The 72,089-nt window shown below is 40.5% G+C and overlaps 2 protein-coding genes across 2 annotated transcripts; one reads left to right on the forward strand and one right to left on the reverse strand.

Annotated features, from left to right (window-relative positions):
• Positions 1-9,274: 9,274 nt before the first annotated feature.
• podxl (podocalyxin-like) lies at positions 9,275-31,129 on the forward strand. Its single transcript, XM_056366982.1, has 8 exons — positions 9,275-9,801; positions 22,328-22,987; positions 24,088-24,293; positions 24,404-24,427; positions 26,550-26,682; positions 26,782-26,825; positions 26,950-27,072; positions 28,602-31,129. Exons 1-8 carry the CDS (start codon positions 9,726-9,728, stop codon positions 28,794-28,796), a joined length of 1,461 nt encoding a protein of 486 aa, XP_056222957.1. The 5' UTR covers positions 9,275-9,725; the 3' UTR covers positions 28,797-31,129.
• A 75-nt stretch (positions 31,130-31,204) lies between these two features.
• Positions 31,205-57,734, reverse strand: mkln1 (muskelin 1, intracellular mediator containing kelch motifs). Its single transcript, XM_056366981.1, has 18 exons — positions 57,643-57,734; positions 56,559-56,628; positions 54,200-54,342; positions 52,683-52,771; positions 52,464-52,573; positions 48,082-48,274; positions 47,813-47,929; positions 47,507-47,572; positions 45,710-45,822; positions 45,186-45,398; positions 43,887-44,108; positions 43,590-43,719; positions 41,086-41,233; positions 40,299-40,413; positions 39,146-39,285; positions 38,062-38,164; positions 37,801-37,855; positions 31,205-36,281 (listed from the first exon to the last, which is right to left on the reverse strand). Exons 1-18 carry the CDS (start codon positions 57,720-57,722, stop codon positions 36,160-36,162), a joined length of 2,229 nt encoding a protein of 742 aa, XP_056222956.1. The 5' UTR covers positions 57,723-57,734; the 3' UTR covers positions 31,205-36,159.
• Between the last annotated feature and the right edge of the window lie 14,355 nt (positions 57,735-72,089).

A 72,089-nucleotide genomic window follows, 5' to 3' on the forward strand; every position in this document is an offset into this window, starting at 1 on the left:
TAAAATGAATGATGATGATGAATGTTGTTGTAGTGGCAGATTCAGATCCTGCAGTTGCAGAGTCAGAGAAACCTACCGAATGGAGAGTTCAAATGCATCATGGGAGTTTCCCCAACAGCCTCGTCCTACAGCAGCATCATTAAGGGATGGGTCGGAGCTCACCTGAGCCAGCCCTCTCCTCTCCTCCTGGACCCAGACCGGGAGCCGGTTCCACAGGAGAGGAGCCGGGTAGCTGAAGGTTCTGCCTCCTGAACCACAGTAGACCTGCATTTAGAAAGCAGAGTGTTCTGTTTGGATAATAGGGAACTATGAGTTCTTCAAGACACGATGGAGCTGGCTACCTGATAAACATCTGCATATTAGCATTGTGTTATGTCATTATCCTCTACAGCTAGAATAGCTCTCGCTGTCACTTCTAGTGGCGTTGCTCTCCTCCCCAGTAATGTTAAATTTAGCACAGAAAAAAACATAATAGTGGTAATTTAAATAGCGGTTCATGGGATTTATTAACCCTCAGGGGTCCCTCTGTCCTTTTTTGGATATTTTCTTCACATTTCTTTTTTGATTTGCTGATCATTTTGGCTGTGTTACAGCTGAAGGTATGGACTTCTGCAAGAAAGTGTCTTTTTTGACATATTTTTAAAATCTAATGTCAGTTACTGTTACAGGTCTATTATACACTGGTAACACGTTTTGTACCCTCTGGGGTTCCTCGCGTCCAAAAAAGGACACACAAAGAAAATGCTATAAAATCATCATATATCAATATTTTTTTCTGCTTTTTTTGCATAAATCTCTTAAACCACTTCAGTTCTGCTCAAACCTATCAAATGTTTATTAGTTTTCAGGATTTTAACCCTTTAAATGCCAGTTTGAAGACATGTTGCCTCTTGTTTTATTAAAAAAAACAACACAGAATATGAGATATTTCCCACATAATACATGATGGAGGGATGTGACATTGTTTTATATCAGAGTCTTTTATATCAAGAGATTTCTCAAAACCAGAATATGATCAGGGTGACTTTTGAACACTGGAAATAAATCATGTACTCATCCCGGCAGTAGCCCCCGTGGCACTCAAAATTTCCCTGGAATTTTCTAGTTTAACATTTGATTTAGCATGTTATGTGGCTAAGTCTGAATGTTAAAGCCCCCTCTCCCTCCACCTGTTTAGATCATTGTTGCTTCACACAATTCATGCTTCACTGTACAGAATGATGTCACACTGGGAGATTCTTCTCCCTCACATCGGCTCACTCACGTCAAAGTTTCCCATTAAATCCCTGTTTTGACATCACGGTCCAGTGTGACACATACACTGGTAGATGATGTAGAAACTTCTTCAAACACAAATTAGTGTTCTAAGCAGAACATTTTTATATATATTGTAAAATGTGAGATCTGAGTGGATTATCAAAGACAATAAATTGAGGAAAACAGGATCATTTGAGAGGAACCTACGTGAGTGAGAATTAATGTAAAAAACAGATGTAAAGGAATGTTTTGAATTTGAATTGTTTACTGTGATTACTTTGGTTGCTAAAGGGTTTGTATAAATAGAACGGTTGCAACAAGTATGACCAAATAGTTGGTCCCTACCCCCCATCGATCTCCTGAGAAAGCGGCCGGTGTACCAGACCTTCATCATCATCGTTACAGTAATAAACACACACTAAATCAAATGGTAGGATCACAGTTTGGTTAGACTGAGGCACAAAAACAACTTGGTTAGGATCGGGTTAAAATAAATACTTTCTTAAGCTTGAATGACATGGTGCTAAGGTTGTGAAACGGTCATGGATAGTAGACACAACGCTGACTATCTGTTTCACACTGGAAACGAACAGCGGTCCTGTTTGAACATTGATCCGTCCATCCACCACAACCTGCTCCTAATGCTGCTCCATCACGTGACCTCATCACGTGACCTCCCTCTTCGCTCCCGTCATAATTACCACGGCCTTTGGACAATAAAACGTCACTCCGGGTCGTAATAAACTGCTAAACAGACGACCTGTGGGCTGTTCTTCTCAGGATGACAGTCTTAATGGTCGACAGAATAACCCGCAGCATCATCTGTCAGAATGTTTTATGTTGCATTGTCTTTACTGTGGTTCTGTTGGAATGATTTCTCTTTCTTTCCCTGACAGATTTCAGTTTCCTCCCTAAAAGAAGAAGAATGAGTGATTGTTAGTTAAGCCCCTTTTCTACTGGTCAGAAAACCCACTAACGTTACTTTAGTCAGTACAATCAGGGAACAATCAGCATTCACACCAAATGACACTGCAGTAGAAGCAGCACTGATATAAACACAACACGTGGTGAACAAGCTATATTTTGGTTGAAAAAGTGTCGGAGCCTCCGTGTGAGTCGGTTCGAACCGTCTTTAAAACTTATCTCAGGGCTGCAGCTTCACTCTCGGAGGAAGGTGTAGCCGCAGTGTTTCTGTTTGAACTGCACAGTGCCGGAGAGTCGACGGGTCCGTCTACAGTGTTTGTCTCTCAAAGACGTTACCGGGTGTTGTGTTTACATCAATGCCGATCGGAGCCGATAAACACCAGACACGTGACCCCCGGGAGAGAATGCTGATTGTTTTTTCCATTGCCAACAAAAGCCTGAGGTTAACTCGTCTTAACAGTTGTTTTTTTTGACAAGTGGAAAAGGGGCTGTAGAGAACTAAAGTAGTACTAAATCCTGAACTATGAACTGAGTGGCAGTTACATAACTAATATCAGTTAGATCTGTACAAGGAGAAAACTTTCACTCTGGGACACACAGATGTTAAAGGTACCCACAATAAATCTGCTCAGAGCCAATACGAAAACTGCAGTAAATCATGGGGAGGATTAGAACGTTATCTGCCTGTGATTGGTACCACGTCTCAGGAGAATTTCTGTTACAGGGAGAGAAGCTTAGAGGTTTGAATGTGGTGGTGGTGGTGGTGGTGGTGGTGGGGGGGGGGGGGGGGGGCATCAGTGGGAGAGGAGATGTGCTATGTTAGAAGTGAAGGAGGACGGTTGGTGGTGAGAGCAGTGAGTGTTTAAAGGAGACCCAGAAGGTGCTGAGGAGGTTACTGGTGGGGAGTTGGGGGGGGGCACAAGGAAGAATGCACTCTCACATTCCTGACATGCCCGTGTGATTGTGGCGGGCTAATGAGGCGTGGGAGGGAGCGAGCGCCGCCCCCGGGCCCACAGAGCGCACAAAACGACGGGAGCGTCAGCCGGCACCGAGCGGCTGAGCTCACGGCTGAGGAATTCCAAACGCCGGACATGAGAGGGCTTGGCTCGCTGCCGCCACTTTTCCAACTGCACACACACATCATATACACACACACACACGCACACACACACCATTTACACCAGGGTGACCAAAGCTGGGCTGCTATGAAAAAGTCAGACATCAGCCAATTCAGATAAATCTACACCTGGCATGATGGAGACCCTCCCTGAGGGTGAACCTGATTCATTCCTTCATGTAAATGGAAAAGTTTAGAGTCAGCTGAGGATCCAAATCATGCTTCAGATGTTCTTCCACTCTAAAAGAAATAAAAGTTAGGAATTCGAAGGATTAGAAAGATCTACACAGGAGGTGTTATACTTGTGTTAAACGCTTGTAAACGTAACCCGTCTTTAACATAATACACACTGTTACGACTGTGTGTGTTCCTGGTGTTCTGTAAGTCTCTTTTCCTCTCCCGTCTCCTCTGTAGCTCGCTCAGGTGCTTCCTGATCACTCCTCCATGAGGTTCACCAGGCCTGGGAAAGAAGTACTTCAAAGCTGTGATGCCAGCAGCAGAAGGGAGAGGACTCCAGGGGCCTGCTGGTGCTGCTGCCTCTCAGTTTTTGTGTTTTGTGTTTTTTTTTTTACTTAATTTATTTTTTGTAATAGTAGCTGTCTGCTCTGTAGTTAAACTTCAAACTTATGTCATGTTTATTGTGAGTCTATGTAGATATTTTTCATGCTAGTTGTCCGAGCTAATGTTTTAGCTGTTAGCTAACAAACTTGGACTATGAGGTGAATTGAAAAAATTCACTCCTTGTATTTGAGACTAAGCCGGACATTTTCTTTTTGTGTTGCAGAGATAACACCTATACCATTTAATAACACTACTTTGTTTTAAACTTTGAACACACTGGCTTAAAAGATACAGACAGAAATGTCAAAAATGATTCAACCATCCCCAGTCCCCCGAATATAACATTATCACACCTAGAAGTATAATACAGTGCTTTAAACAGAATTGAATTGAATTACGTCTAAACTACTGAATATAAATATTGTTGTTTGCCTCCAATTCATTTGTCCATTCCTCAATGGTGAAAGCCAGAGAGCGACCTCAGACACAGAGCAGTTGTAATCAGCAGTCTGCGAGTGGCTAAAGATAACATCAGAGTGGATGAAGAACATCCTTCCCGCTCGTGACTCACAGCTGACAAACAGGGCAGTGGCAAGAGAAACAAAGTCAGTCACATTCAGGAAGCTCTGTGACATATCCGCTCCTCTCCCCCTCTCTCCATCTGTCATTTTCTCAGTGATCTCACTTCACTGAACTACTCATGTGTACGCACCTAATTGCAACCCCACCGCGATGTCACCCAGTGGTGTGTGGAGGACTGTTTTGAAGCCTTGAGTCTGGCAACTTGGCCGTCGCCATATTGGTTTCTTGAAACTGGAACTGACCATAGTGTCGGGAAGGTTACCTTTGAGACATAATGGGTTACAGGTCACTAATTATGCTGTTAAAATTAGATAAGTAATGTACATTTTTTTTTAATTCTCTCATCAAAGTAATGTCATTTATTATACTTGATCCCAATTCAGGGGCTTTATCCTTCAGAAGCTGCATTTGAAGACTGACTGTGCCATTACACTGTTAAATGTATTGGTTTCAGCTCAGTTCAGCAGCTAACAGTACAACTGTTAAAACCAAGGCCCCTTTAAACTGCTCATTTCTGTTCAACCTACGATGGGCAACACCTTCATAGACCACACCCTCTGTACGATGTGGACCCTGAATTGGGACACAGTCAATGAAAGGTCAAAGTCCTGAAATGCATTGCTCTATTCTCATTGGATCACAGGGTCCACGCCCCCAAGCATACCCCGCTTTATTTTCTATTTTACCCATAAATTTACAAAATGAACATCATGCTGTAAATACATTGAGACCATGAAATCATTAGTAAATTTTTTGGTGAAAAGTCAACAAGAATCAAATGAGAAGTGGAGTCATTTTCTCACAGACTTCTATAATTGGACTTCTTCTATGGTACATACTTTTTCTGACGCAATGCATCATTCAGGGCCATTTAATGGAGGGAGAGCTACAAGGCGGTCCAGGATCAAGCTACTCTGTAAAGTGCTAAAGCTAACATAGCATTCCTGTGACCAGCTGCAGGAATTAAAAAGGCTGCTGGCAGTCATGCATGTAGGCGCACACTCAGATATTCATCTGTGCTAATCAGACTGAGTGACAGTGTAAACACCACTGACATAACTTCCTGACCTTGCCCGACCACGTCTTCCACAGGAGCAACATAGAGAGCGTGCTAACACTGCCTTCAAAATCAAACTACATCAGCTAACGTGTCCACTCTTTAAAAGTAATTGTGCCTTAACAACAAAACCCACAAGACACAGGGTGAGTGACTGATGAGGCATCAGACATCAGACTCCATATAGATTTTACCTGTTCCATTTTCACTCTTCCTTCTGCTTTATGAATCAGAATTGAAAATGTCAGCCAACCCTTATTAATGTATTAAATTTCCATATATGAAATCTATGAAGTAAAAGAATATATGTAAAAATGATCCATGAAATATGTTAGAAATTGGAGCAATGTAATGTGTTGACGTATGTTTTTGTATATGCTCATATTGTAGACATATTGCGTACAGTATACTGTTTGTTAGGGTATATGTTGATATTATATACGTAAATATAAAAGATAGACATGTATATGTTAAAAATGAATAAGAAAAACATATATAAGCATTTACAATTTTTATAAGTATGTTGTTTTAATAAACTTGCATGTATAAATTAAATACATATTGTAAATATACAGTAGATGGGAAAGTGGTCTCACACTTTTAGACAATGATTTCAAAAATAATATATTATATTTTCTATATATGTACATATTCAGATTTTACTATGGGTATATCATATGTTTAAATTGACGTATTCATAAATCTAGCGGATATATATAGGGCTGTGTGATAATAATATATCTCCTTATAGGTGACATATTGCAACATCACTCTTAATATAGGGACAAATACTGTATGTCATATATTAGATTTAAATAAAGAAAGCCAAGTGTGTTTCTTTTGGGTGTTTGTCTCTACCAGAGTCAAACCTTATCACCACCTTATCACACCTGGCCAGAGGAAAGGTCAGCAGCTGTGTCTGTGTATACTGCCGACTGAAACACACCGTCACTTAGAGCATCCACATGGAGAACTGAATAGTCCTGACCGACAGTAAGTTCAGCTGGGAGGGATCCATTGCTGGCCACAGGTCAGAGTAAGGCGTATATAGTTGATCCGTGCACTCTGATGTTGATCAACCCACAGGTGAAAAGTTCACACCATGACAAATTTTGAATGACAGCCCCCTCCTTTGCATAATGAGGCAAAAACGCATAAAGAAACGTAAAGGAAATACAGAAATAAATAGGGGGGAATGCAAAGAGGGAATATTAAAATGAGAGATAAATGATAAATAATAAAAAATGATAAATAAATAAAATGGAAATATAAATGGGAAAGTAGTGGAATTAACACATAGGTAAATAAATGCAGAAGCAAATTTAAACAGCAATATCAGTTTATGTCACATTTTATTACTTAATTGTATTTATTTTTAATATTGGTGCATTTGGTGCATTTAATGACATATGAATTATTTAATGTGTAATTTATGTATTTATTTTTTAGATTTTTTTAGTTTCAGTAATCCATACACCAAAACCGAAACAATTAGCTGAGAGAAACACCAGTGTCACAGACATGTAGTTATGGGGTAATTCTGTGTGTCACTACAAGCAACTACTTTCACATACACATAGTTCCACTGTAAATCCACTATTGATAGAGAAATATTAATCATAGCTGCTTTAAGTTAAGTGGTAAAGGCTGTCACTATTCCAGGATTTAACTTTTTCTTTAGCCTAATGGTCCTATTAGTGAACTAATGGTGGGGCAGACCCCTACTGTGTGTACACACTCACTCCACTACTGTAGTACATATGATCCTGTACGCACACCATTACACAGCAATCCTGACATCAGTGAATGCTGATCGTATCCTCTCACACTGATGACAACAGCCAGATGTTAGCGGATGTTAGCGGGTTTTCTCTCCGGTGAAAAAGGGGGCTTTAATGCAGCTTTTGCAGATGTGGCTCCTGATGTCGGGACCAGGTCTTTGAAGATCAGTCTCTACAGCCTTTTATTAATGACTCTTAACTGTTCCAGTAGCAGGAAACACCCAGGAAAACCTCCACACCCCTGATCTTATCTCTACTGTTTTTTCCCCAAACTTCCCATCAGCAGCCAGTAGAACATGCATCACAATGGCGGTTATATGATCGCAAACTCTTTTTAAAAAATAGGCTTGTTTATTGTTGTTGCGTTTTGCATTCAAAGACGGATCTGATTGAATCCAGTTTTGACTCGTTGGTCGAGACAGATTTGGAACTAAGTGAATGAAGGCAGAGAGAAAGTGCCCTGACAGCAATTGCTGGGATGTTTGTGAATATCTGTCGTCATGGCTACAAACGACTGGCAACAATTCAGTGGTTCCTGCAGGGACCAAACTGCCTGACTTTAATCCAAAAGTCAAACACAGCACCAGCTGGACCAGTGTTCCCAGTTGTAAACTGAAGGTTTTTGTGCTGTCTTGTGACCCATCTTTGTCATGTTGCAAAAAGCAGGAAAATGCTATGAAATTCTCTCAGAGAAAGAAAGTAAAATTCCATGGGTGGATATTTTTAAAGGCTTGTTTCTGTTCAATGACCGTGTCTGATGCTGAATTCAAAGAAAAACATTATGTCACAGCGCTTCACAGAGTAAGATCAAGACCTAGGAGGAGAAAATAGTTAAAAAGATCAAAAGCTGGAAAGATTGTTGGACAAGTCCAGCAAAACGCTGAACAACAAACACAAACAAAATGTAGCAGATTTCAGGCAGATACTTGAAGAAACCGAATCACCTGTTGTCAGTGTTTTGTTGTGACATCACAAAGTTCCAGAAGTCCTGACAGCTGGTTTTAATGCTCAGTTTCTTCTACTTCTTTGTCTGTGGACTGAGCGCTTTAATACTTTCACAGTATTAAAATAGAACCTAGACCTGCTTTATAATCAAACAACAACACATAAGGATCTTTAATATATGATGGTGCTTGACCATTAAGGGCTTTGTAGGTGAGGTAATCCAGCCTATAAATTACAAAAGCATGGACTGGTTTTCTGCGTCCTTTAGAGATGGGATATGTCTTGTAACAATAACTGACTGACTGAGTGGTAGAGCTGAATGATGACGTTACACCATTGGTCAAAGAAAGGACAAGGCATGTTAGGATTACCAGTCATGTTGCAATGTTATGTACCTGAAAAAATGGAAATGTGTTGTATGTTAAAGGATTTATCCTAATCAAAGATAACTCTGAGGTGCAGGGCAATGCCATCAAAAATAACAATATCAGTGGATAATGTGTTTCTGAGGTGTTTGGGGCCAAAGGACAAATTTGAAGTTACGCCAACTGATTGGTTTCATCAGGTTTCACCGACAGGTACAATTGGGTGTCCTCTGTATAATAATGGAAGTTAATGTTGTGTTTCCTGATTACACTGACTGAAGGAACCAGATGGAATGGTGACCAATAAAATGACATTTGAAAAAAACTAAGGAGATAAAACTCACAGCAGTCAGGTCCATGAAAAATAAACCCTCATTTCTCTGACTGAAGTCCAGGTCACAGGTCTCAGGTCTAAGTCTCTGCAGACCCATGCTACACTTCAGCCTGTATTTGAGAAAAACTGTTGTTAGCATGAAGACATGCTGACTGTATGAATCTAAACAGGTCTTTCCCGTGTTCAAACAACATCAGTGCTGATGTGACTTCACCCCACGTCCTTGAGTCATGGACCATTTTAGGAAAGAATCAAAACCAGGGGAACACATTGTCTCACAGCTTCCTTTGTTATTGAAAATGTCGGAGCGGCAGAGAGTCCAGAGCTGTAGGATTGGATCGTAGTGGGTCTGCCCCTGCTTTCTCATGATAAGGGAGGCAGGGACAGTCTGGGTGAATGATCAGTATACTCCTGGTCTGCTACACTGGCTGCTAACAGCTGAACACACTGCAGGAGAGAGGACTGACTGAGCACAATACAGCGGCAAGCCACTGTGGGAGAAGAGAGAGAGGGGGGGAGAGAGACACTGAGCGACAACGGTGCAGCCAAGGAAACCACAGAAACACTCTTCCACACAAATCCCCAACTCTGCGAGAGAGGAGAGAAAGAAGCAGCAGAGACAGACAAAAGCATTCTTGGCTTTCAGTTTAACAGAAGAAGAAAAAAATAACAATAAGTCGGGCAAGATCATTTGCTTAAGATACAAATTCAAGGAGAAAGGCGTGACAGGACGGTTTATGATCTGTACAACAGGTCCCAATACAAAGTAAGGGATTGGAGCGCAGTGCTGCATGAATGATAAATGCATCTGGGAGAAGCAACAAGTAGAAACAGGACGAGAGCAACAATGAGGATCGCGTGGCTGCTACTTTCACTAAGTGAGTCCAGTTTATTTTCACAAATATACACACCTGTGGACCCTCCATGGGTTTACGTTGGTATTTGTATTTTTTTTCTGCTTGAACTTTAAGTTTAATCTCTGATGTTTGAACTCTTTACCTGTACACATCTATATTATAGATTGTCTTTCCATGCAGCAGCATTGGTTTAAAGCTGCAGGGCACAAATGATGAAGTTTAAATCTTGAGATCAGCTGTAAAAAAAGACGATGTGAGCATCAGCAGTGTGATGCTGCAAGAGGTGCACACAGAAGACTTTTTTAAATCACAGATGTTTGCTGATGTTTCACTGAAGTAAAAGTAGAAACTCCTTCATGTAAAACGTGAACGTTCTGTATTTCAAATTTCACTTAAGTAAAAGTATTACAGCAGTTCAATGTAGTGACTTTTCTGACTATTGTGCATTGGTGGAAGAAGTATTGAAATCCTTTACTTGAGTATTAAATTGTATCAATACAATACAATACAATAATGTAAAAAGCCTTTCATTCAAAATCCTACTTAAGTAATACAGATATACAGTATTCTGTAATACAGAATATTATCTAAACAAAGAAAAGTAGGATCCTCAAATATTAGATTAAAAGTACTTGTTTGGTGATATATCATATATTACATTATGTGGACATTTTAAAGTTACAGATCGAGATGGAACTAATCATATTTATCTTAAGTATTTATTTATTTTATATGCCCATTGAATAAAGTTTTATCTGTAAGACAAATGTAGCAAGTATCTAAAAACTGTGATTAATCTAATACTTTACTCACCTTCCTCCACTGGATGTAGTTGGGTGTGAATCCACATTAATTTATTTAAATGTATTTTCTTATCGGTGTATTAATTTACTTTTCTTTCATCTCTAATAAATGATCAAAGTTCTGGAAGTGGTTTTTAAGAAAAAAAAAAAAATCAAGTAATGTTTTACTAAAATCACGAGGAACTACTTTAATATGTGGGTGGTTTTAACATCACTGTCTTACTGACTGAGTTGTTTATATTTACCTGATTTCACCAGCTGTTTGTAGGAACCTTGTACTGTACATGTCACAATGTAGGCTACAGTATGAGACATGAACATGCAGTGTGTGTGTGTGTGTGTGTGTGTAGTTTACTCATGTTAGCATCTAATACCACATATAACATCCAACTAGTTTATTAATTAGCTTGTTAACACTTTATAAATCATTTATAAGCTGTTTATAAGCTGTACCTGCTGCTTCATCACATGTTTGTTCAGTTACTATCGTCAGCATCTTAATGCTCAGAAAGTTTCATCTGGCAGATCAAATTATGGCAGATCAAATGATCATATCACATGACCAGATTCGTCCTCTGAGGCCTCGGCAGTGTTGTTGACCTTGACATGTTCTCAGCAGCCGCAAAAGGGAGCCTCATCATGAAGTGTAAAACACATCATCATTTATTAATGAATAACTATAAGGCTCCTTTTACCAGTTATAAATGGTAGTGACTCATTAGTAAGATTATTGAGTAGTATCTTGCCAAATAGTGAGCCTGCATCAATGTATGAAAACTGTGTTATAATTGTTTATTTATGATTTATAAAGTGTTAACAACCAAATTAATAACCTAATAATAAACCATTTATAAATCCTTTATAAGAGTAGTCTTATTGTAAAATGGTAAACGGTGTTAAGAGTCCAAGAAGAAGAAAAGGACACAAAGTATCAGTGGATGCTGCTGGTTAAAGAGCATAACATTTCAAACGTCCTTCTGTCTCCTTATGAACATTCACTGGACGCCTCCACTAGTTTTGTTCCAGGCTGAATCAGTATGAAATCTGTAGGATAGCGGTTCATAATCATGTCTAATGATAGTAGGAGTCAGAGCTGAAGCATCTGCCCCTCCATCCCCCACCATCTCACAGTTAAAGCCTCCTTAATGCCCCCCCCCCTCCCTCAAAATACACAAAAACACACACACACACACACACACAGAGAGTCCTTCCAAGAGCTTCATCCACAGAGAGAAGGAAGCTGAATAATGAAGTGCACCCCTGACCTCCCTCCCTGGCTGAGAGTTTTTCTTTAATTACGCACCTCTCTCTCCACCGCAGTCGGTGGATTCTGATGGGAGGCTGTTCATTTCTGAATGCGTGAAAAAACATGTGACGCAGCCCCAAAACTCAGTCTGAAGGCCGTCAGCACTTCTGTGCGTGTGAATGTGCATCTGTGTTTGTGTGTTTAACGCCGTTATCACAGTACAGTCGAAAACCTGGTTGTCTACACTGTATTTTGCCATTTAAAGTAGCTGTGTGATTGCTTTTGTACTTACTTTAGTACTACTTTAATACTTAAAATAAGTTGCTAGTGAGTAAGATTTCTCTGTACTGAGTTTGACTACGTTTGAAAAGGCAGAACTCCAGTGCAGTCAGCAGTCTGGTGTAAGCAGCAGTTTTTCACATAAAACTAAAACTTGTTTTTATACTTGTTTTGAAGAAGATTTAGAAAAACAGGATATAACATGTTAATCAGGGAGCGTTAGAGGTGCTGATAAGTGGATTTTGGGACCTTTGGACGGAGCCAGACTTCCTGTTTCTCCCGTGTTTCTGGTCTTGATGCTAAGCTAGGCTAAGTGTTGCTTCGTATTTATTGTACAGAAATCAGTAATCTCAGAAAGAAAGTGAAAAAGCACAGACCTATTTCGCAAAGTGTCAAACTACTGTTTTTACAGCGCTTAAATACCACAGGACTGTCTTTTGGCTTCTTGTGATCCAAAACTAAAGAACAGAATCCTGAGCCTCCCATCACAGAGGAGACAATGTCACAAGGAACTTCTATTCTAAACTTGCGTAGCCGAGTCCTTTACACTTGTATCTGATCTGTGTTCCTCTGAGTCAGATTGAATTTTGCTGATTCTTTCGACCAAACTTTGCATTGATTTTAAAATGATTCTGCTCAGGACAAAGTTTTGTGCTTGTTACCTCAATGTTCTGGGGACAAGGTTGTTCAAACTGGATGTTTGTTGTGGTAGTGCTGCTACTTCTCTCTGCACAGTGGCCATTGTGTCACAGACAATGAAACAAGTTGGTTTCAGAGTCAACAAGGAAAGTGTTGAAAATGCTTTTTGACTTTTCCGCTTGAACTTCTTCCTCTGGAAGGTAGAGGCACCTGACAGATGACAGGTGAGCCGTTTGTCATCCACTGAGTTCAGTAAAGATACAGTGGTTAAAATATAGTCAACATACTCAATCTGAACTGTTGAACTGTTCCGTCAAATATCTGAGGGAGGTGTCAGAGATCAAATAAAGTCTTTGGAGTCGGGAGTATAGGAAGACGGCGGCATGATGAGTTATCAGTCCTCTCCAGGACTTCCCAACCCCTGCACAGTCCATCTGTCTCGTGCACTTGCGGGTTCGAGACTTTCCGTTTCCTACAAGATAACAGTCAGTTGGGGTTCCTGGCCTGTCCGGACATCAGCAGCCGGGGGAGACACTGCCTGCTTGGCACACCAGTCTGCTGTTTGCACTGAATGCAGTTGATGGGAAAAAAACTTTATCAACATCCCAGTTCCCAGGGAGGGTGTGGTGGCAGTAGACAGCCTTAACCACCACCACCCTTCACCCCCCCCCCCCCCCCCACACACACACACACACACACACACACCCCTCCACAGTAAGACAAAGGGAGGCTTTCCATTTGGTTATTTTACATTATATTATATTAACCTTCAGAGGTCTGTGATGACGTTTATCTCAAGGAAAGCTTCAGCTTTTTCAAAGCGGACTGATGTGAACTTAAACCAGCCAATTATTGCTCCAGAATCTGGTTGACAGGAAGTCTGGTCTGTAGTTTAATAAGCAAAACATGTAAAACACGAGTTCTCAGTCATTTATTCATCCTCCTCTTCAACACCTTGGGAATGAAATCACTGTGCGGCTCAGATTTCCAGCCTCCCTGGAAGGACTCCTGCAGGTCTGAGGCAGACTTTAGGACCTGTGTCATGTCCAGATGAAGTGGATCTGGTTCTTGAAGGCCAGGCACGGTTGGCATGTGGACACAGATTTCTTTCAGGGAGGAACCTCAGTGTAAAATCCCAGCATTTCATCACTGTCCGATGCTGCAGATAAAGAGCCGCTCGCCTTCATCTCTGCAGTAACCTCTCCCTCCCTCCCTCTACCCAGCATGCCACGCTGCTGCTGCACACCCAGGTGTCCATTAATCAGGCCTGTGGCTGGTACCATCGCGAACCTTCACGTACCTCCTCCTCCACCTCTTCATACAGGGCCTCCTCATTCCTCTTCTCCCTTCATCTTCTCCTCCTTATTTTCTCAGCAATCTTTTCCTCTGCCTCATCACTTTGTGTAAACTCCCCTCACACTTCAGCTTTTAGGAAAACAGCAAAGTGTGTGTGTGTGCGTGTGTGCGTGTGTGTGAGAGAGAGAGATAATTAATTTGTACACACTAAGCCTCCTCTTAAAGGGTGCGTTCGCACAAAGTACAAAAAACATTTTCTCACTAAACCTTCATGGTGTCGAGCTGTACAGAAAGTTCTGGCTTGATTTGCCCTGTTATATGTTTTAAAGAGACCGTCCTCCCACAGGTCGTCTGTGCAGCAGGTCTCTATGACCCCTAGTGTCATTTTGTTGCTAGTCGACATCTAGTGGTCGTAGTAATGATGACAGGCGCGAAGGGAAAAGCTCAGCGACGTAAATGTAAAGCCACAGGGGAGAGACTGATGAGTGTGTAAGATGTATTACAACAGTGTGCTCTGATCACAGCAGGAAACAGGACATTTGTCCGAAATGCAAATGTTTCCTACTTTTTTTTTTACTGTGCTAAATATAAAAAACAAACATTAAAATCTTCACTAACTAAACAGAGGTTCAAGTGACGTTAAATTCCTGCTACTCTGCTCCCTGCTTCCTCAGTTCAAGAGGATGTGTGTGTGTGTGTGTGTGTGTGTGTGTGTGTGTGTGTATTTACCATTAAAATACCTCGCAGCTTGTATAAAGACACATACCAATCTGGTTTCCCAGGACAGGGATTGTGTTATTTGTGGATGATGTGTGTGAGTGTCTTTTTGAGTGTAAGGGTGTGTGTGTGCGTGTGTTTGGTGAGTAATTTCCATGTGGCCATTAGATTTACCATGTCTCAGACCCCTCTTCACTTTTTCTCCTCTCACCCCTCCCTCCCCTCTCTCCTCCCTTTCACTTGTCTCTCTTTTATTCCATTCATACATTCGCCTTCCTTCACTAGAGCGCACAATGTAAAGCAAAGCCCCTCCCTCCCGCCTCTTCACCCTCCTGCCCCCAACAACCAGCCTCAGTCCCACTGAGAGCTGAATTAACGCTCTCAGTGGGATGGGGGGGTGGGGTGGGGGGGCAGCTGTACCCCTGAAAGGCTCCTGGCTGTAGCAGGGGTCTGGGAGAAGCCCACGCCCGCATGGCCGCACCTGCGGCCGGGGGGGGGGGGGGGCCTTTGTGTGGGCTGTCACCAAACTAACGGGGCTGCTTTGTCCTGCTGCTGCTTTGGAGCGACAGCTACATTCATTTATTTACTCTACTCCAGTTAGTGTGCACAGTGCACGTTCACCATCAGATGTACATCAGTCAGGGGTTCCAGTCAGAGTACCTGGACACACACACGCATACACACACACACACACACACACACACACACACACACACACACACACACACACACACACTGTGCTGTGAAAGTTTGTAAATGCATAAATGTAAGTTTGAAAGCAAAAGAGTAAAACGTACGTGTACGTACACTATATGGACAAAAGTATGTGGACACTTTGGTCAATTTTTGGGCTATGACTCATTTAGAATCTGTTGAGAAATAAGTGCAACATTTTTCACTTTCTTTACAGTCTACAAAAATGTATACCACTCTTATGTCTGTGTGTTAAGTATGAAGCTAGAAGCAGGAGACAGTTAGCTTAGCTTAGCAGTGACTCTCTACAAAGTTGTTAATTATGTTATATCGTCTTTGGTTAAATTGTAACAAAGTAAAAACAACAAACTTGTGCGGGTACCGGGAGTTCTCTGTGGCTTAGACTTTCTTTCTTTAGAATACAACACAGTGGAGTTTGACAAAGTGTGGAAGAGCTATAGAAGTACAATTATTGTCACCCCCATGCCTTGTTTTTGGAAGGTCGGTATTTAGACAATCCAACAGGGCACTGAGTTAGACTAGTTAGCATTTAGTATGACTAATTTTTCTTGAGTTACATTTTTTTTTCCTCATTAGGAAAAGCTTAAACTAGTGTCTTATTTACATGGTATAAAAAACTCAGTTACCAAGGAGCATCAGAACAGAAAAAAGTTTGTAATTAGTTTATTTTAGAAGTGATTACACCGAGACATCCTCCTCGCCCATTAGTGTAACGTGAGAGTTTGATATGTGGCTTAACTTTTCAAGCAGCAGTTTTACTTCTCTCCACGCTTCGTGCGCTTCACAACAACAACACTTCCTGTTTCTAAGTCACGTGCTGCTAATCAGAGGCGAGGGAGACTGAGGTAAATAAGAGAAAAACTAGAGAGATTTATTTATGGTAAAACATGCCAGATTCTTGACTAGATTTTCTCCGGTGTTGGTGGTTTTGGCTTTGTGGGGTATTACAGCTGGATACAGAGAGCACAGTCACTGGTCAGAAGTGTGCGTGGATGGCTACAGTGTTAACAGTTGGCTTATCCTCTCTTCCTCTCCATGTCTCGGTGTGTGTGGGGCCTTGTTCCTGGGGGCATTTATTTACAACATAGCAGTCAGGAAGGGAAGACAATTCAACCAGTTTCCACCCTCTGGCCACGGTGTCATTCTCCTTTAATGTGTACGGGTGGTGGCGTTCACTCTAAACAGGACTGGGAGCCTGCTGGAGCCAAACAGTGGGACCCCCAGGGAGACAGAAAGCTGCCTCTGACCTTCGCTGGTCAGAGGGCGGAGATTGGTTGAATTGTCCTCTCTTCCTGACAATTCCTGCCCCCCACCACCCACTTTAGTCTCCTTGAATCTAAGCTAAACACTGTCACGCTCCATGTGCTCTCAAAAGGAGCAGCTTCATAGATCTGGGTCGTATTACAGAAATTTCCTATCTTAAGTGTGAAGTTAAGATAAGAAGAGTTTAAGATTTTCACTGTTATATTACAGAATCAAAGCCTGACTAACTTTATGAATCCTGTCTTATCTCAGGTTGGGAAATCCTAAATACTCAATCCAACATCGGTTTTCTACTTTTATGTCTGTTACCTAGCAACCTACACTGCATTTCTCATCTCACCTCACAGAAGTGAGAATAATAATCATAATTATAAACAAAATAATAATGAACATTAATATTCAGGGAGACAATTAGCTGACATTTTTATTCGATGGCGTAAAGGACCTGCTCTACGTAAACACGGTGCTGGTCTCAGAACTGACAGAAATGGGATCAAACACAGAGGACAACCTTCACTATTGCATCAATAATGATGTATATCTAAACCTAAAGTGACAACAATACAAACAACTGGCAGAATACCAAGTTACACTCACCAAGCACTTTATTAGGAACACCTGTACACCTGCTTATTGATGCAATTATCTAATCAGCCAATCGTGAGACAGCATGATATGAAATCCTGCAGATCCAGGTCAGGACATTCAGTTTCAGGGACATGAGTGCTGGTGTCAGACATTGGTTTGAGTGTTTCTCAAGCTGCTGATCTCCTGGATTTTCACACTCAACAGTCTCTAGAGGTTTTACTCAGAATGGAGCAACAACAAAAGCATCCAGTGAGCAGCAGCTCTGTGTTGATGAGAGAGGTCAGAGGTCAGAGGTGAATGGACAGACTGGTTGGACCGGACAGAAAGGCTACGGTCACTCAGATAACCACTTCAGAGTGAACAACACGTCAAACGTACAACAGCAGAAGACCACGTCAGTTTCCACTTCCACTGGCACCAAGACCAGAAACCTGAGGCTGCAGTGGACACACACTCACCAACACTGGACAGTTTGAGACCTGCTCTGATGGATCTGGATTTGTGCTGAGGCAGCAGACGGTAGGGTCGAAGTCTGAAGTTCACCATCTCCTAATGGCTCCTTCCACCAGGATAAAGCTCCATGTCACAAACAAACAGAGGTTTCATCAACATGACAGTGAGTTCAGTGAACTTCAGTGAGCTTCCCAGTCTCCAGACCTGAATCCAGTAGAAGATGTTTGGGATGTGGTAGAACAGGAGATCGGCAGCATGAATGTGCAGCAGGCAAATCTGCAGAGATCATGTCAACATGAAACAGAGTCTCAGAGGAAAGTTTCAACATCTGGTGGATCCATGAAGAACTGAAGCTGTTTGAGAGCAAAGGGAGGAACTACCCGGTGTTAATGTGGTGTTAATGAAGTGCAAATGCATACACAGGCCCAAATCAACAGAGCTGTTTCCTGTCGCTGCATTGAGCCAAGAAAGAGAGAAGGCCAGGGAAAGGACAGAAGGTAGATTCTCACACCTCCTGCTGTCTGACCCTCCAGCAGCAGATCACATCACGAGGCAAACAGCATAACATCATGTTACAGTGTCTAGTCAGCTGGCAGCAATGAGCTCCATACACACACACACACACACACACACACACACACACACACACACACACACACACACAAACAACAAACAATTCAGTGTTGGAAATTCTTTAATTACTTGTTTAACTTCTCACTTGTCTACTTGTTTTACTAGTTTTGTGATTTAACTAGAAGGAGATTTAAATATTTGAGATTAGTTCTTTAAAAGATTGCTTCAGGATTTTAGTAAGTAAAAGAAATGCCAAGCTAACACCCCCCTCCTCCCCCAAACCATCTATAAGTATATATTGCACTGTTCTGAGGAGAAAAAATAATAATGATAAGGATTACAAGTCTTACTTAAAATTGCAATTAATTCAAACTTAATCAAAATTTTATGTAAACATTAACTGATTCTTTTGGCCCTTTGGGGGCAGTGTAATGAGCTGTAAACCCATCACTCATGGAGTCGGCTTTCTGTCCAGTGTTCCCTCTCTTTTATCTCTGCGTTTGGTCTCCACCAGCTCCTGAGGGAAACATCTGGCTCTTTAGCTGCTAAATACTCCACTATGTTCACCAGCTGCTGGTTGCTGCTGCACAGGTAGTGCACCGTGGATTTTGACAGCTTTTTCTTTCTTTTTCTTTTTTTTCTTTTATTTGCTGAAAACAGAAAACAACTCTATTAGAGCAATGGAAAAAAAAACAAAAGGTTCAGGTCATAAAAACAAAACAACTCATGTGATAACCCACTTTCACAGTACACATTGTTATATCATCCACTGTTAATATAAAGTATTAACAGTATTGATTAGTACAGCTTTAATATCCAATAACTGTCTTTATTGTATAGTCAGATTCAGGCGGATAGAGCACCATGGAGTCAGAACTACATTGACCTGGACCTGGATGTCTTGATGTAAGCCTCGGCCACAGCGCTTCTTCTTCTCTGTCTCTATTTATAGTTAGCATGGCAGGATGCTGCACACAATAAACTTGGAAGCACCACACCCACGGCTACAGCCTGTTTCCAGTGCTGTGTGAAATATCCTCGCCTGACTCCACGGCCAGAGAACAATGGCCCTGACCCCCAAACACTGGCAATTACATCCACACACAGCTCCTCTCAGCATACATGCCTGGTAACAAATTAAAACAATTATGTTATGTAACAGTTCCTCAAATGACCATAACGGTGTTTTAGCATGTTGGAGCTAATATATTTCTATTAACATATACTTTATTGTCAGCTTTATAAAGACTCTTAGCGATATCCTGAATGTTTGTGAGAGAGAGAAGTGTTGTTTTTTTCTTCTAATTTCTCGGCAACCAAAGATAATAAAACTCAGTTTGACCTTAAACTTACACGAGAGAAAGAATCCATCATATCTATTATTTTGATAGATAATTATGACTTAATATGTGACTGTACTAAACAAAAGGCACAGACATGGATAGACAGACATACTGTTCACTTTGACAGATCAACTGTTGCTTAAAGGGGCTATTTATAAGTTTCGCTACATAGCTAACGTTAGCATTAGCAACTGTTTACTTACCAGTCTAGAAGAAACGTTGTGAGTTCAGCATCAAACTTCATTCCTTATTCAACAACAGCTGTCTCCTGAGGTGGAAACAAACATCAATGTTAACTCTTATCTCTATCACTTCTTTTCATCTACTGAAGTTAGCATTCTCCTCACTTTCTGATAGTGCCTCACTGTAGCCTCCGGTCTGTCCTGAAGACGTAGCTGCTAAGAGGATGTATTATAACCTCTTGTAATATAAAGACAATGATGGCTGAAGCTCTAGTCAAGTGACAATCACCACCACCTGGTCCTGCTCTTCAGGAGATTTAAAGTATACACTTTAAAGTATACACTAGGTATCCCAGATAGCAAAATAAATCCAGCCCATTCTTGGCTCACATGCTTGTTTTCTTCTGGCCCAGTATACGCCTGGCTCCACGGCCCAAATCAGGCCCATATACAGCATGATTTTAAGATGCTACCTCCCCATCTTGACTAGTTCTCACAAGCACACACTGAAAATTTTCCAGCTGTCAGTCAATAATGATGGATAACAGCCAAACTCTGCCCAGATGTGGCAATACATGGGCCAGATTCGGGCCTAGGACCCAGGCGTATGTTGGGCCAGAAGTTTCAGTGTGATGTCTGGGATATTGATAGGTCCAAACACTGAAAAACAGCAGCAACACACTAATTCATGGACCACATGTATTTCAAAAACAATTCCAAATGTAAAAACTGTAGGTCATCAAGGTAACTAGTGTGATGTGTTCAGGTCATGTGGGCTGGACGGAAGGAATGCGAAGCTTATACATTTAAACTAGACTATGAAAGCCTACAGACATGACAGAAAATTCTGTGATCAGCAAGAGAAAGAGAAATCTCAACAGCCACAACAGTGTCGATTGGATATCTCAGATTCATTGAGAAGCCTCACACATCAGTTGTCCGTGGGCTAGCTGCAGTTCAATCAAATCTTCTGCATGTAATTTTGAATAGAAAAGATATAATTTTACACATTTTGAATAACAGACGGAAATGTCCTTTGAACTTTTATCAGTTTCCCTTCCAGTTTATTTTCACAGCAATTTCCACAGCATGTGAATGCAGTACTAGGATGGTGCTAGGAGTTATCAGATAGGAGTCTGTTCTGGTCAAGTGGAGGCTGATAGAGTTGAGCCTGTCCTGTCTCTGTTTGGCACAGACACATCTCTTATCAGTCCTGGGCCTGCTGCCCTGAACACTGTGACTAAGTGAGGAAGACTGACTGTTCTCACTTTGATTGAGCTGAGTGTTCACATCAATAGGACATGTGCTGCTTGTGAAATCCTTCACTGCAGAATCACATGCAGACAGCAGATATGAACACATATGTCCCCATGTTTTGTACCTACATCCTCTACTTCTTTAGAGCTCCCGAGTTTGCCAGAATGACTTCCAGATGTTGCATTGAGATACTTTAAGTCAAGTAAAACAAGTAAAAGTATTTCATATAACGCATATCACCGCTGCATTGAATTCTGGGTTATCCTCCACAGAAATCTGAGATCTCCCCTTATCTATAGCGCTGGAAAGATATGAGGCAAATTTAGCTGAATTAAAAGGTTGGAGTTCAGTGTATTTTTGAAAGATACAAGATACAGTGAATGGTCAGAGTGATCAAATCTTCCCATTTAATCACACTTAACTTACAGTATTCTACCATTTCTTCAGAGCTGTCTTCTTTTTCCATCCACCTGGATGTCCCTCTTGATACCCACCCCTTCACACACACACACACACACACACACACACACAACCCTGCTGACCTGAGCTGTCACTGACACATTTGTTTCTTAGCGGGCGACACCAGCCACTGATCCTGCTGCTATCAGTACCAAGGCTGACTTTTACCTCACCCATATATTCTTCATTATACAAGGTGTCATTCATAGTGACAAACACACAGAAATATCAACACCTCCACTCAGCAACTTCAGTTTTAGCTTCTTTCGGCTCTTGCTTTGGTTTTACAGCCAACAACTTTTCTAGTTTACTCATCAGTATTGTTTCCTGAAGCAGCTTTTTTCAGCAAAAGAGAAGCTCTGATAGACTCACTGTCCTCGACCTGCTCAGCTGTAAACAGCAGACAGACTCAGTCAGAGAGCAGCTGGTCAACACAGTGGAGTATTTAGCAGCTAAAGAGGAGCTGGTGGAGACCAAACACAGAGCTAAAGGAGAGGGAACACTGGACTGAGATTCATACGATGGACAGAAATAAGACTCCACGTGAATCATCATGTTGCTAAGTACCTGCTGGATGTGGAAATATGTAGCTGTTCCCTGTATGATAATTGTTGATTTTGTGTGTTCAATTTCTTGCACTGGTTAATGTAGATTTAATTAAATAAGATGGTGGTTTGTTTTCATGCTACATTTATCCCTGTGCTCTAAGTAATCTTTCATGTTTTTTCTCTTTAGGCTTCCTACTCCACAGCGTCCGTCCAGATACCAGTGAACCAGTGGTGAAAAGCACAGCTACAACAGCTACAACAGCTGCAACAGCTACAACAGCTGCAACAGATACAACCTCTACAGCAGCTACAACAGCTACAACAGCTACAACACCTGTTCAAGTTACAACAGCTACAACAGCTACAACAGCTACAACACCTGTTCAAGTTACAACAGCTACAACATCTGCAATAGCTACAACACCTGTTCAAGTTACAACAGCTACAACATCTGCAATAGCTACAACAGCTACAACATCTGCAACAGCTACAACAGCTACAACAGCTATAACAGCTACAACTACAATAGCTACAACATCTGCAATAGCTACAACAGCTACAACAGCTACAACATCTGCAACAGCTACAACAGCTACAACAGCTGCAACAGCTACAACAGCTACTATGGCTACAACAGCTACAACAGCTACAACGGCAGCCATCAGCGGCAACTCAGTGATATCCTCCAATTCTGCCACCGTACAGACACCTGAACCCTTCGTGCCCAGTAAAACCCCCGAGACTCACCACACCAAGACAACCAAAATCACAAAGGTCTCAACTGATGCCACAGCAGGACAACAGCCCACGACTCACACCAGCGTCACCACCAAGATGAATGAAGGAGGTAAGTTCAACCAGTCCTCCAACCTGAACAACCACACAGGTCGTCTTCTTCAACCCTCTGATTACGACCCAGAGGAGTGTCTCCTGAAATAGCTCCTCTACATAGCTCCCCTGCCCTTACAATAATAAGCATGCTGATCAAGAGTGGCGTACCTATCTTTGTTGCTATGGTTACTATAATAATGGTCATGGCTTGGTTAGGTTAGGAAAAGATGGCTCTGAGCCTCTCTTCTGATTGGCTGATTGTTTTCTGAGGGATCCAATAAAAATATAGCAGATTTCAGGTAAGCACTCATAGAAACCAAATCCTACAAGGTTGGATGGTGGGTCCAGGTGGGCGAGGTATTGGGCATAGCTGAGAGCGGTTACTGCTTTGTTGTGACATCACAAAGTTCCAGAAGTCCTGACGGCTGGTTTTAAGGCTCAGTTTCTGAACACAAGTTGTGTGCATTTCTCTACGGACTGAGCACTTTGATACTTTCACTGTATTAATATAGAACCTAGACCTGCTTTATAATCAAACTAGAATCCCCTCCTTGTGGTTGTCTGCATCCTCTTCTCAGACTAGATTCAGATTACATCCCTGTTTATCCAGAGTCATATAAAATATGAACCATTTGTGTGAAATGTTGTCATTACTGCTGTGTGAAGTCTTGAGTAACGGCTAAAGAGTACACCGACCTTGACGTTGGATCTTTAGCCACCAAAATCTAATCAGTTCATCCTTGGACCAGATAAATGTTTGTGCTAAATTTGAAGAAGTTCCGTCAAGGCATTACTGAGATATTGTGTCCACGAGAATGAGACATACGGACGGACAACCTGAAAACAAAAACCTCCAGAGGAATGAAAAACACATGGATGTCTAGCTTTATACTATATGGACCTTTAACTGCTTCATACAGAGTTGCATGAAAACAGCTAGTGTCTTGTTAAACCAGGGCTACAAAAGGACTTCCAGGGAGATCAAAACATTTCATTATTGCTTTCCAGCTAAATTACACTGAATTGACCCAAGCGGTCAGTAGTGGGCTCAGAATGTACTACTTCATTTATCTGCAGATATAATGTTTAATGCTGCTGTGTTATTTCTGGTTGAAGATATAGAGAAAACCACTGTGACAGTTACAAGAAGCGGGCAGACGACATTAGGGGCCCTAGAGCCAAGTAGGAGCGCAGGGACCACCAGCAACCCCACCATCATGACCAAAAGAAGTTCTCCCGTACCTGAGAACCTAACTGGAACCACATCCCTGAAACCTACCAGCCCCACCACCATCACAGGCACTCAGCGAAAGAGGTTGCAGGTGAGACACACAATGAGCAAGTGTGTTTGCTTTTACTTTTAGTTTATAGAAATGACTCATGCATTTTACATGACTCTGACTGACACTTATTTTCTGACTTTTTCCTACAGTATTCTCTAAACAGCCAACACGAGGTAAGAGTTTGCTTTATTTTGAGTTAGTATCTTTAAATAGTATTTAGACATGTTCAGATACATGGCCCTGAGAGCTCAAAGCACTGCAAGTTCACAAAAGCCAGGTTCATCACTTTTTAGTGTCCCTTGGAAACACTTCTGTTGTGTTGTGAGTATTTGCAGCACATGTGTTTTTCAAATTGATGACGATGTTTTCTGAATTTGTGTTTTGTATATTTGCATGTGTTTTCTTAAGTTGCAGTGCGTTGAGCTCTCAGGGTCACCATACAACACATGTAATAGTTAAGACAGTTTCTTTCAGACTTTCACTCTCATGAAGCTTCTACTATTGTCCTGTCCATGGGCAGGACAATAGGAGGCAGGCCCACACCTTTCCGCTCCTTTCTTCACTGACAATTATTCCCAAAGGTTTCTTCTGTGTAAATTTGTCCTATAAAACCAACATTCAGGAGGAAGAAGAAGAACAATAAGATGTGTTGGTTTCATAATATTGCACCATTATATTCTTGTAGGGTGCAACAAATTTTACATCAGTTATCATTGCTTGTACTTGTGTTGAACTTTGACTTAAAGCCCCCCTATGATGAAAATCAAGTGTTTCACCTTGTTAATGTCCATATGATGTTTTTATGTCATACAAGACATATGATGAGTGAAATAATCATCAACACCATGACTGAGTGTTTTCACCTTGAACTGCAGTGAACCATTGAAAGTCATAAACACAGATTCAGACAGCCAGGGTTTCATACGTCACAAACCTAAGGAACCAATCCTGTCAACTTGTGGGGACGGGGGGCGGGGCTAAATAAACCTGTAACCTTGTCAGTACAGAGAGAGAGAGTTAGCATTAGCACAACCCACTAACACTGTGTCAGCCACTGCCAGTTACAAGCTAACAAACAACATAAACAAATAAAAGATGCTAACTACGCTAACTGTTCTGATCCGTCTGCTAGTCTCTGGTTCTGGTCTAGACTCCTCCTCTGAGTCTGGGTCTGACTGAGGCTCAAACATGTGGCTCAGTCTCTCTGATGTTTCCTCCTCTAACCATCTTGATGCTCTCTGCTCTTTCACCTGTCCACCTGGAGACAGCAGGAAGTAAGAGGAGAGGAGCTTCAGACCCAGTTTTTATGTGTGAAAACCATGTTAAATAAAATATTAAGAGATTTTTAGAGAGTTTCAAACACGTCTGGAGGAACTTTACGTAAGAAAAAGTTCAAATGTAAACTAATACCGAGTTTCATATTAAAGGCAGAAACGTGTAACTATCTAAGTAGGCACATTTAACAGTGTCTTGAAGGTTGGCAGACACACACACACACACACACACACACACACGCACACACACCACTGCACTAGAGCATCAAATGTGGATTGATCCGCCGCTAATCTAGTTTATCTAAACCAGTGAAGGTGAGTGTTATTACCCAAACATTCACCTTGAAAACATGGGCTGTAAAAAAAAACCCACTGACATTTCCTTTCATTTATTTCCCAGTAGACTTTCTAAGATTAAATAAAAAATGAATTGTTTATATTTGTGTACTACATTGAAATATGAAATCACTGTACATCATTTTTATCACCTTATAGCTGTCTTGGTGGTTAACCTGGTAAAGTGCAGGGCCCGGTCTTTGTTCACATCCGACTCAGGTCCTTTGCTGTATGTCATCCCCTCTCTCCCCACAGGCGGCGGCTGTGGGTGGATCTCTCTGTTTCCAACAGCACAGGAAGCAGTGAAGTTGCTATTATAAAAAAAAAAAAAAGGATTCCAGTCACTGGGTGGAAAAAGTGTATTAGTGTGAACCCTTCCTGCCTTTCACTAGTTTCCTTCGTTCCCACACCGCTTTCATATACTCACCCTCTCTCTCTGAGAGCTTATACACACAGCTGTGTCGTCCATACACAGAAATAATCCTGACATCAGAGCACAGGAAGATATGACCTAAACTGTCACCCCTGATATTCCTGTCCACACTTCCTGACAGTACAGTCGACGTTTGTCACAGACTTATCAGCTCATTATTTATGGAGAAGTAAGATATGTGATGTGGCATTGATGAACTTTTCATGTAATTTCTTACAACTTTTTTTTACATTCATGACATTTTACCTCCAGGAAGATCATGACAAAGAACTCGTGGAGGTGTGCAAACGGTTCATGGTGAATGTGCAAGATGGAAACTGCACCCTGATCTGGTCGCAGCAGAACGAAAAAGTACACATTTACTCTGTGGAGATAAATGGCAAAAGTAAAGCGCCCGCCTCCCTTTATTAAAATCTTATTCATCAGTTTAGACAAATTTTTCTAAAAACTGCTGCAAACAAATCATTTCAAATTTCTCTTACAGTGAAAAACAACCTTGCAACCCAGTATTATGAAGAAATCTCCAAGGTAAGAGCTCATGGATGTTAGAGCCTCAAATTCCTGTGAACTTTAAAAGGTGCTGCAGGACACTAAAGAGCACTACAGTATGAAAGTGACAGTGTGAACTCTTTTGTTGTGTTTTTTCCACTAGAAGAAAGCAACAGATAATAAAACCCTGATCGCCATCCTGGCCTCCTGTGGAGCTCTGCTCATCATGATCGTCATCCTTGCCGTCTGTGCCTCCCACCACCGCAAGCCGTACCACGAGAACCAGGTCGGTGCTCAGACACAAAGTGTTCTACCAGGGCTGGAGTCAGAGTGTTTGCAGGTCTTTTTTCTTTTTGGCCTGTGGAGATGAAGTGTTTTCTGTACCATCCCGGGGTTAGTTCATACTCATGGTGTAGCTCCATGGATGGCTGCGTTGGTCAGTCAGCTGATCCACCACTTTGGACCAGACTGAAATGTCTCCGCAGGTTCCCTACGAGATAAATCTTTATGCAGGTCACCTTCAGGTCAAGATTTGAATTTTGTCCAATACTTTGGTTTATGAGCAAATATCTAATTAGAAAATATTAAAGGAGCTATTTGTAAGTTTTGCTATTGCTATATAGCTAACGTTAGCATTAACAGCTGTTAACTACTTACCAGTCTTGCCAAGAGCTTCAGCCATTGTTGTGTTTACAATACAAGAGGTTATTATATGTCCTCTGAGCAGCACTACTTCTTCAGGGCAGACTGGAGGCTACAGTGACTCAGTACTGGAAAGTGATGGGAAGGGCTGGAGCTAGCTGGTTAGCATGCTAACTTCAGTAGAAGAAAAGTGACAGACAATAGAAGCAAAACAAAAGGTTTGTTTTCCACCTCAGGAGACAGCTGTTGGTGAGTTAAGGAATGAAGTTTGATGCTGAACTCACAACGTTTCTTCTAGACTGGTAAGTAAACAGCTGGTTATGCTAACGTTAGCTATGTAGCAATAGCAAAACTTACCAATAGCTCCTTTAAAAATAGCATGCTGGAATGCTAAACTAAGATGGTGAACATGTTGAACCTGCTAAACATTAGCATGTCAAATATCATGCTAAAGGACCAAAAAACAAACTTCTGACCTGAACATGTAGTTTTCTATACAATGAGCCCCAGAGCTGTTACAAAAAGTTACACTTTACTAATTCTTACCTGCTGGAATCACGTGTCATTTGAACTATGAACTTTATAAAAGTTGAACAGTAGAAACTGATGATGAGAATCAGTCAAGTTTGACTGAAATATAAAGAGATATATACTGCATATCATTTTCACAGTTCACGAAATTAAAACAGTTTCAAAGGTTTCAAAGTTTCAAAACTGAGATTAAAATAGGATTTAAAGTGTGAAACTAAAGGGTGAAATTCTGCAGTAATTTGTTTTCATAATGTTTGTATGTGGAGATTAAACATATGACTTTAAAACATTAACCACACCCTCACCTTCAGAGAGTGGTGCGTTTAAATAAGCATTGAAATGGAGAACAGTGAATCTTTAATCGTGACCTCGTCTTACACAAGCAAACAAAAATGCTCTCAAAACTGATATGACCTTGGTTTGCAGTTTAGAATAATGTCCCATCTCTCCCTCCATATCCTGTTACATCACATTACGGCATTTAATCTTCAACCAATCACATTCACCGGTTCACTTATTTTGTCTTTTAGATAAAACCACAACATTAGAAATATCAGCATATCTCTTCTTAAACTCATGTTGGAGATACAGATTAAATATGACTACACAGTTTTTCTAAGTTTGTCCTCTGAATCTCTACAGCAACACCTGACAGAGGAGCTGCACACGGTGGAGAATGGCTACCATGACAACCCCACTCTGGAGGTGATGGAGGTGCAGCCGGAGATGCAAGAGAAGAAAATGGCGCTGATTGGAGAGTTCAACGACAGCTGGATAGTTCCCATTGACAACCTGCTGAAGGAAGACATACCTGACGAGGAGGACACTCACCTGTAGACAGAACCAGGGACAAAGGAGAAGAAGAACAAGAAGAAGGAGGAGACAGCGACAGGACCTGGCAAGTTCAAGCCCAAACAAACAAAAGAATCCACACTTCTTGCTCCATGCCACACACCTGACCCCGGGATCATGTCCCTGTAGACTTTCTAACATAGAAATGCATCCTGTAGAGCAACCAAGCCACCACTTTAATGTTGTTGACCTGCTCTGTTTGATGCATTTCTGCTGCTTCTTGGCATTAAACAGAAATAAAGATCAAAAGTCAATCACTGTGAGGATGAAGAGCCAATAAAATCAGACACAGTGGCCTTGAAAATGTAATGTTTGAAATCCACAAAGTGTATAGGCTCAACAGGCAACAGTGTCTGTACAGTAGACTAGTTTTAAAGTTCCATGTTTTACACTTTTACTGTTTTACTGTTTTATTTGAAGTGTTGATCCATAAGAAGATATATTTGTGGTTTTAAGAACCAAAAACCATCTCAATGTAGTTTTACATCTCCTCTCTCAGGCTTCTCTCTGGAGCTTTGGTAACAACAGGTCGGTGAGCCAATCAGAAGAGAGGCTCAGAGCCTCCTCTCTTCTGTGGACTGAGCGCTTTGATACTTACTCAGTATTAATATAGAACCTAGACCTACTTTATAATTAAACAACACATGGACATCTACCTTTATACTATATGGACCTTTAATATAAGTGTGACTTCCTTCAGAGCACAATTCAAAGATGTTAGTAGAATGTAATTCACAGTTGTTATTGTAAAAAGTCAAAAGAGTCCCAGACCCCAAGAGGATTGCGCCTTCTCTTCTGCAGATTTAAACCCAAGCTCCTGTATGTACAGTATTTTTATATAAGCTTCTGCATATGTAGAGGAGCCACACTTTGTGTTATCATTTGGCTCCGGGGAGGAAGAACAACATCCACACTAACTAACTTAGGTAGATGACCTCAGGATACCTGAAAGAATCCTGGTGATTTTCCACCAGTGTGTGTGGACTACGATGAAACTACCAGTGGCTGTAAGAGCTGCACTGGTTTAACTGAGCACTAACCTCATTCATCAAACATGCAACTTGTCCATAAAGACACTGGGTGTATAGACATAAGACAAATATAGGGCTTTAATCCAGATGGCCACATATTGACTTTAGGCTGTACGGAAGTCCAAAAGGGACATTTCACAAACATATTTTGTCTTGATCTGAGGCTGTTTTCATTACAAAATGATAACATAACAATCAATCAGCTTCCATCTCATCATTTGAAAAAACAAGTCTTTAGTAGAGATGAAACAAGTAATCGATTAATCAATCAACAGGAAATTAATTGCAAACATGATAATCAATTGTTTAAATCATTTTTTAAGCAGAAAGTCACAGACTCCAGCTTCAAATGTGAATAACTGCTGGTTTTCTCGGTCATTTATTATATTAAACCACATATGTTTGGCTGCAAGACATTTGAGTACTGAGAATTCCTCATTACGATCAGAACAATTCACTGAGAAAATGATTGACAGCAATCAAAAATGAAACTTTACTTTTGTCCTCTCTGGTCTTCGACAGTGGAGGAACTCTCCCAGTATTTGTAAAAAAAAAAAAACTGATCAGATGTTTTGTGAAGCTTTACTTTCTTTAATCAAAAAATAATATCTCATTATTTAAATGCCTTACTTTATAAATAGTTTTCTCTTGATAATATCTCATTATCTGGGGTTAATGAGCTTTGTTATCTTGAGATAACGGGATAAAAAAAAATATTTGCGAGTATGGCTTCCAGACAAAAAAAACACCACCTCCTCAATAGCAAGATTAAAACTGGACTGAAGCTGATTTTGGCCGACTCAGACACATCTGATGAAAATGCTGTAAATAGTGTGTAAATGTTTTTCTCACTGTTGCTGATGCTGGAAGGGTTGGGTTATCTGACACTGGAAGATGCCTTAAAATAAAACCCTCACCTGAGCACTTTTTTTAAAACTTTTATTTTGAATTATGTTTTGTTCAGTTTAATAATGTAACTTCCCTTTAAACCAAGTAAGTTTATATATATATATTTACTTCCACTTCAAACTATATACAAGTGGGTCCATCACCTGGAGCACTACAATCCAACTGTTTTCGTTGTGCGTGTTTTTTTGTGTCTACACTTTCACTTATTGTAGTTGTGCCATTTTCACCAAAGTACATGTAAGTACAAGTATTTGATGTATTTATGGTTTGTTTTCTGCTGAAGGCAAACAGCAGGGGTCTGACACACTGGATGCTGTAAACTGTTGATCGTTATGGCGATTATATTCAGATTTGCAAATAAAGAAATTGTTTTTTCCACGTTGGCTCTACAGTTTTCTGTCAGTGACACCCAGACGAAGCCACTAGGGGGCAGAAACACCACTGAGGCAGCAGTTAAGAAAACCTGAACAAAATACAGTCTTTATTCATTATATACATTACGTACAATGCAATACTACAAGGCTTTCTACACATTCACTGTATCCACAGAGTAGTGCTTACTGATCTGAGAGTACCAGCCATACAACTCCTGAGACCCACCCAGGGGCTGGGAGGAGGGTAAGATGGAAAAACAAAACATACAAAATCATAATCCATACAGAAAACTTTGTTATGTAAAATGAGCTTTACCCTAAAATAGCAAAAAGAATAGTATTTGGCATTGTGTCTTTTACAAAGGTGCTTTCAATTAGTCTTTTTAAACAGTTTTTTCCTCTGGCACAAAACAAACGCTACAGCGAGCGTGACGAGCCCTACATGTCCTCCAAACACCTTCATGACTTTTACTTTCTATAATAGAACCATTCTTAGTTGTCTTTTTTAATATCACATCTGTTTCCATTTTAGTTGGTGTAAGGGCAGAAAAATCATAGGTGAAACACACATGAACAGACGTATAACACACACACCATCCTCCTCCAACGAAACACTGGTAAATTATTACAGGTTATATTTTCTGCCACTGATGAATTCAGGGAATTAAAGGCTGTTTGTCCGTCACTCCCTTCAGATGCTAAACTGTCTGGGAACAAACAAACAAACAAACATTAAATAAATTAAAAAAGAAAAAACCCTGAAGCTCAGTGTAAAGTGATGGAAACTACTCATCTCCAGTGTCAACACAGTGACAGTGATGATGGGTCCAGCAGAGCACCCGCAGTCACAGTAAACATCATTTTATACAATGGTACTTTATACAATGGTTCACTTCATGTAAGGTTGTTTTTTTTGTTGAAGGATAAATATTCCACATCAAGTGCAGTGAATGTGAGGCATTTGTGGGAAATAAGTCTGACACTCTAAGGACCAAACCACTGGTTTTTGTTCCTCCCGTTTCAAATCTTACAAATCTTTAAAAAAGGAATAGACATATTTGCAGAGTTAAATGAGAGGATTGATAGCAACTACAGCGTGTAGGTAGTTAGCTTAGCATAAAGACCAAAAACAGAGGGAAGCGGCTAGCCTGGCTATGTCTAGAGTTAATCCATATCCACCTTCCAGCATCTGTAAAACTCACTGCTTAACATGTTGTATCTTCTCAGTTTTACATGAGGTTTTTGCACAGATTAAACAACTTGTGGTTTTACAGGTGTTACATGTTGACCAGGCCCAGTGACTCCTCCTTCTGCAGCCAGCAGAGACTCCAGTGTGTTAGTTAGTGAGATTTAGAGGTGCTTCCAGTCTTCATGCTAAGCTAGGCTCACTAGCTGCTGGATCCAACTTCATATTCATCATTCAGGCATCAGAGTGGTGGCAATCTTTTCAGCAAAAAAAGCAAAAGTACTGAACTACTCCAGCACCAGCGCCAGCCACTGTCCAAAGTCTCAGTTCACTTCAGCACCCACATAACATATTTTGACTAATGCACACTGTAATGATGCAACTCATCTCATGTTTTGATTTCATTCAAGTGACATCACTGCAAAACAGCACACACAGTGAAAACCCACAGTCAGTGGTAAAAACTGAAAGAGGTAAACATGACTTCATAAACAAACTGCTGACTGTGATTGGCTGCAGCAGCCTCACTCGCTCTGGTCTGACCAGCAGCTCATGTCAGCCTCTGTTAGTTCTGCGGATGTTGCTGCTTTAAAACAGACATGATGAATCTTTGCTTCCAGTCCAATGTTACGTTGTTTTTTTTCACCGAGCCTCAGTTTGTGCCTTTAATGTATCATTACATCAAAATCACTGAGCTCAGTGTTTCACTATTTTAAAAATAAATCTTTGCTGTTGTTGAACATCTAATGTAGATAAAAGACACGAGCTGGAGCAGAAGAATATTTCATTGCTTGATTTAAACCACATTGCAATGATCAAAATGTGTGTTTTTGTGTTATTTTTATATTTGTGCACATATTCATAGACTTAGTGTGTTTATATTTTTTGAGTTGTTGTTTCTGCCTGTCTGCTTCAGGAAATGGAGTCACAACTATAAGTCGAAATAGACGTAAGCCTCGTTTAACAACCTTCGGTGGTTTTCAAAGATCACTGGGGATTTATCTTTCAGAGAACCAACATGAACACGAGACACACACTGGTGACAGTGGCTGTTGTTTTAGTACTTGATGGGCTTAAACCAGTATCGTCCTTTCATTTCAAAATAAGTGCATTAGGTGTCTATTAAAAAGGTATTTATAAGTTACTATTTCACGCTTGATCTTAAAATCTCTGAGACCCTTGAATCAAAATAAAGTTGAGTGTTAAAGATGATATTCTTAATTGCTGTTATATTTTTACTCAGTTCTGTCCCGGAGTTAAAGTTCATCCGTCCTCAGGGTTTCAGGACAGAAACTGAACCTGTACGTTACACTCAGATTATCAACAGTCATAGCAAGAGTCGCAGTGTTGTGATGCATCAGGGATGTTAGTGATCGATCTGTTAGCGTCTGACTGACGCTCATGGAAGACAACTAAAGAACTGAACGGTAGGACTTTGATTTAGTGGTAGCAGGTAAACAGGTAAACATCTCCACTTCAACTAAAACACATACACCAGATCTGCCATGAAAACATGGCAGGTTTTCTCTCCTAAAGCTGAAGCTGACCTTTGACCTGTTGATTGGAAGACATTAATTCTGTCTGACATTAACTCACCTGCCGGCTGGTAAACTCATTCTCGACCTTTCTACCATCTGTTCATTCATACACAGGAAACTCAACTCTCAGACTCTAGACAGCATTCATCTGCTGCATCCCCCTTCCTCATTTACCACAGACAGAACGACAAATGAGCAGCTTGGGATCAATCAAATATCATGTTATAATCAGAAATACTAATTAAGCCTTTGAATAATGAGCAGAAACCCTCCCATCTCTGCACAGAGGAGCAAAGCAATGATCCACTAACACGGACAGAGCTCAGTCTGCTCTACTTGTACTGAAGGAGTCCAACAACAGCAACCAGCTCTCTGTCTGTAAAATGAACTTATACTATGGCCACTGAGAATCCTTGGTTCTGATTGGCTGGAAGGTGAGGAGTAATTGGACGCATGTGACGCAGATGTTTTCTTTTCCATTTTAAATTACTGTATAATGAACTCACTCTGGTGAGGCTACATGACTTGGAGTTATTTATGCAACCAATAAGAAAGTTATAGATGAACAGCTGTTCATTGAGAACCACGTGAATTTAAATTCAAACACATTTGCTAAATGTGTGAATGTGGATATTGGAGTCATGGTATGAATGGTAGAAGGGGGAACACAAGCAACTATATTTAATTATTTTGTCGATCGAATAAAATAAATATGCAACTATAGTGATAACACAATTGTTTGAACTATTTTGTTTGAGCTCTGGGAAACTGGCGGGAATTTTTTGCCATTTTATACATTTTAACAACTTATCGATTAATTAAGGAAGTTAAACAGCAGCTTAATCAATAATGAAAATAATAGTCTGAGCCCTACATTCCATATTATTCAAAAACAGAACAGCAACAACTTGTGTTTTTCATTTCATGACATGGAATTTGTGGCCATGGTATAAGTGGGACAAAGACTGTAATGTAACTTCTACTCATCCAACTATTCAGACATCTGAGATCTGAAGGAGAGAAAAGGAAAATTTCACCCAGTTATTTATCAACACACCAAACAGACCTAAAACACCTTCTCCCGGTCACGTCATCAAACTGGGTTTACTGGTACCAGCACTTAATTCTCACACTCACTCTGCTTATTTTAATTTCTCTCCAACAAGTAATGATGAGTTTTACATGGAGGGCCAGAACGTTACTGTGTGTGTCCTTCGACTTTCTGATACAGATGAAAGAGGAAGCGCAAAGAATCTGTTCAATCAAAGAGTAATTTAAAAAATCCTATATGTATATTTACACATTCTGTACACTACAGAATTAAGCTTCAGACCATGAGTGACTGAAGACTAATTTTAAATGGATAACAACCAAAACCAATATAAATGTATATTTAGATATATATTAAACTTTATCTAGTAGAATCAGTCCTCTATTGTGCCTATATTTAAAATGTTGACTTCTTTTCTCAGTCATAAACAGGGGCATGTGTTACAGAAGAACAAGTGAACCAATCAGAATGAAAGCTGACATTAAGCCGCATTTGTCCTGAAATTTTGCAGAACACAAAAACAGGAGAGTTTGTAGAGGACAGTGAGACGGTTTCTCATTCATGGTCAAACCGTCCCGTCCTCAAATGAAATAAATACCAGTCAATTTCAACTTAACTTTCACTGCAACTGGCCTGAATCGCCTCGCCATGTGTTCTGCCTCAAACACGCCTGATCGACTGTGTGGGTACAAAGCACAAGTCTAACACTTAAAAAAAAGGAAAACTCACTGAAAAGAGATCTCAAACAAATGTGTGCGAGTCCTCTTTTTTTTTTTTTGGCCTAAACTTTTCTGGGAAGAAAAATCAAGTTAAGATAAAAAAAAAAAAACAAACAAAAAAAACCAAAAAACACAAGAGTTGTTTGGCAGACTTAAGAGGGGCTTAGTGTGTTCCAAGAAATCTTCATCAGCAAGAAAAAATGGAAGGGAGATTCAGGGGAAAAAAGGCAAACACACACACACACACACACAAACCTCAGGCTGTCATGGAATTTTGCTGAAATACGGTGATGTTGATGCGTGTGTGTTCATGACTGTCACCATCGGGTAACCCAGCCTATGACAGCAGCAGGTCAGTGTGACGGAGGCGGAGCTGTTCCAGATGAAGTGTACTCCCACCAGCAGGGTTCACCAATAGAAAAATAACTGGTCTCTGTCTCCTCCGTCCCATCAGGTGCATGGGTGGTGTTCAGTCAGTCCAGTGGCTGAGGCGATGGGGGGGGGGGGGGGCAGGGACAGGTGTATCAGCAGTGGGAGGGGCTAGAGGGTGATGAGGTCCACCAGGTTGCCCTTGGGCGGGGTCATACTGTCGGGGAAGAAGTTGACAAGCGTGTCGAAGAGCTGTGTCCGCTGAGCGTACGTCTGGTCTACGTCTGAGAAGCCTGACGGAGAGGAAGAAACACACAACAGAAGACCGAGGTGATCAGAGCAGAGCTACAGACAGAGAGCGTCAACACAAAACAGTCATCAGCTGTGATCTTTCACTTCCATGAATTCAACACGAGGAAAAGTCAGTGGTGGAACAGTGACATTAAACAGCTGCAGTTGTTATTACAACCACATTGTTAGTACAATAGCAATGGATTGTGGGGCTGATCTGGGCTGGCTGTGTTTTCCCGCCTGGCATAGTTGGGTTAGGCGGGACCTCCCTCCCTCTCTCTTAATAAACAACAAACAGAAACAAAGGACAGACTCCCTGCTAAACAGTCTGGGGGTGATGACAAGTCCTGCAAAGATCCAGCGCCCTCCTCAGGATCAAAGCAAGATTCTCTTCAGACTAAAAACTCAAACAAAAAATAAAAATGTATTAAACTAGAATCACCTCCTCGTGGTTCTCTGCCTCCTCCACTCAGACTAGTTTCAGGTTACATCCCTGTTTATCCAGAGTCATAGAAAATATGAACCATTTGTATGAAATTTTGTCATAATTGCTGTGACGTCTTGAGGTCACACTGACCTTGACCTTTGACCTGTACCCACCAAAATCTAATCAGTTCATCCTTGAGTCCAGGTGAACGTTTGTACCAAATTGAAATTTAAAGAAATTCCATCAAGGTGTTACTGTATAATAATAATTATAACAACAAGGAAGATGGAGGGAGGGGTAGTCTTTAGGTCTTTAGGTTCTCTCACATTGCTGGGGGCCAAATGGGGGAAACTACAGTAGTAGTTAATATATTATATTACGTTACATTACGTTAAATTATATCATACTATATTTAAATGACTGATTATTATTATAGTTATATTACTACTACATTATGTACTAATTATTTTACTGATACTATTGCTACAACAAACACACATAAGACACTTGGACAAACATACAGACAATACTATGAAGCTGTTATAATGATGTATGTGGTGATGAATGAAGAGTGTCGTCTATTATTGATCTTCTATTTTAGCTTTTGTTTTCTGTGTCTTGTGATTTTTTTTTTGGCTTGTCACACTATTTCACCAATATGTTATATGTTAGCATTTGTTTACTATGTCATCTTTTAAGTGTTTGTTATTTTTGTGAAACTACTTCACCAATAAGAGAAAAACAAAACGAGTTTCAGTTCAAACCATGGAAGGAAATCATGATGGAAATCTGACATTTCTGTTTGTTTTATGTATTCACGTGAGAAAGGTTCCAGCCTTCCATCATCACTCCACATTTTACGTCAACAATGACTCGCCTCCTCAGTGGACGTTGGTCACATGATTCATGTACGTCATGATTTATTCACCAAGTCCAATTTTTATGATATTTGGAGATTTCTCTAATTCATTGTTCTCCAGCCTGAAACTCAGACATTATTTTATTCTGTTTTGTATTGTTTTTGTTCTTGTATTTCATTCTCTGTGGACATACAGGACATGTGGTGAGTGTATGAACATATATCAGGTGTTTACCCAGAGGGATGAAGTCGGAGCTGGACTTGAACAGAGCCGAGGGCAGGAGCTGAAACTGAAACACAACACACACGTCTGAGTCACTTCAACTTTGTACAGTGCTGAACAATAACTGAACAGATGAGACAGTGTGACTACAAACCAGTTCATCTTCATCACCTCGTCTGTATCTCCTGAGCCTATAAACTAAACTAAACCCACACTGGAACTAAAACATAACTAGTACAGACATTTTATTAAAATTCAAAGACAGTACTATACCTCTTTGGTCTCATCGGGGTCTGTGTGGTCCACAGTGAGAGACAGATCGTTCTGAAGGTACTTCAGTGCACTCAGCGGCTCTGACTGGGCTTTCTCCTCAAACCTGATGTAGAACATCATGCACGCACAGACACACACACACACACACACGACACACACACACACACACACACACACACACACACACACACACACACACACACACACACACACACACACACACACACTGGGGTTGCAGTTACAGCAACTAACCACTAGAGGACAACAGAGCCAAACCAACACAACATGATCCTGATGGAAGATTCCATGAGCTTCATTAACTAAGTTGATGTTTGTTATTTTCCCATCTTATATAAAGATCAACTCATTGCTGTGAACAAAGGCACCAAAGAGAATCAACATCTAGTGGTAACGTTAAATGGACAAAATGTGAAAAACATGATGACATATCCAACACGTGTATGAAAACTAACCATCTAACATTTGTTTTTACTTTTTTCATTTTAACCAGCTTCTTTTAATCCATGACATTTCTGCCCTGATCTGTAAATACACGTTAAGAGAACATGAAAGGGTGAGTCAGACAGGTATTCAGCTTCACTATAAAAGCTCAAGATCAAGTGATCCCACTTTTTCTCTCCTGGTCTTTGGCAAAATCCAATTACTGATTTGATGCCAGTTCTTCTCTTTGTCTGAAATAAATAATGTAGTTGTAATAAGCCTCGACTGTCCGTGTCCTTCTCTTTTACCAGATGCAACAAAGGACAGTTATAAGTAATAGCAATAAATGATACATATAAATAAAATAAAATAAAATAAAATAGAGGTAGCGGTAAAATAAAACTGGTTGATACTCAGATACCAGTTATTTTCATTGAACTAAATTCCATTGTTAACATGTTAGGATCAATTTTTCATGAAATGTTCATATATCCAAGATTTTTAAGAATTCTATGTGAACTGGTCACTACTGGACAATGCCCCATGGGTTTAACAAGTTCAGTATAATCATTAATAACAGTATATGAGATATAACACATGATGAGTGTTGGCAGTGGCAGCTGGAGCTGAAGAGGCAGCACACCTGTATTTCCTGATGAGGTATCTGCAGTGACGGAGCAGGTACTCCTTCGAGGGCCGACACAGTTTGAGGGACCAGAAGTCGTCCAGTCGCATCTTCGGAGAACAAGACTTCCCAGGGTTTCCACCAAACAGGTAATGCACCTGGAGATACACACAAACCAACCAGATGTCAGCCATTTTGACTTTAGTGTGAAATGTTAATTGAAGGGAAGCACGATGAGATCAAACACCAGAAGACTGGAGAAGGGTTTTTATCGAATGAGGACAACTACACAAATACACACACACTGATTTGTGAGGACAGTATCTTTTTTTCATTTATGTGTTTTTATTAAGCAGAAAGATGGACAGTAAAAAAAAAAAGAAGATATTTAAAGATAACATATAAAGTATTTCACTGTCATTACTTACCAAGTTTATTTGATGTGTATGTGAAAAATTACTTTACAGTTGGAAACCTAGTGATACCTTTTCCCTACTAATTTCATTTCACCAATCTCATTTAAATCTTAGCAAGAAAATGAATAAGTAAATCAATGTTGAACTATTTATCAACTAAATAAAGAAAACACATAACACACAAACAAGTCAGTTATCTGACCCGGTTTTAATGTGAATAATGCAGCCAAATACCAACAGCCATTGTGTTAATTTACTAAAAAAACAACAGTGGTAACATGAGAATTGTTTTTCTACTCACTAAAATTTTGTTTGTTTTCCTAAAATAACTACTTGTCACTGTTGGTGTGTGATTTGTTTAACTTGAGCTGAAAAAATGCTGGTTTGAAAAGGATTATTTCATGTAAAAAGTACTGGTTAAATTTGCAAGTATTCTTAAGATTTGATCATTTTTGGAGGAAATTTGCATGTAACAAAACTGCAACATCCTGCAAACACTACAAACAATGAACTGTGTTCTTATCATCTAAAGCTCTATCTTAGAGAATCACAGGTTTTTGTCCAGAAGTTTGACTCTTAGCTGTTGTCCTTGTTTTGTGAGGAGTAACAAGTCAGACTCTGAAGTGCCTCCATCTTTTGATATTGCTGTAGAATGATATCAGGAGGTTTGAAATGTCACTATTTGAGTGTTTGGGTGAAATTTGAGTAGTTTTAGAATAGTTTCCAAAAGTGTGTGTGCGAGTTGTGTGTGTTACCTTGTGCATTTCATCATACACCAGCTGGTGTGCAAAGCGTGGACATGGCTCCTCCTCCTGCAAAGCCTTACTCGGGTTTTCTTTCAGTGCCTGATCGTTCTTATACACACATGACCTGAACACGAACACGAACACACACACACAAACACGAACACACACACACGAACACACACACACACACACACACACACACACACACACACACACACACACACACACACACACAGGGGAAGGAAGCTAATTTAGATTTATGACAAAACATATAAACATTTCCTAAAACCTTCAAAAGAAAAACTGTTTACGTGTGCGCGCACACACACACACACACACACACAACCACACTTTGTAGAGAGGAGCAAGCATCGGTTGACATAAGGATGCACATGTCTTATTCACTGGACACCAAGTACAAGAACAGATACTGAAATCAGTGTAGTGAAACAGTCAAGGCTGCAACTTGTTCTTTCACAACCACTGATCCCTACATCAAGGAGGACACACACACACACACACACACACACACAAGGATAACCAGCTGTGAGTGGAGAGGTCAGGTGCTGCTCTGAAATTTGTTCAGATTTGTGTAAAAGTGTGTGTGTGTGTGTGTGTGTGTGTGTGTTGTTTTCATGCTTGCTCTCTGCTATCTGTGGTGAGGCTGGTGTGTGAGAAAGTACTTCCTGCAGGTGTGTGTGTGCACTCTTTCTTGTTGCTGCGGTGATGATCACAGAAACCTGTGTGTGTGTGTGTGTGTGTATGTTAGTTTCTCTTTCTTTGGTCCGCCTCCTACCAGTTGTTGCGGGCGATGTCGTAGATCCAGAAGGAGTTGCGGACGTTCTCCTCCCGTTTGTCCTTGTCTTTGCTGAGGCCCGACAGCACATGGATCTCATTGAGCTCGGGGTCAATGGTGGCTCTCTGGGTAAAGCCCGTCATTGGCACTGGGAGGGAAAAACAACAGTAACAAATGAGCAGGGAGATCAACTTGGAAATGAAAAGATTCACCGAGGCGGACTGGAGACTGATAATGTTTAGATGTAAAACAAACTCCGTTCATAATAAAACTTCCTTCTCACTGAAATGAAAAAAAAAAGGAAAGCAGCAGTATTAGAGGCTACCAAAGAAAACTACTTGATGACATAGCAACACGCCGCCATGGCAACAAGGCCCAGCAGAGAGTGAACAGCATGCAAATGGAGAAACACCGACACAGTGTTGTTCTCCTGTGATTACAGCAGGCCTGCCACCTGCTGCGGACAGAGCAAGGCACACTAACTGCCAGGGCAAAGGTTCAATTCCCTGCTCAGGTCATGAGAATGTAACAGTATATGTGAGGGCATGTAAGCTCAGCTGTTCTGTTCATTAGAAACTGAATCTAATGTTGCACATGAATGTAAATATTGATCACGGTGAAAACTCGCCTCCTCCGATGATGTTTGTTCAAATAACTGGTTCTGCTTTAATTAATTAATAATTAATGAGTGAGCTGTAAAATAATTAATCAAAATCAGACTCAGACAAACAGAGCGACAGACAGCAGTATGCCAAGTGTGCTTGAGGGTTTCTGCTGAAGATTTGTGTTGTGACTTGCATCATTTTTCAAAGAATCATGTGATCAGTGACAAACAATATTCACTTTATGGTAGACAAGATGTTATTTACAACATGGACACTGTGTGTCATTGTGATACCTTAAGATAACAAGATGACCAACAAAGTGACGAAGCAACAGAGAGTCATCAGACAGAGCGACAGACAGCAGGGCAGACAGAACAACAGACATCATGCAGAGTGGCAAGCAGAGCAACAGACATCAGACAGAGCGAAGACAACAGCCTATGAAGACTAAGAGGATCAGATGCTGCTGCTTCAGTGCTAAGCTCAGGCTGAGCCGCAGCACACATCAACGTGCGAGACTGTTTATGAAGCAGGGAGAAAGAGAGCTCTGTTTGGACTTGCTACTTCCTTCCTTAAAAAAAGACATACTGTTCTTTCTTGTTCTCTTGCACTCTATTTCTCCTCCTCTCTCCCGTATCATCACAACGTTCAGAGTCTCTCGTCCTGCTCTGGCAGGGTAAAACAGAGGTGAGAGGCTGGCTCCCAGAGCTCCACTTATCCTGTGTTGATGCAGAGTTGAGAGTGCGGCACAGATTTCCTTAAATCTGCCTGTCGGGGCAGCAAGTGCCTGACTGCTGCCGGAGCTTTTTAAGCAGACAATCTGTCACATCTCCTTTGATGGAAACAGAGAAGGCAACAAACAGAGAGTGCTTTAAACTCTGAATTCAACAACAGAGATGTCAACTTTCCCAAAACCTGTCAAGTGATGGCTTAGAAAAAGGTTTAAGTACTCACAATGACACAACAGTTCTCAATTTCTGCTTATTTTCCTATATCTTTTAAATAGCAGATATATTATGTGATTTCATAACGGTTCTGAAACTGAGAGTGAAATTGTGACACAGAAGTCCAAGATCTCATGTCAAAATACCACAGGACTGAACCGACTGACTGAACCCTCCGTTTTCATTTTACAATAAACCCTATAACACCTGCTGTTTGGTCCTGCACTTGGTGCAGAGTGCAAGCCTCAAGCAGACATGTTTCCTCTCCCATTGTAGAGGAAAGCAAAAAGGGTTTAGTAATCCACTTTCTCTCACAAAAATAAAGGTGGCACACAAAAAATACTTCAACATAAAATCCTGTCTATTTCTGCATATTCCAAAAAGATTATCCACAAATTCCAATATAAACATCAAGAGTGTTCACAACATGATCGGACGACCTCTCCAGCCACAACCTGCCCTGAATTGCTCTTTAAGTTTCTGAAGTGTCGGCAGCAGCGAAAACATAATAGTGATTATGCACAGCAGACCTCGACCAAAGTAGAAGAAATATGACTAAACATAAAAATGCAATAAATAATGTTCAGCTCCAAAAACCAAGGTAGCAGTGTATCAAACAAACAACTCATCAATAGAGTAAATATATAACGAATTCAAGTTCTCCAACAGTCGAGTTAATCTGCTCAACTTTTGTTCACTCTTCTCCCCCTGCAATTTTAAACCTTACTTGGCCTTATAATCAACAGCTATTGTATTTGATAAAGTATGGTTAGAGAATTATAATACACCCATACTCAGTAATAAAACACCCGAACCTTTATCATATTAGAGCTCCATTATACTGGTTCAAAATAACCAATGATACAAAGATACCAATGTGACAAACATCTTAAAATGAACTATAAAAAAGAAAAAATAATCACAAGCCTGTCAGTTAAAAGGTTTGACATCTCACCCATGCCAGAGTCCTTCTTGGTGCCATCAGATATGATCTCTACATGGTCTCCATCCACATCGTAGCTAAAGAAATCATTGAGGTAGGTCTTTGACCTCTGACCTCCGAAAACATACAGACAGCGGTTTCTCTGTGGAGAGAAGAGAGAGAATGAGTTACAGTAAACAAAGATACAAAGATGGAGAATTCTAAAAAAAAAAAAAAATATGTGTCTAATTAAATCGATCAGACAGGATTATCCACACAGGAACAGAAAACAACCCGACATGTGTTTCCAGACAGGCTGTTTGGACTCACAGTGTGGAAGAGCATGCAGTGTCCGATGCGGGACTGGACATCCTCTGGCCCGGCGTTACATGAGTCCTCCCGCAGGAGGCTCCATGTTCCAGCCTGGCAATGGTAGGCATACAGGCCACTGAACTGAGGCTCTGACGTTCGACTGTCCTCCACGCTGCCGTTACACGTCAGGATCCGACCGCCAAACGTGTAGATCATGTGCTTTTCTGAGTCCATGCACATCTGCAGGAAGAGCAGAGGACAAAGAGATGAAAATGCAGAGGAATTCACAAAGAGGGTTAGAGGAGGAAGCAAAGAGAATACAGATTCTGACTGTAGGTGTTTTATGGGGAATTCAGGGAAAGTGTTGATGCATTTATTTTGGCCTTCCCTTATACAACAGTGGAGTCATGATTTATTACTCATCTACCCTCAATTTACATGTTTTTGGAAAAATGTTTGGATTTACTCAATATCAGGAATTCTTGTTTCCCTATTTAATTCATTCATTTATTGATTTAACCAAAATGTATATTCATAAATCAAAAGTCAATGAAAATCACATAAAAAATTGAATTATTTCTGTCATTTGACGAATTGAGTAATTTATAGAGGACAAGTGATAAGTCATAAAACATTTCCTTCATTTCATATTTTAATAGGAATTAAACATAATAATTGTAAAAGAATTTATAAACTTTTGAAAAGGCATTTTATAAATGGGAAAACATTCCTCGGTTCCTTCCTTAATTTCCATTTCCCAGCTGCTTTTCCTTTTAGCTAATCGATTAGCTTAGTCATTTAGCTCCTCTTGTTAGCCTTTCTGTGACAGTCTGTGCCTTAAGTGCTGGTAAAACACACTGCTTAGCTCTCCAGCCAATCAGAGAGCTTGTTACATCCCAGCCAATTGGGATTGCTTAGCTTGGTTTTACCAGCAATGAAGGCTGAAGGAATTATAATATATTTATAAATGGTTTATTTGATTTTTTTATGCTCTTTTTGTAAATCCATTTTAAATCTGAAGTATTTATTGATGGATTAAACATTAATTTGTAAATTCTTTTTACAATTCCTATTTTTAATGCTTAAATTAAAATATGAAATCCTGTGACATCCCTGGTCCTTCACAGTAATTGACCAACTGTTTCATATACAACCTCTGTATGTGTCAGAAACAGATGTTCACACCCACTTCTTTCAGTGGACAGGTGTGTGAAGGTCAGAACATGAGCTGTTCCAGAAAGGTGCTGATTCACCTTATGGTCATATTTGAGGGCGTAGTTTGTGTAAACGTGTCAGAAGGTCACAGATTCAATCTACCTGGTGGTCAAACACCAACTTAGGGCCTCCATCAGCTGACGTGTCCTCGCTGAGTAGCGTCCAGGTGTTGGCATCGATGTCGTAGCGGTAGAAGTCGCTCTTCAGGGACTTGCTGTTCCTGACGCTGGAGTCCAGGTACCGGCCCAGTGTGTAGATCTGACGCCGCTGGGAGTCGATGCACATCTTGTGGCAGGAGCGAGCACTTGGACCGCTCTGATTGGTCAACACGAGATAGAAATTCGTAACTGTTCAGCTGTTTCTCACTCTCAAACAATAACCAGTCTTGAAGAGTGGGGAATCATATACTGCAGCAGATAATAATCAACAATCTCATGCGATGATGATGATGATGATGATGATGATGATGATGAGGAATCATTTTGTTTTTCTAAACTAAATATAACCATGAACATAGACTTCAAGCTCCAAACACTGGAACTTAGTGAAAATTTGAGCCAATATTCATTCAACTTTTCAATTCAACGTAGATTTAGATCACCAAAATCTTTCCTGAGCCGTCTCACCTCTTTCTCAGTGTCTCTGGAGATGCAGGCCCACTGGTTCTCCTGAACGCTGTAAGCCCAGAAATCAGCCAGGTCCTGTGTGCCGTCCCAGCCCCCGAACAGATACACCGTCTCTGCAGGGGACAAATGAGTGTTAATAATCCGTTTAAGGTAACAGTGTTCACAGTTCCTCAAGATAGGATAGACTGACATCAGTAAGTTTCTGTAGACAAGTACATTGACATAGAGAGGAATGACAGTAGGGACAGGGCTCCACAGGTATAACACAGGATATTTTCCAGCAGTGTTATCACTGAGAATCAGAATGATCAGGAAACACATGAACAGGATGATGATTGGGACTGGAAGGGACTGACAATGAAGGAATCATTTGCAGTAGCCTAAACATTTAAGACCCCAGTTTTTATTGAGACATCCACTGTTTCTTTTTTTTTTTTTTATATAACTAAAACATAAAATAATTTCTGACATGAGAAATCAGGGATCAGGAGCAAAAGTGATAAAACAGGACTGGTGACAAAGAAACAATTCACAAATGCCTAATGATTTAATTTAAAGCCAGGTCTTTTGTTGAGACATACACTGGTTCTTTTAAGTTATAATCTAAACTTTTCCACATTAAAATGTCTAAAAACGACTAGACCCACGTTCTGTATGTTGTTGAGTTGTGTTTTTTATATTTTCAGCATTTATGGTAAAGGTACGTTTCATTGGTCGCCTGTCAATTACATCATGTGTCAGTGTTGTCTTTGACAGAAGCTGGATCTGAATTTATCAGAGAAACAAGCTGAGGAAATGTTAGACAGCTCAGCTCCCAGCCGCTGGAGACGTCCTGTCCTGTGTCACTGAAGAGCGTCTGTGAATCTCTGATTTTTAAAAGGTAAAGCTGTGCGGGTGTTTCTACTGGTTTTCCAACTCAAGCTCTTCCCTGACGTCTCTGTCCTCAGCATCGCTCAAACTCTGACTTTAAATTTTAAACTGCTTTATTCAGTGTTTTCAACGGTTAGAATCACCGGGTCTGTTTGAGTTCCTGAACCTCTGACACTGAAGGAATCCAAACCGGGAGGAGTTTACAGTAATGGTGGTGAATACAACATCTCCCATGATCCCACACTATTTCATGACGTCACCCAATGCTGTCTTTTATTATTGTTTTGAGAGACCCCTAGAGGCAGAAGCTACAGACTGTGTGTTTAACTAAAAGCTCCATTTTCATCAAAATGGATAATTAGTGACATTCGAAATGGTATCAGGATTGGAGACAAACACTTGGGACCTACTGGATCAACTTCTACTCTCAATTACTGCCATCAAAGCACAGAAGTCAGTGTGTGCGGCCAGAGACACACTGGAAGCAAGCAATACGTTTCCCCAGCTCAGACAGTGGCAGACACTGCATCTCTCTCTCTCGCGTGTGTACACACACACACACACACACACACACACACACACACACACACACACACACACACACACACACACACACAGCAGGCTTTTGTTTTTCAGATGGCCGGGTTCACCCCCAACAATGTGGCCAAATACAGGAAAAACAATAGTTATGTGTCTCTGTCAAAACAAAAGCAGTGATTTATGTGCTGTTAGAACAGAGATGTGTTCAGGACCATTTCCTTTTGAAGGGGAAGGGCTGGAGGTGGAGGGAGGGGAGGGGAAGGGAGGGGTTAATTTGATTTAACAGTAATAGAGATTGGGGTTGTGAGTCTCTGTAGGAGGATATGAGTCACAGCGTTAGTGATTCGCTGAACAGCCAACTCATAGCGCCGGCTGCGTGGGTCTCACCAGTCTGGACGTCAATGACCATTTGATGTCCTCCCCTCATCCCTGGCCTGTTGTCATCGCCGTCGCCTGTGAAGAGGAAAGAGAGGAGGCATCAAGGGCGGTGTGTGAGCATGGGAAACAAAAGATGACGCAGAGGAAAAGCCATAGAGAAGATATTGTAATGATGGGTGGAGCAATGGGAGGAGAAAAGGGCAGGAGGGAGGTAACAAAGAAAGAAAAGAGAAGGCAGGACTGGTTCAGCTACAAGGCCACCGAGCTTTCAGTGAACTATACTGTTGGATAGACAGATCAGTAAGATGGTCTCACCGTTCATGTCGTCTCGGTTGATTTCTTGACCGCTTGTACCTTTGTTGCATTTTGGGATGATCTGACTCCACCTGGGCTTGTACTCCTGCTGGCTGATGTACTGGTTAAACAAACCATCTGACAAAGAGAGAAGATGATCAACTACGAAAAAAACACCATTAACATGAGCAGCAACCTGGATTTCACTAGCAATTATTCACAAATTCAAAGGGCAATTCAGCATTAACCTCAAATGTTGTAATGACGTTTAATCGGGCCGAGTACTGTACCTCTCACGGCTTTGTCTATGAGCTCCTCACAGGCATCAAAGTCTCCTTGCAGCACCAGCCGGTCATGCAGGTGGGTGAGCATGGGGTGCTCGAGTGCTATCCGAGTCTTCTTTTGCAGCGATTCGAAGGCTTCTGTGTAGTTATGCTGCCGGAAGTGCTTGAGGCAAAGGCGGATGGCTTCCTGTTCTCTGTACTGTGAGAGCACGTTGGAGAGGGAAAAGATACAGGTTCAAAATAGTCTTGTTTGATTATAAAGCAGGTTTAGGTTCTATATTAATACTGTGAAAGTATCGAAGCACTCAGTCCACAGAGAAATGCACGCAAGCCTGCATTCAGAAACTGAGCCTTAAAACCAGCCCAGGGCTTAAAGGTGCAATGTGTAAGATCTGGCCAGAATTTTAGTTTAAAATGTTCAAAAAATAACAACAATTATAATATAATAATAATAACACCATCAATTGTAGGTGAAGGAGCCACAGTGATGATGTCATGACCAAAACCACCACCTATTGTATTTCAAGATATCTACTGAAATGAGCATGCTAACCAACTAGCCGCATCCCGGACTGTGTTCTAATACCAACTAGACACACTAGATGCTGTGTGAGTCAGTGTAGCGTCTAGTCTGCCCTCAGTCCTGCAGAGAAGAGCTTCCGTCTGAGCTTGAAGTTATGCTAAAGCTTCTGACTTCAAAAAAAAAAAAAAAAAAAGCTGCTGACGAGCAACATAGAGATGACGCTGATCATCACAGATGGCTGAAGCGCCTAGAAAACGATCCTCATCTCCATCCCAAAGGACCACTCCGAAAAGAAACCACGTTCAACGGCAAAGAAGCAAAACACAGGTGAATGCTGGTGTGTTTTTCCACCGCGGGAGACAGCAGGGCGAGTAAAGAAACACGGTTTGATGCGTAGCTGTTAGGCTGGCTTTTAGACTGGTGAGTAACATCATGTCGGTCTGTAGTGAAAAGTATCATTAGTGCAAATGACAAACCGTACTGACAAACACTTCAAGTGGCATAAGTGTATGATGTTGATGTTTTAGCGATGTAGTAGAATTTAGCCTGTTCCTGCGGCTGTTGTCCAGACAGTAACTTTTTTTTTTTTTTTTTTTTTTATACAAGAGACTGATTGATCCAGAACCAGCGGGTTCAGGATCCACTGCCTAATACTGTATATATTCTAGCATATTCATATCTATCCTTACTATTTATTAAACACACACAACAGACCTAACATGTTTGAATATAAAGAACTTGTTTGTCTGTATCAGGACCAGAAGTCCAGTCCAGTCTTCCCAGTGATGGACCAGCACATTACAGTAACACCTCAGAGTATTATCCCTGCACAGAACATATATCGTCTATATTGTGATCTTTTGCACATCCTGCTCAGCAGGAGTTTTGTCAACACGTTTAGTTGTTTTCATTGTTTTATTTTCTTTATATGTGTATCTATTTATATTTATCTTTTTGACTGTTGCAGTATTTTACCTTTTTATTGTTATTTCCTGTTAATATGTGTATTGTATACTGCATCAAACAGCAAGCCAAATATCTTGTAAGTAAAAACCTACCTGGCAATAAACCTTATTCTCTGATTCTGCCTTTGTGATGATGTCATCATCCCTTCCTCATGCTGCTGTAGCCTGATGTGTCATGCAGTGTCCCCTTGCCTTCGTATTTTTATGTGTAAATAAAAACATACTGTTTGTATTACAAGTACTGTTCCAGTGCTATCAACAATTTTAATTATCAACAATAAATGCACCTATAAGGGGAAAACAACAATATGATTAACTGGACAGGGGTGAAGAGGTGAAATGCTGCCCCCTATGGAGGTGGATCAAGTAGCACGATCTTACATATTATACCTTTAAAGTAAAAAAAATCCTGAGCCTGAAATTTTGTTTTGGGGGGCTGCACAGATTCACTTCTTTTTAATGGCATGTGCTTTGCACCATTTATTAAAAAATACTATATGTCGACAGTAACAGTGCAACAGCTCTAAAGCGCGAGCAACTTCTGGGAGAAAAACTTCTGGATTATTACAATTCGGAAAAAAAGATTTGCACATATACAATATGTGCTTTGGACCAGTTTTCTCAATTCTCTATAAAAGTATGTGCAATGTAAGAGACAACTGTAAACAATACTGCAATACTATAGCAACGTTTAAGTGTTTCCTTCTGAAAAACAGGTAATAATGGAAAATAAATAAATAAATATTGTGAATATTTATAATTAATGTAATATATTGATAGAAATAACATACAGTAACATTGAAGTGCTTAAAGAACTGGTAAACTGTAGTTTAAAGTGAAATCAAGAAGACCACTATCACTTATTTCTTCAGTCTTTTCAGGTTGTAAACAAAGAAATTGTGAAGGACAGATCATTTTCAGCAAAGAACGTATTTTTAGATCGCAGACACAGTCAGTCATTGATGACAACCATAACTGTTGCTACCGGTAACTCAGTTTTATGTTGGAGTGCGCGGACAGCAGCTTTATGACCGGGGTCCAATTCATGACGGGAGATCACTTTTTTACCGCTGTTGGCAGATAGCAGGTTCCTCGAGCGCGCCGTGCAGAAACAAGCACCCGGTTCCTTCAATCCGCTGGGTCCTACAGTGCCAGTGTTGCCAAGACCGGCCCTGCTCTGCTTCTGATTGGCTAGTAAACGAGCGAGAGCTGCGTTTCTCTCATACCATTGGTAGGTGAACTTTATTACCGCGAAAATGATAAACTGCGTCCACAACAAATTCCCAAGTGTTTTTGACTTTTAATTTAAAATCTTTTCTAACCCTTACGCCAGAGATCCGGCACGGTGCCAGAATACTTTAAACCCTGCCAGTCGTCAGGACTTCTGGAACTTTGGGATGTCACAATGGAGCAGTCACCCCTCTCAACCATGCCCCAAGCCCCGCACACCTGGTCCCACCATTAGGGCTGAACGATTTGGGAAAATAATCTAATTTCGCTCAGTGATCTTTGTCTGGTGGTATTTGGCTTACTGGACACACTGGCGGTCGGCATTGCAACTATCGAACATGGCTAATTGTGCTGATACAGGTTAATAGCGTTGCCCCGTGATGTAGCAACGGTAGCAAGGAAGGTTCTGCACAATACCTGACGCTGTGCAGCAGCATCTTTTTAAAGCCAAAATGGTTCCACACAACCGACCTACTGTTCCTCTTTCATAGTTTATGCAGTGCCAGGTTCTGTCGAGCCTGAGGCCATTATACAACAGGTCAAAGTGTAGCGTGCCAAGTTGTTGCTCCCTCTTTTAGCCGACTGCTCTACTCTCGCTTGCATGTCACATGACCAGAGTGTAATCGCAGCCTTTGCGGTTAGAAAATCTTGTTTTATCATATTGCGACATTATCGCAAAAGCAATTAATTATTCTGCCCTACCAACCATCCAACCCTACAGGATTTGGTTTCTCTGAGTGTTTACCTGAAATCTGCTATATTTTTATTGGATCACTCAGAAAACAGTCAGCCAATCGGAAGAGAGGCTCAGAGCCTCCTCTACTTCTGATTGGCTGCCTGAGAGAGTAGATGTACAACTACACTGAGATGGTTTTTGGTTCTTAAAACCAAATTACCACCATTATTTTGAAGTAAGACCCAAACTACAGTAAACTGGATTTATTCTTTCAGCCGGCGTTGACAAATTGAAGTTTCACTTCTTTATTTAATGAAAAAGCATTATGTAGAACAACCTTTATATTTAGTAAATAAGGTGTAAAAACAAATATAATTTAGGTATTGAAAACACTACTTAGCCCTTTTAGAGCCATGAAGCTGTTTGTTGAGTATGGGACTGTAGTTCTATCCTGTTACAAAAGAACAGACCCAAAATGTCAAGTTTTAATGGCTGATGATAGATGTTTGCGTTCATGTTGCCTAAAGTTACTTCAAGCTTGGACAGTGTAGCACAGCATGAACTGAGGTCAAACTGCATTTTTTTATGATGCAGTGAATTCTGGTACCAAGATTAAGTTCATCCAGATGAGAGGAATTTAAAAAAGAGACTGAAAATGGGAGCGAGGGATGACAAGTTAATGAAACTGCCCAATTAATGAGATCCTGCTGAGTCTATGTGGCTTTCATTTTCAATCCCTGGTTGGCCTGTAATTAACCTAAAATAACACTTAACAAAATTGAAGCAAGTTCATTGTTTTCACAGTGATCTGATTAAAGAAGACAAACTGCCCGCATGAGTATATACTGTGTGTTGTTCAGGGACACCTCAGAGGTACTTGTTGCAGAAGTTTAGTTCTCTTGCCAGCCAATAATTGACCTAATTACTGAATCATGCTTTCTGAATCTGATTCAACCATGCATCCCCTACCTCCAGGCATACATCAAGTACTTACCTTGCTATACCAGTTAAGGCAGGGCTGCACCACATCAGGATCTTCAATACCATGCAGCTCAATGTACCAGATGCTGAAGTTAAAACTAGGACCCCAAGACATCAGAGGCACTGAGACAACAAGGAGGAGAAAATGGAGGAAGAGAAGAACAGTGTAAAAAGACATGTTCACCATGTAACACAAAGCTCACACAACAATATAAACAGTATCAGCTCTCACCTATTTTGACAAATCTGCAGGGAAACATCTGCTCATCGATCTTGTGCTTTAAGGTGAACGTTTCCTTGTTGTAGTCATTCTTAAGGCCACTGAAGAGAAAAAGAGAGAATGAAGATACTGCAGCTGTTTCAGATGCCAACAGCTTCCATACTCGAGCAGAACTGATCTCTCCACCAGTTCTGCTCGACACTCACTCTTTCTCAGATACCCTGAGAATGACATTTACATTTTAAAGCTTTATCAAAACTAAACAAAACTGTCATAACAAACAAAGCATTCATTATTTACATTTAACAACCAGAGGATTCACAACATTCACTCAAAATCAGGCGGGGGAGGTGAATAGACACAGCCATTTATGGCTATGCAGTTCTCCCTCTCTTTTGAAAATTCTATTTACAACCAGGAAAAACTAAGTCTAATAAACTGAACTAAATGACGTCATCAGTCTATCGATCTCCTCTGCTCTGTTTAATCACAGCCCAGCGTCTACACACAACAGCACTTCAATGATAGTTGGTTGGAGAGTGTGTGTGTGTGTGTGTGTGTGTGCACGATGGTGTGTGTTTGTGTGTTTGTGTGTGTGTGTGTGTGTGTGTGTGTGTGTGTGACAAGCAAACATCAGTTATATGGAAGGGATGCCGATGTGAAGCTTTAAGCAGGGCAAATCACATTTAACATGAATTAACAAATAACAATACCAAGTTAAAAGGTCCATATAGAATTAAGGTAGATGTCCATGTGTTGTTTGATTATAAAGCAGGTCTAGGTTCTATATTAATACTGTGAAAGTATCAAAGCGCTCAGTCCACAGAGAAATGCACACAGCCTATATTAGGAAACTGAGACTTAAAACCAGCTGTCAGGACTTCTGTAACTTTGTGATGTCTTAACAAAGCAGTCACCAGCCTCCAAGTCCCGCCCACCTGGACCCACCATCCAACCTTGCAGGATATGGATCACTCAGAAAACAGCATCCTCTACTTCTGATTGGCTGCCTGAGAGAGTAGATGTAGAGCTACACTGAGATGTTTTTTGGTTCTTAAAACCAAATTACCACCATTATTTTGAAGTAAGAATCAAACTACAGTAAACTGGATTTATTCTTTCAGCGAGCGTTGACAAATTGAAGGTTCACTTCTTTACTTAATGAAAAAGGATTATATAGAACAACCTTTATATTTAGTAAATAAGGTGTAAAAAGAGATATAATTTAGGTATTGGCAAGACTACTTAGCCCTCTTCCATTAGAGCCATGAAGCTGGTTTTGGTACCCATCCCTAGCCATCAACAATCAACCCTATTGCCTATGGGACCTTCCCTTGCCCTTAAAATGTCCTCTGAGGCAGCACTTACCCCTACATTGTACATCACCCCCCAGTGATCTCCAAACAATCCCAATTCCTCCCACAATTTAACATAAAATACTGCATTGATTAGCTGCAAATTCAGTCATTTCTGACTGCAATAATCAGAAAACGAGTTGGATTGGTTTTTCATAAGCAGTGACATCTCACCTGGACAAAAGCTCTGTCATGTTCTCTTCACTCATCCCACCAAACACTTTAAACTTCTTCAGATTGCAGACATGAGTCTTCTCATACTTCCCAAAGGTAATGCTCTGAACAATTGCTGGCCTCTCCATTTTCAAGATTAAAAACTGGAGGAAAACAGACAGAAAAATAAAGATGAGACATGAAACAGACTGACAGAGATGACACTATTAGTGTGTCTGGAGGGTTTAATAAATTGACTGCACATACTGCATGCCAGCCACTGTGAAAATGTTTGCTCATTATCTAAACAATTATAGCATGGTGAATCTACTGTATCAGATAATTGGCATTACATTCAATCTATGAGCTGCATCCATGTCAATGGTGCTCTTACAAGCCAGGACATCTAATGACATAATAAAACCACCAGAATGAGGACGAGTGGAGACCACAAGCTTGAACATTGATTAAGGCCCTGTTCAGACCAGGCATCAACATGTGTCTGGGGCACAAGTGGACAGCACTAAGTACAGGAGTGAATTCACCCAAGACACATTGAGGATGCATAGAGATCCAATCACTCAGACCACATTTGAAGCTGGCCTGGGCAACATTGAAGGACCGTCTCCTCAACTGATGTTTGCGGTGTAAGCAGAAGAATGTACCTATTCAGTTGGTTCATACATCGTGTACGTTCTCTTTGTCCAGACTGTCTGGAAATTTTGAGAGGCCAACAGATATATATTACGAGCGCATCAAACATCTTGGGTGATTTGGTTTACCTGGAACACGCAAGGAAGAGACCCAGACTGTACCGTTTCAATTCCTTCTTCCTCTTTTAATATCTGGGAGACTAGGCACAGACAGGAAGTACCACCCGAGACACACAGGTGTGAACTGACATACTTAGAGCTGTTCACTTGTGATTGGATGAGTCATGTTAATGCCAGGTCTAAACAGGGCCTCAATGTGCCACTGGAAAGCAGACATTTAACAAACAACAGGGACCAATGTTTTCTTACCACTCAAAGGATGTGAACCATGTTCTTTATCAATATTGATCTGGGATTAAGCTTTAATAACACTAATGTCATTTATGAGTCTTTCCATAGGAATTTCACTTTCAACCTTTATAATCAATGATAAATAAAGCAGCTGTGACTTTTGCCTCTCCTGTCAGGCATTGATCTTGTTCTCTTGCCCCAGTTTGTCATGAGTCAATATGCTCCTGCAATGACTCATACTTTCAAGGACATCATCTACAAATCCTTGCCTGTAATTTGACCCACACTTGTTTTATTTGGATGACAGAGGGGGAATTAACCACTCAACAGTGAACAATGAGATTAATGAGCTATTTTTATAGATCATATCTGTATTTACTTTGAACATTTTTTGCAGCAATCTCTTGTTTTTTTTCCATCAGCTCTACTATAATATGTAGTTCCTTTAAGTATGTCAGCACAAATGAATGATGTTGCAAAACTGATGAAACTACTAACCCACCTCACCCTACCCCCAGTACTGTGTTTTTATTTTGCTCCAGTCATTTTAAGCAACACACTCTAGGACAGACGACCACATATTAGCATAGAAAATGTTTGAATGACTCAAAATTGATATCAGTTAGGGCTGCAATTCACTCAATTTAATTATTTTTATTTGATCAACCAATTAATCTTTCAGTCTATGAAATGTCAGAAAACAGTGAAAATGTCCATCAAAATTTCACAAATCAGGTTCAAATGTCTTATTTTGTCCAACAAACAGTCCAAATCCCTAAGATTTGTTATTTTAATGAGTTCAAGAGATATAATGTGAAAAGGTCTTTTCATGGTTCAAAGAACGCAGACAGTTCAGACCTGTTGACTGCTGGATCTAGCTCTCATAGTAAATAACAGGGAAAGCCTCAGACGGGTACAATCTTCTCTGCGCACAATTTATAACAGTCGTTGTGGTGTTAAGATATTAAAAGGGCCAATAAGATCTTGAGAGGAAACCGGGAAAATGGGGAAACTGTCAAAATAACATCAGCATTGCTTTTCCTAATAAAAGTTTTCAAAAAAACACTTCATGAATTAATAGTAAGTTCTATTATATAGTGCCTGTAGAATAATAAAGCACACAAACTCTTCTGTACTTCACAATTTGGTCTCCCATCAACCTCTCTGTCTCTCTGTACAGAGCACTCAGTCAATAATTCCTACATCTCCTAATGCATGTGTCCTCCAACTTTATCTCTGGTATCTGACATTCATTACTGCCTGCATAAGTAAATGCACAGGCAGCAATCCTGTCAGAGCGCTGTTCCATGTGGAGATCCATCTGACACAGTGAAGTCATATGAGGGATCGGTGCATCTGTGCAGCAGTGGACATACCTGTGGAGGGTAGTTGCTCTCAGAAGACCACCTGGAAGACTGATCATTAGGTTTGTCCACCAAGATATTCCTAAAAAACACAGAGAGAAAAGGTTATTTACAGCATCTGTAAGTCATAATACAGGCATCACAGTTCAGAATAAACAGGACTGTGTGTGTATGTATATATAAAGGAATCATATAACAATAATGCTGTTTATGAGGTCCAATGAGTCAGTTCAATTATTACAATAACGTCACTAGAAGGCTGTTGTAGTTAGCTAACTAACATAGCTAAACCGGATCTTAGTATTAAACTAGCAACGTGGGAATATTCTAAAACTATGGCCGACTTCGCTTGTAAATGATAACATGTCGGAGTTTCAACATGTGTATGCCTAGCATGAAGTGTGACAGTTGGTTTCTCAAACGCCGTTTCAGGTAGCTGATTAGCCGCTGTTGCTAAAGCTGAGCTCAGTGGTTAGATAACAGCAGCTAGTTACCTGTTTAGCCGTGTAGCCAAGTTAGCTTGGGTGGACGTTCGTTATCAATCCACTACGGTATCGGTCTGCACATTACAGAACCGAATTCTATTTGCCGTTTTAACCACCCAGTAGTCTGAAGTATCATACAATTTGCGGAATTAGTATCAGTATGAAGTAGTGAGAATTAATGTTCCAACACAAACTATCCACAAGAGAAGAAAATAAAAATTAAGGTAAACAAAGCAGCTAAAATCGAGGAATAGCGCACAAGAAACAAACTCCATTTATTGCATTATCTAAATGACACAGGGGACTCACTACAAGTTTCAAATTTTATATCAAAACATTATATAGTCGGATATACAATCGTTCACAAGCTACTGTTTAGCTACCACAAACGCTTCAATGAGCCATAAGCAACATGATTGTCGGGTGGCTAAGTATCCAAACCAAACGCCCCTGTCGCTCCTGACGAAGCTAAAGCTAGCTGGCTAGGATCACAGACAGCTAGGCCCGTCAGCCGGCTGGAACAAACACTGGTGCACTGTGGAGATGAAAGACCAGCTGTACCCACATAACCTAATGCATACGCTGGGCCAGCTACTGTGTGCACTACTCACTCTGGTAAATATGTAGAGGAGTAAGAACTCCATTTAAAAACGCTGAAAGTCAGGACTCTGCTCTCAGGAACGACAGCCATCTTGTTGCAGAAAATAACAAGCAACGGGAGGCTAGCACAGAGCGAGCAGTGACAGCCTTAAAGAGACAGTACACCCTGTTCTCTCAGGATTATATCTCTGCAGATAGCAAGTTAAAGTACAGTACTTACCAAGCCAGTGTTCTCGTTATTGGTGTGATGCTTACAGCTTTGAAAGATTACATCCAGGTACTTACCACTCACAGATCTTTCTACGAAGGAGTTTTAGGGCCACAATTAGGAGGAAAAAAGAGAATAAGGTCTTTATTTTTACGAGAAAAAAATAGTCATAATATTTCGAGAAAAGAAGTTGTAATATCACGAGAAAAAAAACGAATGATATTTCGAGAATAATGTAATATTACACGAATAAAGTCATAATAGTACAAGTGAATGTAAAATTTCGAGAGAAAAAAAGTATAATTTTCATGAATACTACATCAATCAATCAAACAGGTCAAAGGAGAGTCAGTGTCAGCCTGAGCTGCTTCTGGCAGCTGCTGTTTGTTTGTCTAACAGTAGAATAGACTTAGTTTCTTCACAATCTTTTCAATGTCATGATGATGATGAAGATGAAGATGATTATGATGCTAATGAGCCAAAAGATGAAGTATTTCCTTAATTGTGAAACCTCTGCTAAACTAGAACTTCACAAGATGCACCACATTCCTCATTTTGAAGCTTCTGATATTTCCCCTCCAAAACAACACGAAACCTGAAAATACTACTTTATTCTCATAATTATATGAGATATGATATATTGTATATAAATATCATCTTATTCTCAAAATTATCAATGTGACCCTAATACTCAAGTTACATACTTAGCAAGACACGTTTTATTTAGCGCTCTCATTGTTTTGTATTGGTGTGATGCTTACAGCTTGAAAAATTACATCCTGGTACTTAGCACCCACAGACCTCTGGGTGACATTGACCATCAATCAGCGTTCATGAGCCAAAAATGGGGCAAAATGGGCCGCTGGGCCCTTGTTATCATGTTAGCTTATATTGTTCTTTAATTTCTTTTCCCATACTTCCATACAAAGTCACAAATAATCAAATGAACAGTTGCCATACAGTGAACCTTGGGTGTTTTGAAGCCCCTGGGAAAACAACAGCGAACAAACAGCACATTAAGACATTCAGGCCCGGAATTTTATGATTTTAGGAGCAAGGACATTAAGCCTTCTGTGACACCAAAAAATTTTATGGCACAAAGACCATTGAATGATTTGATGCCTACAAATAAAGACCAGATTTATGTATTTAAATTTGTAGATTTGTACACAGGGTGGTATGCACTTGTTTGCTCACTATTAATTGTGCTATGAATGGTGTGCTGAGGTCCCTTATTTTGATGTGTGTGTGTGTGTGTGTGTGTGTGTGTGTGTGTGTGTGTGTGTGTGTGTGTGTGAGTGTGTGTGAGAGTGTGTGTGTGTTTGTGCGTGTTGAGATGGAAAGTTAATTCTTAACCTTGGATACAGTAGTTGACACAACAGTTTTATCACAACATCCATGTAGAAATTGGAGCTTTTAATCATATAAAATGATCTCCATTAGATGAGGAAGATCGTGTGATAAGATCGAAAGCTTTAAAACAGCTACTAAATAGACCTTGTGGAGAAATTAGAAATGAAACTGAGTTTTTGGTATAAACCTTCGGGCTCTGATAACTAACTGGTAGTCACTGGTAGTGAACAAGATTAAATAATCAATAGAAATGAACTGATAAAATTGAAAAGCTCTGTACCTCCAGTGGTACAAGTGTGTTTTGAAATACAAACATTGCTCTCTCCACTGCTACAGCAGCATATTTCTCTGAGTTAATCAGTAAAAATAAACACAATCCTAGATTTCTGTTTGACACCTCACTCAGAAGCAGCGTTTCTGAGCTGCTCACTCTTTACCGCAATATCTACAGTATTTTCAATTTTTCTGCAATAAAATAGAGATTAAAATAAATTATATACAAACTGATTTTGAGATTGTATCTCTTGACCTCTGGCCAGTTTTGGGACCTTCACTGCTAAACATTGTTAATTTATCACTGAGTTCTTGCACTTTCCCACTAGTTTTAAAACTGCTGTGGTTAAACTTTTACTTAAGAAACCATATCTTGATCCAGGGTCATTAGATAACTATCAGCCAGACTCAAACCTTTTCTAAAGCTCCTGACAGAGTTGTGTCTCAGCAGCTTTGGGCTCCCTGTCAAACAATAATCTTTTTGAATCTTTTCCGTAACAGCACGTACTAACATAATAAATGATCTTCTGATCTCTATGGATTCAGATTCCACCCCTGTGCCTGTCTTACTGGACCTCAGTGCATCTTTTGATACCAGATCATTGTATTCTCCTAGACTGATTGGAAAACAAATTCATCATCTCTGGCTTGACACTCACCTGGTTAAAGCCCAACTTATCCTTATCAACAACACATTGTGTCTCCTATAATAATACTATAAAAGCAAATTCTGATGTGTCAGAGCCAGAGGCATATTGTTTTCCGGTTGTCTGTCATCCATATGTATGTACATCCTTCCCATTCTTGTGGACACGATATCGCAGTAACACCTTGACAGAACTTCTTCAAATTTGGTCCAAACATTCACTTGGACTCAAGGACAAACTGCTTACATTTTGTTGGTCAAAGGTCAAAGGTCATGGTTGTGGTGACCTCACAAAATACAGTTTTGGCCTTGTGAACATAATATCTCCATAATGCCTTGGGGGAATTTCTTCAAATTTGGTAAAAACATTCACTTGTATTTAAGGACAAACTGATTGGATGTTGCTGGCTAAAGGTCAAAGGTCACAGTGACCTCATAAAGAATGATTTTGGCCTTGTGAACACAATATCTCCAGAACTCCTCAAAGGGAATCCCTTCGTATTTGGTTCAAACCATAGGTTCAAACATTCACGTGGACTCAAGATCAACAACACATTAAACTTTGTTGTACAAAGGTTAAGGTCATTGTGACCTCACAAACACTTTTTATCCATAACTCAAGGCTTCACAGCAGTTATGACAATATTTCATGCAAATGGTGTGAAGGAGGCAGACAACCACGAGGAGGTTATTCTAGTTTCTCATTATATTTCATCTCTTGGTCAAATTATATCCCTTTTTTACTAAAATTAGTAATTATAAGCAGGCTTTTTCAACACAGGTAAACATGCTAAAAAGGCAATTGAGTCCTCTCACACTGCCACACGAGTTTGCCTTTTTGTTTGAACTGAAAGGAGACACATTACTGCAGGGAGCAATATCAACACATGCACTTACAGAGCACACACACACACACAGACACTCACAGATTCAAACAGTGAGCTGCTAGCTGCCATGCAGACTGGTAAAATGGATCAGCCCTGTCTCATCCCCAGGACGATGCTTCAATAAGGGTTGTAGCCTCCATATGAGGCGCTTCGGTCAGTGATTGTGTGTTTTTACAACTTATTTCAGGGCTGCAGCTCACTCTCAGAGGAAGGTGTGGCCACGTTATTTCTGGTTTAACAGCACTGTGCTGGACAGGTGACAGGTGTGTTACAGTGTCTGTGCTCTGAAAGAGAAAAAGGGAAAATACCACTGACTACTGATGAGTCATTTTACCTGTGAGTGAATGCCGATTGTACCCTTTTACATTGTCAACAAAAGATGTAAGCAGGTATTAACTGGTGTTAGTAGTTTTTTTGAGTGTTAAAGAGGCTTCATTCACAGTCATCAAATTTATTTTCACTACGCAGATGATACTCAGCTCTATGCAAGTAAAAGGGCTAGTGAAAAGCTGGATATTTCGAAATTTCCTGCTCCCAAAAATGGACCCCCTTTCTCTGGAACAACCTCCCTGCTGACATCACACTGTCTGACTCATCTTTACCCCTCAACTTTCAGTTAGCTCCTTATTCTTTTACTATTTCAGGCTCTGTACCTGTTACCACTCTACCAGGATGGCCTTAGTCTGAATGAACTGGCTAAACACACTAAATGTAGTGCAGTCTATGTTATTCTGCCTACAAGATTACTCTAAACTTTCTAAAAGCCACTGCAACACTCTGTTTGTCAATGGCCGCCTACCCAGGTTCTGGTCCAGGTTTCTGCCTCTTTAAAGGAAGTTTTTCCTCATGTACTGCTCCTGGTGGGAATTGTTGGGTTTTCTGTAACTAATATTATAGAGTATAGACCTGCTATGTATGAAAAATGCCCTGAGATTACTTCTGTTGTGATTTAGTGCTACACAAATAAAAACTGACTTAACTTGATTATGAAAATGTGTTTCTGCCTAATAATCTAAAGCCTGTTTGTATAATAAACGAGACGATGGATGGCTGTTTCACGCCTTCTCAGTGGGTTTTGCAGAAGACATTTTTAGCTTTCACTTGTTCAGAGGAGCAGATAGCAGAAAACATAAGGCAGGGAGAGGAGAGGTGTCTTTTATGGTGAGAGTTGTACTCCACACTAATTCAAGCCACAGGGGGTCAGTGAGCCTCAGAGACCCCCAAACCTCTGGTATGTTCACACGGTCCTGACTGCCATTGAGACTCTCTATCACACTGTTCCATTATTTGCTTTATGTATGTGTTTTTAACCTTATGGCAGTGTGACAGCATGCAAGGTTTGAATTAGAAGTGGGCTCTTTTTCCTTATTGTCTAACATATGCTCTGCTTGTAAACTAGATTTGTCTTTTAAAAATAGAGATAATTGCAGTTTCTCTTATTTCAGACATTTTAAAAGAAATTATTATGTTAATCTCAAGAAAATGAGAAATGATTTGTTTTGGAAGCAATAGGATTCAAGAAACTGAACAGTTGTGGTTTCAGGATACAACAATACTCTGAATGAAAAATAGAAATTATAGTGAAGAAGTTGAAAGTATAGCCTGTAGCTACCCAGCAAGTCTTATTTTAAATGTGATATTTTTGTAAAATCTTGGTAAACGTGTTAGGTCTTGATTAATTAAAGTGGGCCTCTTCCGGGCTTGATGATGTGAAGTGAATCATAATGGTGGTTTTTTCTAAGCACACGTCCAGCTTTTGGCAGAGCCTTATTTCCACTTACTGCTACTTGAAGGACGATGGTCAAGTTTCATGTATGAATTTAAACCCACAAAGTGAGAATGGTTTTACTATTGAGTAAAACAGGCAAATGTGGTTACATCCCATTATGAAGTCCAAAACTCTGGTCCAGATACATTTTATTTGTATTTGTACCTGACATATATTTAATCTATATGAATCATAGTGAAATATTTCTAATGCTATTGGATCTTCAGCTGAGAATGATTCCTAATGACTTTTGTGATTTTTACACCACAACTTGGTCAGCTTGTCCAACACTTAAACCTGCAGTATTTTATTTTCTGGCCACTGGGGGCAGTGCAATTTGCTGTAAATACAACGCTGTACAGCAGTGGCTTATTTTCAACATTAGTATTCACTTGTCATGTGCCACCTGATGCCTGTTTCTCTCTTTTAGCTCCTTTTTTGGTCTCTACCAACTCCTGAGGGAAATAACGGGCACTTGGCTGTGTGATTCGCCTCAAATGAGCCAAGTTGGCAACACTGCAGGCTGTAAACGCCACCCTAATAGAAACTGTTTGTGCCAGTTCATTTTAATAGAGCAATGGCCATTAGGGAAATTCTGACTCAGTCACGTGGCATTCGGTTGACCAGTGGTGGATATATGATCACTCAGTCACTCAGGCAGTCAGCGACATTCGCAATTATAGGGTTGGCCCCAGCCAAAAAGCTTTATACAGCTGAGAGGAAGTGAAGAGCTACCTAAGTTGTTCACCACTTGAACATTACACATTGTCATTTGAAGGTTAAAATAAAAATATTAACTAGAGGCAAGCAAGTTCATGGCGTGTTACCTGTAAACCTAATGACCAAATTTCTGCTAGTCTCAGCTGTACTTTAAAATTGCAGCTAACACAGCAATATAGCTAACATGCTAAAACACAATACACACCACTACCCATAAATGCTACAACCTGAAAATGATCATGCTTGTCCTTATTTTTTGTCCTTTATGTAATGTAACATTGTCATATGGCCATATATATATAGAGTTGCTGCTTTGAATATTTTGGCTGAACAGTCAGATGCCTCAGGGTGTTTTCTTAAAAAGAAAAAAATTCAAACATAACCTATGCTGAACAACTCAGACATCGTAACTGTTTATGTAATTATCAAAGAGCAGCCAGGAACAAATCAAATTGCATCTTGTAGAAAATTTCCTTTGGATCTTTAGATTATATTGTATTGTTTAAAAACTCTTTTAAAAACAAATTTTTATAAAATGTCTTTTAATTCGAGTTCTTCTTATGTTTTATGATCTCATTAATGTATTTATTCTTAAGATTTCTATACACTGTCATTATCATTATTATTATTAGTAGTAATATGCTGATAGAATGTATGCTTGGGATGCTCAAAAACTCATAAAATTTGGCACACATGTCATAACTGGAAAAAATTGTAAAGTTCTGTAGTGTTTGGGCTTGGGCATTGCCCATGGTCTCCATAGTGCCCCCCAAAACACGGCTATGATGGGATAAAGTCACTGAAACTCAGTGGGATCATTGCACTCATTATTCTGGACATATTTCGTTTTTTTGGGGGGGGGGTTTTGCGCTACAGGAAGTCAGCCATTTTGGATTTCATAAATTTTCATTTTAGGGGTGCTCGAAAACTCTGGCATCATGTAATATCTGATGTGGGTGTTTGGCATGGTTTTGGCAATATGGTTTCAGGGCGCCCACTAGAAAATTCCAATGAAGTAGCCCTAGTTTCACCTAAATATGTGAAAACTGGTAGGCATGTGTATCATATTTAGATCTACAAAAAAGTCTCTTGGCGCAATACTCCAAACATAACAGGACTTGGCCATTTTGAATTTAGTGTACACATTGTTTTTTAGTTCTTGTATTGACAAAAGCCAGTAAGTGAAATGTTCAGGGTAGAATGGTACACATTTTCGCCGGTACCTGCCACATTGTGCACCACATGTTTAAAAACGTTACATACATGTGTTTGCTAAATTTGCTAAATAGCTGACCTATAATTTTTTTTTCGAAAACTGTGAAACTTACTTCTTTGAAATCCTCTTGATCTGCACCAAACTTTGCAAGTAGAATCTATTCACTCCTGATCAAAAGTTAGAATTTTGTACGTTTTTGACCTGTACGTCCTTTCAGCACGTCCACTGAAGTTTGCGTCACTGCAACCTATGGTCAATTAAGAAGTTCGTCATATATACAAAATCAATTTATTTCAGTATCTCAGCAAGACTTAACTTGAATGCTACCAAAATTGACACAGACATTCTCTATGTTGTGTGTAGAGCTGCTCTATATGAAAAGTGCCTTTACATAACTTCTCTTATGATTCAGTGCTAATTAAACACAATTTACTTGAGCATAATAGAGCCCCTTTAAATAGCATTTAATAATCATGGTAGTATCCATTTTTTTCTGTCGTGTGATGCTGTTTACTTAGAGTGGACTCTTGACATTTTGTCTTAGTGTAACACTCTGGTACTTAAATTTTTATACAATATACAGTATATATATATATATATATATATATATATATATATATATATACACTTGCTGGTTTTCAAAGTATTAAATGGTTTTTAGCACAAAAAGCAATACTTTTATGTGGCAGAAAATCATGTTTATTAAAGTAAAGTGTGAATGTAAATGTAATACTGCAATAAACACAGGCAGTGTCTGTTAATTGAATCCATGAATAATCTTGGTTGTGTCTATAGCATCATAAACAGTGAGAGGATCTTAAAGCCACCTGCCAGTCACTGCCTGATCTGAGATCAGCTGTTCTCCACAGTCTTAGTCACCCTGTGGTGATGTCACATATAGCCTGACGTCACTGTGACAGGAATAAATGATGGAAGAGGTGACATTACCAGCCTCATCTTCATCACTAACAGCATCTTCATCACTAACATCACCACTACTATCATCATTTTCATCTCTAACCTCATCTTCATCACTATATTACCAGCATTCATCACCAACATCACCTTCATCACTCTCGTCATCTTTACCACCATCTTCATCTTCATCACTAACACCATCTTCATCACTCACATCATCTTATCACCATCATCATCTTTATCACTGTATCACCAGCCTAATCTTCAGCACTAACATTATCTTCATCACTCTCATCATCTTCCTCACTATATCACTGTCATCATCTTTATCACTATCATCATCTTTGTCACTACCACCAACACCAGTTACACCATCATAAACCATCATTACATTTTCATCACTCTCATCATCTTCATTACTATCTTCATCAGTCATTAACACAGTAACTGCACTATTGTTATCATCTTCATCACTATAATCATCTTAATCACTTTCATCAACACCAGTAACACCACTACTATCTTCATCACCACCTTCATTACTATCATCATCTTCATCACTATAATCATCTTCATCAGGCATCAACATGAATAACACACTACTATTTTCATCTTCATTCCCATCATCACTATCAGAACACCAGTAAAACTAAAACTATCATTATCTTCATCACTATCATCAGTAAAGGGACATGAAGAAAAAAAAAAACTTTTCACGTGAGTTTTGCGTGCTCACCAGAAACTTTCGTATGAGAGAAAGTAGGCTTATTTATGGGAGAGCGATTTGGGTGAAACACCATGAAAGTGTGCACATACACATCAAATTAACCACATACACAATGAAAACACGTATATACACACTTTCCACACCCCACCTTCTTAACAAGGCGTGAGACAGGCTTGTGTGTGTTGATGTAGCTACTGACTTCTGGATACATATGACACGGAGCGCTGTGTGCGTGTTTTTTCTGACTGTGGTGTGGCGTATTTTTCAGTGCGCCCGGAAGTTGTTTCAGTGTAACAGGCAGGCACCTGAAACGCAAGTGAGGACCGTCATTTTTAACACCTACTTCCGGTTTCACCTCTTCAAAACAAGTAGCCTATTCTCATATGAGTCTTGAATTTCAAAGAGAAGTCAGTCGTATTTTGTCAGTGAGCAAGTCATTACATTTTGTAGATTGTAAAGCGAAGTATAGTAGCTTTCATTAGCAGACAGAAAAATTAAGTGCATCAAATAAAGCTGACGAGGTTACATTTTATTCTGGAAGTAGTAGAAGTTGCGGTGGTTTCTATTTCAGTGAATTTGACGAGTTTGTCTCTACGGTATTCAGGAGCTTGGCATGATGGCGCATGCGCGACATCCACCTGTAGACTCCGATAGGCAGCGTCACAGTGGACCATCAGCTCCTTGGAGAAAGTCAAAACTTGATGGAAGTAGAAATGGCAGGCAGCCGTTCGGAGGAAGCTTGAGGTTTTTTTTGAGGAGGCTCCTTGGGTCTTATAATACATGCGCGCACTGAAAAATACGCGGCCCACTATCAGAAAACACGCGCACAGTGTTCCGTGCCAGCGCAATGAGCGCATATGTTATCCAGAAGTCAGTACATAAACACACAAACAGCCTATATCACACTGTGTTAAGATGGTTGGATATGTAAATGCGCAGTGTGTACGCGCCCCCCCCCCGTACTATCATCATAACCACTTCCATTAAAAATCGTCATCATTCTGGGAAAAACACGGCAGCACAGTCTCTGTGTTCACGGCCTGATGATTAAGGGGCGCAGCATCTCATTTCACCGGGACGCGCACTTGCCGCTGTGAGCGCGCAGAAGCGCCATCACGTGGGAGGTCCCTTTAAGTTTCCACTGACAGAGGCCTGAGCGTGTCACATGGACATGATATAATGAAAGGGCAGGAGCAGAGAGCCGAAGTGCGGGGAGCTCTTGGCGGATGGAGAATGGGCCAAAACGTACGCAGTCATTCAACAACAAGCAGCAGCCCTGCGGGGAGAGGGACAGAGGGGCTGAGCCGAGCCATTCCGATCCTGGCCGGGGCGGGCCGAGTCGGACTCACTGCGCTTCATCGGACGGGACCTCTCTATTCGCAGTTGCACCTGCCAGCTATGACACGCACTTTAAAAGAGGAGGAAGATGTCGCCTGGTCCCGGAGCAGAAGAGGAGCGTCGTCCAGCGCGAGAGAAGTTCTCTCTCATGCAGCTCGGCTGATGTGGGATCGGCTCTGTGTTGCTGCCGCAGGTGCGTTTGCGCGCTTGGTAGTGTGCTATATTCTAATGAGGACTCGCGTCTCGCCGCTGTTGGAAAAGTGTGTTTGTCGGAGGGACCGCAGGATTCCTGCAGGGCAGATTCCCATCATGTGCCATGTGCGTTTTCTTGCACTCTGTTCGACAGTGTCCGCATTCCACGTGTTGTTGCGCACACAAAAATTGAAGTTGAAGTAAACAAGTCAGATTAAGGCCTCGCTGTGGAGCTTGAAGACAGTGTGTTGATGTTCAGCGCGGCGCTCCAGCCTTCACTGGAAAGATCCCGCCCCTCTTTACCAAGCTCAACCTGATGCTGCGTCCACAAGAACAAGCGGAGCTGTTTATGATTGTACGTGACATCTACAGCAAGTTCATTGGATCAGTCCCGACGAGTAAGTCTGACACACTTATTCCATTTGATTCCTATCACAAAAAATATTTTTAATAATAAAGTATAGATTTAAATTGTGAATCAGTTCCCTGACTTCATGGGCAATAATGTTGGATTAAAGGTTCATGAACTGTGGCGGTGAACTCTGGCTGTGAACAGAACTTATGAGGCTGAACCCAGAGAGAAAAATAGATCCGACCCATACTTGGCTCACATGCTTGTTTTCTTTTGGCCCAGTATACACCTGGTTCCATGGCCCGAATCTGGCCCATATATAGCATGATTTTAATAATTTACCTCCACATCTGGACCGGTTCTGACACGCACACACTGAAAAATTTGCGGCTGTCAGTCAGTACTGTCGGTTAACAGCTGGACTCCGCCCAATTGTGGACTCATATGGGCCAGACACGGGCCGAGGACCCAGGCATATGTTGGGACAGAGGTTTCAATTTGCTATCTGGGAAGTCTTTAAGCAGCAGTTTTTCTGTGGGATGTTTGGAAACCCACCTGCCTACTGCCTTGGCTGCACACACACACACACACACACACACACACACACACACACACACACACACACACCAGTCAATATTTTGCTGATTCATAACAGGGCAGTCACATCTGTGCGTGTATTTGACAGCTAATTTTGGCTGCAGTTTCGGTCTCTAGCAGTGAAGCAGTGAGGGGAAATAATTCACTGTGTTAAATGCAAGCGGCTCTTCCGGAGACGCTCAGCAGCAGTGGAGGCTGACACTGACTCTCAGACTGGGCCAACTGGAGGAACTGGAGGAAAAGGATGTGTAGTGTAGAGGAAAGTCATTAAACCCGGAGTTTCTTTTTGATATCCATTCACAGCATGTGCTATTGAATATGACACTATGAGGAAAGTGTAGTCAACTATTTGTTGTTATTGTTTTCCTTATTAATGCATCTACCTGCAGTTTATATCCACACATCCTTTTAATCACCTTCATATCAACCTTCAGTTTTATAGGAATCAAGAGAACAGAGTTTTTGCTTTTGATGCACTTATGAATCGTTTGATAATCACACTGATCTTATTGTTCATCCTTCCTCAGGTGATGATACATATGCACTTGAAATATTTAACCTACAAAACCCACAAACATTTACTATTCCATACTAAACCATTGAGATTATTAGTCGATCAATCAGTTAGTTAATCAGTATTGTCAGAGCAACAGTCCTGATAATTACTTTGGTCTTTAAAACCAATTATCAAGCAGAAATGCAAAACGTGTTCCAGCTGTCCTGCTCCTCTCTGTTTTATTACATTGAAAGTCAGTATCTGTGTTGGTTTGGACAGATGGTCGGACATAACAAGACATTTGAAGACACTAACTGACTAGATTAATTAACCTACATAAATAGATTGTTTTGGCCGCTTGGGGGCAGCAAACACAACACTGACGTTATTTCACCTCATATAAAAATTGATATGGTGAACATTAGCAACAGCTGTCTGACAGCATTAGCATTCATTTGGAGTCATGTTTTCTGGAACCGTGATGGATCTCAGTCCAGTGGTCCCTCTCTTTTAGCTCTGTGTTTGGTTTCCGCCAGCTCCTGTTTAGCTGCTAAATACTCCACTGTGGCGACCAGCTGCTCTCTGACTGAGTCTGGTAGGAAGGTCATGGACAGTGGCTTCTGTTAGCTGTTCATCCGTGGGCTAAAACAATGAGCAGTGTTGGGCAGTAACTAGTTACTAATAATGCATACAGTAACTAGTACAATAATCTCCTTTAACGAGTAGTGTAACACATTACTAATAAAATTTCGGTAAAAATATTATATTTATAGTAGGGTAATGAATCACTATGGGAAGGGAGTAATAACTAAAGTAATAACTTTACTTTTGAAAAGAGTAACGACGAGCTGAGGAGAACTGCAGTCATGTGATCACTTTTTAAGTTTGTTTTTACGAGAGATATCGTTCACATTACACGTAGTTATTTCACCCGTTGTTAATGTAAGAAGATTTCACTTTAAAACGAGCTATCAGCACTTCTGTAACTTTGTGATGTCACAACAAACCAGTCACCGCTTTCAGCCATGCCCCAAGCCGAGACTGTCGTCCTCTAAAGAAGGAGGTCGTCTGTGCAGCAGGTTATTATGACCCAGAGTTACGTTTTGTTGCTAGGCGACATCTAGTGGTCGTAGTAATTATGACAGGAGCAAAGGGAAAGTCTGGTGACGTAGTATAAAGAGAGACAAAGTCCACGTCAGGAGGAGGTTGTGGTGGACTGAGGAATATGACACAGGAGAGTGTTCGATTCCCATGTGAAAGTAGCTGTTTATATTGTAACCATGACAACAAAGACAGTGTAATGTTGAGGAAGTACTTATTTTAACTCCAATCACCATTTTTTCCGAAACCTAACCAAGGCATGACCGTTATTATAGTAACCATGGCGATGAAGGTAGGTATGCCACTCTTGGAATAGTCGTTAGTGTTTATTATTTTAACCATGACAACCAAGGTCCGGTCGACACTCCTTTGGGTCGTATCAGAGGGTTGATAGTTGTTCAGGTTGGAATGAACACAGCTGCTTTGAGCCAAAATACTGTCAAGAATCTAATGAAATATGAAATTACTTGTTATCATCATATGAGACCTTCTTGTCATTTTAAAGTTTCCCCACTATTTCTTGCATAATATTAAAGGAAAGGTTTGCATTAAAGTGAGTGTATCTTTGTGCTGCTAGCATTAGAATCAACATCATGTAACAGTCAAACAGTGTTTGTCAGTGTGAATTACATCAAGCATGAAATGACATTCAGGGAAATGATAACACTGTCTGTACTTGAATGCATCGTGTTATTACTGGTTCCTGCGTCTGCAGAAACTTGGCTTGTGTCACCCGTGAATTCACACTCCTGCCTCTGCATCCTTGTGTGTTTTTAATCAAACCCACTAAATGTATTTCCACTTGGACTTGTCTTTCACTCCTGCTAAACCAATCAACAAATGAGCCCTGACAAGTAGGGGCAGGGTAGAACATGAGCTCTGCTGTCCTCCAGCACTTGCATGATAATGAAATTTGCAATAATCCTGCAGCATTAACCATTAACTAGCATTAATCCTGCTGTGTTTGGCCTTATTAGCCGAGAATAAATCCATCAGCCTTTTAAAGCAAACAGCTCTAAGCTGTTATTTCCGCCCTTGAGAGCATTACTTGGCAAACATATATACGCAGAATTCCACCAATGAGCTTGAAGCTGAGATTAGTGACATTCTTGAAATGTCTGTGTCAGAGGCGTCCAGCGGTGATAACATGGTCTGCCTGTTTGTGTGTGTTCCTGTTTATCTGGGTCTGTTTTTGTGGGTGCATGCATGTCCTTACTGAAGACAGACTTTCCCATCTGCGTCACAGGCTGTGCATGACGTCTGTCAGATGTTTGTGCTCGTCTTGTCTCAACAAATGGATCTGTTTCATTCGGACATAAAAAAAAAAGCATGTGTTGTTTTCTGTGGCTCCTCCTCTACCTCGTGTAAATGGCAGATGCTGAAACCAATTTTATTTTTCCCTTCTTCCCTCCAATTTATGCAGCTAAACCTTCCTCCCTCCATCCTGACTGACTCCGGGTCCTTTCTCCTCACCAGCAGGAAAAAATCTTTGCAATTTGTAGCCGCAGCATCAGAGGCTAATCTGAGACACGAGCCCATGACTTTGTTCTCTGCTGAGCATTCGCTGAATAATTGACGTAAAAGGTGTGTTTTTTTTTGTTGTTGTTGTTGTTTTTGTCTGTGAACTACGTGCTTTAATGCGAGCGTCGCTCAAACAGCCAGCTGT

This window comes from Seriola aureovittata, chromosome 22, assembly GCF_021018895.1.
Source record: "Seriola aureovittata isolate HTS-2021-v1 ecotype China chromosome 22, ASM2101889v1, whole genome shotgun sequence".
Lineage (NCBI taxonomy): Eukaryota > Metazoa > Chordata > Actinopteri > Carangiformes > Carangidae > Seriola > Seriola aureovittata.

Coding starts and splice junctions, on each gene's coding strand:
- podxl (XM_056366982.1), top strand. CDS start 9,726: ATGCATCTGGGAGAAGCAACAAGTAGAAACAGGACGAGAGCAACAATG. Junction 22,988..24,087: donor CACCAAGATGAATGAAGGAG/GTAAGTTCAACC, acceptor TTCTGGTTGAAG/ATATAGAGAAAACCACTGTG. Junction 24,294..24,403: donor CTCAGCGAAAGAGGTTGCAG/GTGAGACACACA, acceptor TTTTTCCTACAG/TATTCTCTAAACAGCCAACA.
- mkln1 (XM_056366981.1), bottom strand. CDS start 57,722: ATGGCTGTCGTTCCTGAGAGCAGAGTCCTGACTTTCAGCGTTTTTAAA. Junction 48,275..52,463: donor GCCTTAACTGGTATAGCAAG/GTAAGTACTTGA, acceptor GTGCTCTCACAG/TACAGAGAACAGGAAGCCAT. Junction 43,720..43,886: donor ACTGCATGCTCTTCCACACT/GTGAGTCCAAAC, acceptor TTCTCTCCACAG/AGAAACCGCTGTCTGTATGT.